This window comes from Acomys russatus, chromosome 19, assembly GCF_903995435.1.
Source record: "Acomys russatus chromosome 19, mAcoRus1.1, whole genome shotgun sequence".
Lineage (NCBI taxonomy): Eukaryota > Metazoa > Chordata > Mammalia > Rodentia > Muridae > Acomys > Acomys russatus.
Window position 1 is genome coordinate 19,158,808 of NC_067155.1, and position 70,675 is coordinate 19,229,482.

At 50.0% G+C, this 70,675-nt stretch overlaps 2 protein-coding genes across 2 annotated transcripts in view; one reads left to right on the forward strand and one right to left on the reverse strand.

The window, feature by feature from the left end:
* Positions 1–3,678: 3,678 nt before the first annotated feature.
* Positions 3,679–37,633, forward strand: LOC127203268 (zinc finger protein 568-like). The gene is made up of 7 exons (XM_051162059.1): positions 3,679–3,702; positions 3,842–3,968; positions 4,155–4,250; positions 28,938–28,987; positions 32,501–32,624; positions 35,101–35,196; positions 36,182–37,633. The coding sequence occupies exons 1-7, from the start codon at positions 3,679–3,681 to the stop codon at positions 37,579–37,581; spliced, it is 1,917 nt and encodes a 638-aa protein (XP_051018016.1). The 3' UTR covers positions 37,582–37,633.
* Positions 37,634–69,917: 32,284 nt separating this feature from the next.
* Positions 69,918–70,675, reverse strand: part of Zfp14 (ZFP14 zinc finger protein) — a 6,368-nt gene continuing 5,610 nt past the window's right edge. The window contains exon 6 of the mRNA XM_051162060.1: positions 69,918–70,675. This exon is cut by the window's right edge and continues 1,050 nt beyond it. Within this exon, the coding sequence (XP_051018017.1) occupies positions 70,365–70,675 (311 nt within the window). The 3' untranslated portion in view covers positions 69,918–70,364.

The window sequence follows — 70,675 nt, forward strand, 5'->3', positions numbered from 1 at the left end:
AGGGTGGCAGTCCGCCAGGATTCTCACAGCTTTCCTGGGTCTGCCTCCCACCTCACCATAGGAGTGCTGGGTAAGGGGGTACCCCCCACACCCAGCCTTTTACATGGCTTCTGGAACTCAAACTCAGATTCTCAGGCTCCTCAGCCACCTCCCCGCTCCTAGACTGGGTTGTCTTTTTATGAAGTTTATAGGAGTTTGCCTAGTCCAGCCTCTTGGTTTCTCCGAGCTGCAGTGAATGAAGAATTGGGCCACATATTAAACCCAGACACCTGTGAAAACTTAGAAGTTAAAGGTGTGTAGGGCCGATGAAATGGCTCAGCACTTAGAGATGATTACTGTGGTTGTTGAGGCTGGGGAATAGCTCAGTTGACCCAGTGCTCTCTGACCTGCACAGCATTGACAGCCTGACTCCTACCCAAGACCCACCAAGTGGGACTAAAGAAATGCCTCCCTCAAGTTGTCCTCTGTCTGCCACACTCTTGCCAAGGTATATATGTACAAACTCTTTTACACACACAATAAATAAACATACTATATTTTAAAATGTCAAGTGTTCATGATACACTCCACCATAAATGACAAAAGTCCCCGTCACATGATCTTACGTGCTTGGCTCCCGGCTCAGACTGGGTATGGTCATCAAGCAGGTCCTCACTTTACGGTCACAATAAGAAAACTAACATAGCTATAAGAAATAAAACTTGAAAAAAAAAAAAAAAAAAGAAATAAAACTTCAGTGATGGGGAGCATACTTTTATTATCAATGTAAAAGAAAAGAGGGCAGCCGACATAAAGCTCCTGGATATTTGACCCTGTGTTTGAGAAAGAGCAGCTTGCAGGATGTAGATGCAAGTCTCAAAGTGTTGATGAGATAATGTGGTTTTAATTTTACTCTCTGTGTTTCATTCTTGAAAGTAGTTTCTTAGGCCAGATGTGGTGGCGCATGCACTCGGGAGGCAGAGGCAGGCGGCTGCTCTGTGAGTTCCAGGCCAGCCTGGTCTACAAAGTGAGTCCAGGACAGCCAAGGACACACAGAGAAACTTTGTCTTGAGAAACCAAATAAAAAAGAAAATAGTTTTTCAGAAGCTGGAGAAAGCAGCTGAGAGCACTTGTTACTCTGGCAGGGACCAGGTTCGGTTCCTGCCATCCACATAGGAGTTTACATCCATCGTTAACTGCAGCTCAGGGCATCCCACAGGCGTGACGTGCAAGCAGAATAGTCATACACACAAAGTAAAATAGTCTAAAATAAAATTGTGAAAGCTGAAGCCGTTCCTCTAGTTACATTATTCTCATCAGTGCCTCCAGTGCAGCGGCTGGTGCGGCCGCGTTGGGAGGGTCAGCCCTTCCCTCGTTGCTGAGGCGCACACTTCAGATGAGCAGCTCCGCTCTCCCGCCTCTGCAGACGCTCAGTGCTGTCATTCCCTGTGGGTTGTGGGGTTCGAACTCTGGTCATTAAATTTGCCTGGCAAGAGCTTCTGCCTGCCGTGCATCTCCCCAGCCCTGCAGTGTGACATTTTAAAGAGCGTTGAAAAGCCTAGGAATTGAACCTAGTCCCCTACAAGACTTTTTCATGCTGCTGTTTTCATACAAGGACACACTTCTTGAAACCCATGAAATTTAGTAGCATGCTGCTGCAGATAATGCCTTTAAACAATGTCCTAAATCACAGCGTTGCCTTGCATATGTTCCCTATAACTAATGATAATGCCCATGCGTCAACAAGAAAGGTCGTCAGCCCTGCATCACTTCTTGTTGAGCAGTCCTGCTGCGCCTTCATGAGGTCAGGGTTCCTGCGTCCTCCTCATCCTGGCTCCATGTGTAATTAGAGAGAGAGGTCAAACCCTGACTAGCTTTTGGGGGCAGTTGGCGTGCTTAGTTAGCTCACTGTTGGGCAGCAGCGGCAGGAACGTTTCCTGCGTGCATTTGCGGTGCAATGGCTGCTCACGCTGCCGCCCCAGAAGCTCGTTCTCCACATCCGGCTCCACCATCAGTCTTTGCCTTTGCTGGTTTACCGTCTCCTCCGGCAGGACTGTGCGCCACAGGGCTTAGCTTTTAACTGTTCGGTCCCACGGATGAGGTCACAGGTTTCCCATGAAACCCCAGCAGGAGGGAGAGTTTCAGGTCTGCGTGTTCTTGTGGGTCCAGTTGTCTGTATTAAATCGGGTTATCTGTGGCATTCGAAGCCCTTCTTGCTGCCTTGGAAAGGACGTGTAGCATGCTGGGTGAAAGCCTGTAGCTGCGCAGCCACCGTGCTCCACCTAGACTCCAGCATTGCCTCACAGCTTAGCTATCCGCGGCTGAAAGTGATGCCAGGACAGCGGGATGACAGGCCATGTAATTTCTCTTGTATAGTTGTGACAATAATTTTTATCAGTTTGGCCTACAAAGCCAATAACTGACACAGTATGAAATGTACTTTAAAGCTGTTAGCACTATGTGCCGGGCAGAATCTAAACCGATACAAATCTACTCATAAACTAAAGAAACTACTCTAGCCCTTATAAGGTACATATATCCCAAGCACTTGCCTCTATGATCCTTGGAGACTTCTCTTTCTGTCCCCATCAACTGTCAGCTGGCTTCCTTTTTTTCTCAACTGTCAATCTTGTCTCCGCCCCCTCTCCAGGAAGTCCCGCCTTTCGCTTCCTTTCCTTCTGCCCAGCTGATCGGCTAAGTAGCACTTTATTGACAGTAGTTACACCCACTCAAGACGTTCCTCCACAGATAGTAACTTTGTTTTTGAAATAGTTTTGTTGTGTAGCTCTAGTTGGCCTGGAACACACAGAGATCCACCTGCCTCTGCTTCCTGAGAGCTGAGATGAAAGGCTGCTGTGCCACACCCAGAGGCATATTAACTTTAAGATTTCCTAACAAGGCTGTGAGTGCATTTAAAAGGCAAGAGTCCTGTAGCTAATAGTACCGCCCTCCATCACGAGGCTTCATAGGCCAACGGAAGGCTTATGCTGCCACTGCCGAGACATCACAGTCTTCCAGACATACTTCATTTGTTTTATTTCCACTATGCTGTTACCATGGTATTAATTCTAATATGTTGGTTGTAAATAAAAACTTGAGTCTGTCTTTGATGTTTAGCTTGGTCCTCTGTAGTCTTGTTTTTAACCACTCACACTGGCCAGCCCTGGGTTATCTCCCATGACTACTCACAGTGGCCAGCCGTGGGTTATCTCCCGTGACCACTCACACTGGCCAGCCCTGGGTTATCTCCCATGACCACTCACAGTGACCAGCCCTGGGTTATCTCCCATGACCACTCACAGTGGCCAGCCCTGGGTTATCTCCCATGACCACTCACAGTGGCCAGCCCTGGGTTATCTCCCGTGACCACTCACAGTGGCCAGCCCTGGTAGGCCGGTGCCCCCACATTCTCTCTTCCCTCCTGCGCTGTCTGACTGCAGACTGGGTACTGCATCTGGAAGTCCAGCAGAAATTTCAGTCTTTGTTTTTTCAAAGGTCCCTGTCTCCCCTGCCTCCCCTGCCTTCCCTGCCTTCCCTGCCTCCCCTACCTCCCCTGCCTCCCCTGCCTCTTGCTCTGCCCTGTCCCCTGTCTTCCCCCGTTGGAGGAACACCTCACTACCAGTGACCATTGCCATCAGCTAATGATAGACGGATGCTACTGGCTCAGCAGCTCACATGCTTTCATGGGGCATTTCCACCATGACGTCTTACCTCCTTGATACTGTAGAACTTGGAAATAGTTTTTAACAAGCTTTGGCCTTTGGTTGCTAGCTAAATTAATTCGTACATATTTTGATGACAGGCCCTAATTTTGATGACTTCATGTTAATTGGGGGTTTTTGGGTTTTTTTTTTTTAAATAGAAAACAGTGGCATTCAAGGATGTGGCTGTGGACCTCACCCAGGAGGAATGGCAGCAAATGAAACCTGCTCAGAGGAGTTTGTACCGAGACGTGATGCTGGAGGCGTACAGCAACCTAGTAACCGTGGGTAAGGAGAGCCTTCCGTTGCCGTAGGATGCCTTTTCATTCCTGCAGCGTGTGGGCGAGCCTCTCCCCTCCCCTCCCCTCCCCTCCCCTCGTGCTCGCCTCTGCTCTAGCCATGTCATTGCGCTCAGCCCCAGGTCCGTGCAGTTGTCTCCAGCTTCTCCAGCTTCTTTCCTGTTTGCTGTCGTAGGCTGTCAGGTCGCCAAGCCAGATGTGATCTTCAAGTTGGAACAAGAGGAGGAGCCATGGGTGCTGGAGGAAGAAATGTTTTGGAGACGCTCTCCAGGTGACTAAGGGAGACATGGCTCTTAGTGAGAAAGCCACGTGACAGTTGTTCAGTGAGGGCTTGCTGCCATCTCAGTCTCCGAGACTGTCAGAGCGGCGTGCCAGCTGTCGGACTGTGGGACATCTCGGTCGTAGGAACGGCCGCCCTATTGGCGCTGTGCTCTTTCTTTTCATTTCAGAAGGGCAGGAACTCCACGTGCTTTCAGGATGCCCACCTTCAGGAGTGCACATCTTACTTTAGGATTCCAGCATGTGCCTCTCTAGGGTCTATGCGCCCTCCCTCCCTCTCTCACAGTCACAGTTCTTTCCTTCATATTCAGCATTTTGTGGAGCGTGGTACCTGGGCTTCCTTCAGTTCTTGGCTTCATTACAGCCTTGTGTGTCACGTAAGTCTCACTTGCGTTGTACTTCTCAGCTCTCATGTGTCCTGTGGCTCAGAAGCCTAGCTTCCTGCCTTAGAAACACTGCGCCGTCCCCTTCCCACTTCCTCACGACGTCCCCTAAGCCTCTGAAAACAGCGTGTGCACAGTAGGTTAAAACCTGCAGACCGTCCAGGGGCAGATCTGAAGTGCTCACCCTTTCTCTCTGCAGCTGCACTCACCTCTCTCTGTTTGGAGCGCTCCTGCTGATTCTGCTGTGGGTTTGATTCCACTGTCTGATCTGGAGAACACCGTGCTAAGTTTCTTAGTACTATGCTGGATGTATGAATTAACTTAGCAGTTTGCCAAGTTCTTTGTTTGTTTGTTTTTCTCTCTACTTTGAGAAATGGAACTTCCTGAGCTTTCTTTTGTAGATTTTGTATATTGTTTAAGTTTACCTGAGCACTAGACAAGAGAGAAAAACAAGTCCTTTAATGACTGAGAAGGGACTGCAGACGTGGCCCCAGTTAGGAGCCCTTGCTGCTCTCCCTGAGGACCAGTGTCTGAGCCTCCAGTCCCACCTGGCCTGAGACTCTGTGCTGGCGTCCCTGGCGGCTGCAGCCCACGGCGCACTTATAGACATGTAAGCAAAACACAAAATAAGTAAGTAGTAGATAAGTAAGTAGTAGGAAGTAAAATATTTTTAAAGTTTGAAAGAATTGAAAAGGAAATTATAAATCACCTATTGGATTGTGTCCTGGAGAGTGTGGGACAGCTGGGGGGAACAGCAGGGCAGGTCAGTGAGGAGGACGGCAGGGCAGGTCAGTGAGGAGGACGGCAGGGCAGGGCAGGTCCAGTGAGGAGGACGGCAGGGCAGGCCAGGTCCGTGAGGAGGACGGCCGGGCAGGGCAGGTCCAGTGAGGAGGACGGCAGGGCAGGTCCAGTGAGGCGCTGGAGATGGCAGCAGCACGTGAAGACCAGTAGCGTCCATGAACGTCACAACTAGGATGTAAGAGAAGGAGTGGCCATCTGTGGTGACAACAGTGAAGGCAACGCGCTGTTTGAGGCGTGGACGTGTAACCGTGTACAAAACACCGTACATGGAGCCTAGAATTTCCTGGGGTTTGTGTGTGTGTGTTTGCATGGTCTCTGGTGTCTGTGTTAAGGCTGCGTCTCTAGAGAGGCCCACGCTGCCCTTGGACTCCCTTCGCCTCTTCCTCTCAAGAACTGAGTCTGTGTGGTACTGGAGATCAAATCCAGGGCTCTGTGCGTGCTGGGCAAGCGCTCTACCACCCGAGCCACAGCCCAGCCCATCACTTCCTTTGTATGTGAGACAAAACTTTGGAGGCCAGGCATGCTGGTGCACTCGGGAGGCAGAGGCAGGAGGATCTCTGTGAGTTCCAGGCCAGTGGGGTCGGGGTGCCTTTGGGTACTGGGGAAATGGCTCTGCAGTTAACAGCACCTGCTGTCTTGAGAGGACCTGAGTTTGCTTCCCAGCACCCACAGCAGGCTGCTCACTAACACTGTAACGCCAGGCCCAGAGGACTCTGAAAACCAAAACCTAAGACTATAAAGGAAATATCTTTTTAAATTCTTACAGTTGACAGGATTGGCTGTATCTAAAACCTTAGGCCATGTTTATTGTCTCTCTCTCCCAAAGACTAGATGGGGCAGTTTCTTGTAGCTTTAGGCCATTCTGTGTTATTTTCCACCTTTAAATATTGCTGGAGAAGAAGCCTGGTGTCCCTCCTCACAGGTCACAAGTCAGTCAGGGACTCGCAGGCCGGGCTGCTCTGTTGTATTTTCCTCAGAGCTTTAGAATGTCGCCAGCCATGGCCAGAGTTCTTCTCCTGCCTCTGCTCGTCTGTGGGTTTGTTTCCAGGCTTAGGAATCGACCCACTCCCCCAACTTGTGCACTCTAAGCAAGTGTCCCACCACCAACAGCTCCCCAGCCCACAGGGTCATGGTTTCGCTCTTTACAGCCACGGCTTCACTTTTCATATTCATGGTTTTGCCTTTTATGCCGCCCATAGGCTTGGTAGCAGTCCACTTTTGATTATCGTTGTTTGTCTTTTAATGGAGCTCCTTTCTCCTGGACCCACTACAAAAAGAAAAAAATTGTTGTGAGCTAATAGGAAACCCTTGAGCTTCACGTTGACTGTGCCATCAAGTTCAGAGTTCCGTTGCTCATTGTCCCAAGCTGAAGGGACTGTTGCTATTCAGAGCCCCTCCCACCTGCCAGCCGCCTGTCACACCAGAGTAAGGCTTGTCTGCATCTGCTTACCCAGTTGTCCTTCCTCGCCATGTCTCAGGACCCGGTTCATGCCACAGTGTCTACATACTTGGAGCTCAGGGTTGAAAATACATGTCTGCGCTTTGCAGGACCCTGTTCCCTATATTCCTCATCCAAGAAAAGAAATTTAAGTCTTGACCTCCACCTTAGCCAACCCATTTCTGTCCTTTCCTTTATTCTGGTGTTAAAGGTTCACGGAAGACATGTTTTCTCTTCTGTTCTAATAACAGCAACGGAAACTGGGACACTCTGTGACACCCATCCCATGGCCACCTGGGACACTGTGACACCCATCCCACGGCCACCTGGGACACTGTGATACCCATCCATCCCATGGCCACCTGGGACACTGTGATACCTATCCATCCCATGGCCACCTGGGACACTCTGTGATACCCATCCCATGGCCACCTGGGACACTGTGATACCCATCCCATGGCCACCTGGGACACTGTGATACCCATCCCACGGCCACCTGGGACACTGTGATACCCATCCCATGGCCACCTGGGACACTCTGTGATACCCATCCCATGGCCACCTGGGACACTGTGATACCCATCCCATGGCCACCTGGGACACTGTGATACCCATCCCACGGCCACCTGGGACACTGTGATACCCATCCATCCCATGGCCACCTGGGACACTGTGATACCCATCCCATGGCCACCTGGGACACTGTGACACCCATCCCATGGCCACCTGGGACACTCTGTGACACCCATCCCATGGCCACCTGGGACACTGTGATACCCATCCCATGGCCACCTGGGACACTGTGATACCCATCCATCCCATGGCCACCTGGGACACTGTGATACCCATCCATCCCATGCCCACCTGGGACACTGTGATACCCATCCATCCCATGGCCACCTGGGACACTGTGATACCCATCCATCCCATGGCCACCTGGGACACTGTGACACCCATCCCATGGCCACCTGGGACACTGTGACACCCATCCCATGGCCAACTGGGACACTGTGATACCTATCCATCCCATGGCCACCTGGGACACTGTGATACCCATCCCATGGCCACCTGGGACACTGTGACACCCATCCCATGGCCAACTGGGACACTGTGATACCTATCCATCCCATGGCCACCTGGGACACTGTGATACCCATCCCATGGCCACCTGGGACACTGTGATACCCATCTATCCCATGGCCACCTGGGACACTGTGATACCCATCCATCCCATGGCCACCTGGGACACTGTGATACCCATCCCATGGCCAACTGGGACACTCTGTGACACCCATCCCATGGCCACCTGGGACACTGTGATACCCATCCCATGGCCACCTGGGACACTGTGATACCCATCCCACAGGCCACCTGGGACACTCTGTGATACCAATCCCATAGGCCACCCTTCTTGGAAATAGGTTTCTTTTTGTTCTTCTCCAGATTCTCATAAAGCGCTTTTTGCATGAATCCTTTTTCAACTTCCCCTGGACAGTTGGGGACCAGGCCTCTTGAAAACTGTTCAGAGGCCCTGTTGAAAGGACAAAGGGCACACTAGTTCTGTGTCTTTGCCTTGGGCAGGCGTGGCTGGGGCTGGGCTGGGCCTCGGAGACTCGGGGTTTCAGTTCCTGGGAACAGAGACTCTTCCCTGGAAAGGGCTGGTGTTCATCAGTCCCAAGGCCACACTCGGTGTCCCATGCTCCTCTGTGCAGCATTGCTTCATAAGCTTGCTCTGACGCCCTCCCATTGTGTGACAGCTTTGTCCTGTTTTCTCTGCAGACAGTATATGAGCCGCTGCACCGCTGATAGTAAACCTTCCGGCAATGCCCGTCGCTTGTGGCAGCTTCCTTGCTCCGGCTCTGTGTCCTTACGTTCTCATCCTGGTCCTCCCCTGATAACCCCTAGTCCCGGGTCCTTGCTCCTGCAGGTTCAGGTCACTGCAGGTACCCCCCACCCCCGACACCTGTAAGCTTCATGTGGGCTCTGTCGTTCCGTGCATTCATGATATTGCAATCATTTGATGCTCATGAGCTCTTTCATGCCTCTGGAGTTGTAGGGCTCTATCCTAGCTAGATTCAAGGTCCTTAATGCTGATCAGTTTCCAGTGAGTGAATCCTGTCTCAAAAAACCAAAAGAAAACTAAAGGAAGGAAGGAAGGAAGGGAGGCCTGACTTCTGCAAGTCACATGTACTGCACAGGTGCCCCTCCCTCAAATAAGTAAGTAAATAATGTAAAATTTTATTTAAGAATATTTTAATTTTGCAAGAAACTTCCAGATCATCTTTAGAGTGGATGCACCATCTTGCATTCCTAGCAGCAGTGTCTGAGGGTCCCTGCTGTGTATGCTTGTTAACCTCTCTGGAGTGTCCATGTTTAAGAATTGGTTACTCTAATAGCTGCTTAGTGCTGTCTCTTGGATGCTTTAAAAAAAATGCAGTGAGTTCCCTAAGGCACCCTGTTGTGAACATGGTTGCATGTGCTTAGCTGCCCGTCTTTACAATTCCTTAGTATGGCACCCAGCCAGGTTCTGTTGTCCTGGCTGCTCCGTGGCAGGGTAGGGGGATGGCACCAGGATCTCATGTGTAGCCCTGGCTGATCTTGGTCTTCCACAGTCTCTCTGTTTGAGCCGCCAAGTGGGAGTCACAGGCATGTACAGCCACAGCCGGCAAGTGGGGTTTGTTTGTTTATTTGTTTTTGTTTTTCTAGGTAGGGTGTCTCTGTGTAGCCCTGGCTGTCCTACAACTAGTTCTCTAGGCCAGGCTGGCCTTGAACTCATGGAGATCCACCTGCCTCAGCCTCCTGAGTGTAGGGATTCAAGGCGTGCGCTACTGCCTTGTTTTTGTTTTTAATATGAAATTGTATGTGTCTTTTGTATAGATCATATGATAGCTCTTTCTCATATGTGTCATTTGCAAGTACTTTCTATGGCGTATTTTCTCGCTTGCTTGACTGTGTCTTTTGTAAAGCAGAAATTTTGAAATTTTAATGAACTTCAGCTTTTCTTCATTGATCATGCCTTTGCTCTTATCACCCCCGACGCACATACAACCCATGACCTGACCTCATCCTCAGCCCATCACCATGACCTCATCCTCAGCCCATCACCATGACCTCATCCTCAGCCCATCACCATGACCTCATCCTCAGCCCATCACCATGACCTCATCCTCAGCCCATCACTATGACCTCATCCTCAGCCCATCACATGACCTCATCCTCAGCCCTCACCATGACCTCATCCTCAGCCCATCACCATGACCTCATCCTCAGCCCATCACCATGACCTCATCCTCAGCCCATCACTATGACCTCATCCTCAGCCCATCACCATGACCTCATCCTCAGCCCATCACCATGACCTCATCCTCAGCCCATCACCATGACCTCATCCTCAGCCCATCACCATGACCTCATCCTCAGCCCATCACCATGACCTCATCCTCAGCCCATCACCATGACCTCATCCTCAGCCCATCACCATGATCTCATCCTCAGCCCATCACCATGACCTCATCCTCAGCCCATCACCATGATCTCATCCTCAGCCCATCACCATGACCCGATCTCATCCTCAGCCCATCACCATGACCTCATCCTCAGCCCATCACTATGACCTCATCCTCAGCCCATCACCATGACCTCATCCTCAGCCCATCACCATGACCTCATCCTCAGCCCATCACCATGACCTCATCCTCAGCCCATCACTATGACCTCATCCTCAGCCCATCACCATGATCTCATCCTCAGCCCATCACCATGACCTCATCCTCAGCCCATCACCATGACCTCATCCTCAGCCCATCACCATGACCTCATCCTCAGCCCATCACCATGACCTCATCCTCAGCCCATCACCATGACCTCATCCTCAGCCCATCACCATGACCTCATCCTCAGCCATCACCATGACCTCATCCTCAGCCCATCACCATGATCTCATCCTCAGCCCATCACCATGACCTCATCCTCAGCCCATCACCATGACCTCATCCTCAGCCCATCACCATGACCTCATCCTCAGCCCATCACCATGACCTCATCCTCAGCCCATCACCATGACCTCATCCTCAGCCCATCACCATGACCTCATCCTCAGCCCATCACCATGACCTCATCCTTAGCCCATCACATGACCTCATCCTCAGCCCATCACCATGACCTCATCCTCAGCCCATCACCATGACCTCATCCTCAGCCCATCACCATGACCTCATCCTCAGCCCATCACCATGACCTCATCCTTAGCCCATCACCATGACCTCATCCTCAGCCCATCACTATGACCCAATCTCATCCTCAGCCCATCACCATGACCTCATCCTCAGCCCATCACCATGACCTCATCCTCAGCCCATCACCATGACCTCATCCTCAGCCCATCACCATGACCTCATCCTCAGCCCATCACCATGACCTCATCCTCAGCCCATCACCATGACCTCATCCTCAGCCCATCACCATGACCTCATCCTCAGCCCATCACCATGATCTCATCCTTAGCCCATCACCATGACCTCATCCTCAGCCCATCACCATGACCTCATCCTCAGCCCATCACTATGACCCAATCTCATCCTCAGCCCATCACCATGACCTCATCCTCAGCCCATCACCATGACCCGATCTCATCCTCAGCCCATCACCATGACCTCATCCTCAGCCCATCATGTGATGGGCTGCGCAGTTAACTGTCCTCTGCTCACCTTCCACCTCGCACTATCTTGTCCTCGTAATCTCTTGTTTGTTATGTATTCCTTTCTGTTTCTTTTGCCTTTGAGGTTTGACTCTTCGTTCTCTCTGGAAAGGAGGAGACGTAAACGTGGTTAAATTGGTCAGCACCGAATTTAACCACAGACACTGACTTATCTTGTCACTTCAGACCCTTGTGTAGTCCTCACGTATTCACTTCTCATTTTCACTCCGTTCATCGCACCGATCTCTTCAGTGTATACGAGGACACTGTTTTTAGAAATTCCATCAGTTCTGCTTAGATCTTTTGGTTTGGTTTTTTCCCCCTATAATGTTGTCTATAGGAGTTAACTTCTTACTTTTAAGGACTAGGGGGCATTTGCATTTTAGTTTCCTTCCTACTGGCTAAACTAAGGCTAGCCATGAAGAGTCAACACCACATTAGCAAATTGCTAAATTGTTAAATAGTATAGTGATAGAAAATTTCACAAGTAATGATTTTTGGTCCTCCGTTTTAGAAGTTTGGGAAGTTGATGAGCAGATGGAGAAACAGCAGGAAACACTTGAGAGGAAAGTCACACCCATCTCCAAGAAATCTCTGATTAAGGAAAATGCTACTGACTGTAAAAAGGTTGCAAAAATCTTTCCTGTGAGCTCACATCCCGTTACTTTAAGACAAAGCCTCTGTGATTGTGACTCCCTAGTGAGTGTTCGGAACAAAATTTAGATGTACTTAGTTATAAGAAAGGCTGTGTAAGAGACAAAAGCTTTGAATGTAATGAGTATGGAGCACCATTTTACCATTGCTCACCCTGTGCTGTAGCTCCCTTTAAATGTAGTCAGTGTGGATAAGACTTCATTCATAAATTTGGCCTCCTCAGTCATGAGAGAAGTCATGCTGGAGAAAAACCTTATGGATGTAAAGAATATGGAACACCCTTTAGCAGGAAGGAAAATCTCATCACACATCAGAAAATTCATACTGGGGAAAAACCATATATGTGTAACGAATGTGGGAAAGCTTTCACTCAAATGTCTAACCTCATTAGACACCAGAGAACACACACTGGGGAGAAGCCATACGCATGTAAGGAGTGTTGGAAAGCTTTCAGTCAGAAGTCAAATCTCCTTGAACACGAGAGGACCCACACAGGAGAGAAGCCCTACCAATGATGTATTAAATGCAAGGGAGTTTTTAGTGTGAGATTAGAAATATGAACTCAACATTCGCAGAGGTGCCGTGGCGCTTTTCTCATGGCACTTTTCTCGTGGCTGGGCTTTGGCGTCCCGTTGATGAAGTGCTGAGCATCAGCGCCAGTGCCTTGCTTGTGTTAGAGCTGCTCGGCCACTGGGCTGTACCTAGCCAACCCCTTAACTCATCTTTGAAGCAACGACGTCATAGGTTCGAGGAGACCTTTACTGTGAGCCATTGCTCACTCACTTGTCTGCGCCAGGTCCCAGGCCTGCCGGGCTGTCTCCAGCCTGCTGTGTAGCTGAGGATGAGCTTGCTATGCTGAGAGCTGCGTCACCCTGCCTGACTTCCTGCTCGCCGCCAGTTCTCAAACCCAGGGCTTTACCTGAGCCACAGCCTCAGCCCAAATAGCTAAAGCTAGTACAATGTAAAATGTGACTTGTTTCTTTGTGATTTGGGGGGGTTTCTGTATTCGTGTGGTGTAGGAATGGAAGCCAGGGCTTTGCACACGTCTGGCGGCCTCTCCACTGCTTCTCTGCCCTCGCCTCTGTGTGTAGCCCGCTCAGGCTGGCACTGACTCAGCATCCCGGGGTGTTGAGCTAACAGGCCTCGCTACCATGCCCAGCTGAAACGTTTCATTTACTACTTTAGGGCATCGCCAGCTAGTTCTTGTGGCCCCTACTCTTTCAGTGTGTCTCCCATCTATCCCACGATGGAAGTGTGAGGCTCTTGCTAACTAATTACCAATACGCGGAGGCAACAGGATGGTCAAAGACTTCGCATTGCGACGTTAGCATAGATAAGATGATTTAAAAAAATGTTGTCATCTATACAATATTATTTGATGAACAAAAAAGCCACTAATGCTTTAAAAAACAAACAAACAAACAAAAACAATTAAGGGTGTTGGTCAGAGGTGTCTTTAGATTTTATATATGAGCCTTAATTTTATTTGTTTGTAGTTGACTTCACATAAGTAAATCTCAGATAAAAATTATGAAGTACAACTATGCTGTGTCTATTTGGGCTGTTATGCACTGCTTTGGATGATGAACAGTAGCATGTCATAAATAGCAGGAATTAATTTTAGTGGATACTGTTTTACCAAGATATTAATAAAGAATTGTCATTTATACACTTTGTTCTTTAATAGGCTTCATTCTAAGTCCAGTTTTATAAGCACACTTAATATTTATAGATGTAAAAATAATTTTCAAATTTCATACTTTGTCCACTTAACCCTGTGTAAATATTCCCAGTTATAATGCATTGGGTTTCTGTTTGTTTGGGGTTGTGTTTTTGGTTTTTTGGCTAGATTGTCTTTTTTTTTTTTTTTTAAACCATATCTTTTGTTTAAGATTTTATTTATGAGTGCTCTATCTGCATGTACACCATATATCAGAAGAGGGCGCCAGATCTCACTATAGATGGTTGTGAGCCACCATGTGGTTGCTGGGAATTGAACTCAGGACCTCTGGAAGAATAGACAGTGCTCTTAACCTCTGAGCCGTCTCTCCGGCCCTTTTTTTTTTTTTCTTTTTCTCCTTTTCTTTTGTTCTAGTGTGTTTTTCTTTCTTACTTTGGGCCTGTGTTCCATATACCATACAAAGTTGGGTAAGGTTCAGGGAATACAAAGCTCGGCTGCCTGTCCCTTAGCATGGTGTTGAAGAAAACAGGACTAAGTTTTCACTGCAGAGTGGAAGGGCCTCCGTAAGCACCTCTTGGTCAAGTCACTGGGTGAGATGAAGTGCCTGGTTATTGTTCACCAGGGGACAGATGATGATCAGTCCTCTTAAAGTCACCCCCTTCCTCTGTCTTAAGTCGTAGGACCAGAGATGCACCAGCAGAAGTGAACTCAGTAGGACTTGCTTGTGTGGACAGTGAGTAAGGTAACCGCTAAGTCCTGTGCGTTTCTGGTGAGCCGAGGGGTCAGGGACTGCTGTCTGTATCAGAGCTCTGCTGTCCCAGGCTAGGGACATAGCAGACCTTACCCACCTGAGGAACACCCTTGGCTTGGCGTGCCAGAGAGGCCACGTGCGCATGGCGGCACAATGTGCGATGAGGTTATAAACACTCCATACAACAGTGATGGCAGGACTGTGAGAGAGTCTAAGGAGAGAGCTCTTAGGAAAAGCAGTGAACGAGAGAACCCACAAGAGCGAGAGGAAACTCGGCCAGCCTAGCGTGTTTACCTTAGTGCTGATGGGTTTTTTCTGGAGCCCGTGTTTTCCACCCATGCCCTTGTTCCCAGAAATAATGACTCTGAGATGTAAATGTATTTACAAAAGCCCAGGCCAGTGTCGCTAGGCACACTCCCTGACTTGCTCACAGCTAACATCCTCTTTACCCTGTTCCAAGTTCTGCCCTGTGGCTGGGTCACCTGTGCCCAGGTTCCGTGTGGGTGTCCTCCTCAGTGTCCGGGATGATCCATGCCCTCCTCACTCTGTCCCAGCATTCACTCTCTCTGCTGGAATCCCTCCCTCCTGTGTCCTGCCTCAGTTGTAGGCCAGTCAGTTGTTTATTGACGGGCGAAGAGTCTGTAGTTTAGATTTCCTACACCTACTTTATTTAAGGTTCTTAAACACTTTAACCTCACTTCTAACCCACCAACCGGAGAAAGGTAAGAAAGAGCGTTAATAACGAAAATGGGTTGTGGACCTATTGAGACGTAGTTCCCTGGGCCATTAGCACTCTCTGTTGCCAGGATACCAGCAGTCCAGTCCAGTAGCCATGGCCAGACAGGGACACGAGTCCACAGCAGTGGCACAAGACAGCAGAAGCTGCAGGGCTCCGCTGAGTCGGCACAAGTCAGTAGAAGCAGCTGGAATTACCACGAGAAATTCTCTGGAACATTCTTTCTGCGAGTAGAAGACCAGCGACAACCAACAAAGACAAGCACTGGGCAGCAGCGCAGAAGTCTTCCCCCACTGTCCACACAGTTTTATTCCACGTTCCCTCTCACGTGTCTGCTCCCAGAAAAGCATCACATGCCTTCTCACAAGATCTCTTCCAGAAAAATGTCACGTGACATAACTGAGTCTTCAAAGAAACCAGAGTCTTCCACCTCTAGAATCCATACAGCACACAAGAGATTGTACCTACGCCTTTGTTTACATTGCATCCTTCCAGTTAAGTATTGGAGGGCGTGTTTAAGAGCCAAGGAAGACGAGCCCGGGTACATGAAGGCTCAGGCTTGGCGCAAATCCATAAATAAGAATTTAAGATTAAGTATGACTGAAATGCTGACTGTTGTGGAAAGTAGAGCTGAGTATGCAAGGAAATGCAGCTCCCCAAAGGCTCAGAGGCCATCAGCAGAGTGAGCGAGCGCAGCCGAGGGGAGAGACGGTAAGCTGAAGACGCGTCATCTGAAAATTCTCAAACCGAGTGCAAACTCAGAATGTCTGCAAACCCAGGATCAATTAGAACGTTATAATGGTCTCTGGAATGTCAGAAAAAGGAAAAGCTAAGGAAACAGTTATGTTGATGTGACGGCTGACACATTTCAAAGTTAATGATGGCAAGTTGCAGATCCAGCAGATGGAACAGATTAAATATGAAAACCTGTACCTGTGTATATTATACTAAAACTAGGAAGAAGAAAGAAGAAAAAGATGCAACAAGCCTTCCAGAAGCCACTGGGAAAGGGCTTTTCAGAGATCCTCCTGACTGTACCGTGTGTCGTGGTTTCATTTTGTGTTGCTAAGTAATATTCTACAAACGAAGGGTTAAGAATCATAGTGGATTTCTCTGCAGAAACCAGTGTGTGCAAGCAAAGTGTTGAATGTGTTTTTAAAGCTTGAATTCTATAGTAAAATGATTAGTTCAGATGAGAAGAACAGTTTAAGCTTTCTCAGAGCCTGGCATTTAAAGAAGCCTCTGTTCTGATTTCCTGACAAAGAGGCTTTTGTAGTCTAGCCTGAGGAACCCACACCTTACAGAAGCAACTGAAAAGGCAGGGGTGCCATCCTTCAGAATTTGAAATTCGTCTGTCACTGAGAAGTGAGGAGAGTTAGCACACACGATTTTCAAAATGTAGAGTTCCCTGAATTGGAAAAACACAAGGAACCAGAAACAGCACTTTCTCAAAAGCTTCCCAAAACAAACCCCAAAACTTTGTTACTCTTCTGTGAAATCACCATTACTCTGATAGGAAAGCGAAGCAAACACATATGAAAATACAGACTAACGAACCCCTTATAAATATCATGAGGGCTGCAGAGGTGGCTCCGTGGTTAGGAGAACTGTCTGTTTTTGGAGGGCCTGGGCTAAGTTCCTGGCATTCCCATGGCAGCTCACAGCTGTCTGTAACTCTGGCTCCAGAGGATCTAACGTTCTTTTCTGGCCTCTGTGAGTACTGCACACATGTAGTGCACAGACACACATTCAGGCAAAACACCCATACATGATAAAATTAATTTTTTAATGTAAAATACTGATTTAAAAAAATCTTAGTAAAGCACTAAAAAATAGCTTAAATGCATGTTTAAAAGAATCACACACCATGATAAAATGGTATTTCTAGAATGCAAGAATGGCTCATCATAAAAATGATAAATGAAGCCACACCACATTAATACACCAAAAGCAAACAGTCATTTCAGGTGACTTTAAAAGGGCACTTGATAGAATTCAAGCCAGATTTTAAAACTTTGAGTATCTGGGTGCTGTGCACATCCATAGTTCTCAGATCTGGGAGATGGAGGCTGCAGGGTCAGGAGGGCAAGCCTCGTCTGCTATGACATTAAGTCTCATAAAAACGAAAATAACCAGTAGATGTTGACTCACACTAAGAATCTTAGACACACCATGATAAGAAAGATGTTTTCTTCAAGGCTGCCAAATACAAATAGCCAAAACACTACGAATGTAACGTTTATTTAATTCCCAATTGTTTCATGGTTCTTTTTGCTGTAGGTAGTTTATTGTATATGTGTGTAAAATATAAATGTATATGTAAAAAGTAAAATATTTAATAACAAAATGAAAAGAACCCTCTCGATAAAATAATAAAAGTAGCCAGCATGTCTTCCCTACTCTAGGAAAGGACGCTTAGCTAATGTCACCTCCCTCTGGCTGGCTTACCTCACCGAAGAGAAAGGCTTAGCAGAAGCATATGAAGTCTTCACTAAAAACCTTAGTCATGAAAGACAAGCCAGGGTCCCCGTGGCACAGCCCATCAGCAGGCGAATAAAATCCAGTCCGTACTTAACAATAAGAGATGAGATCCCGGCACATGCTACAACACGGAGAGTCTCAAAGCACGCTGAGTGAGGCAAGCCAGACACTGACAGCTAAGTCTCTATGGCCTTGACTTACTGAAGTACCTAGAATATGGGGGTTCAGCTGCTCGGGGCAGGGATGGGGTGAGGCGGGGCCAGGGTTACGGGTAAAGCAAGTGTGCTGAGAGTGAGAAGTGTGTGGGTGTGGTGGTGATGGCTGTAGAATATCAAAAATACGCTGAGTGCTACTGAATATTGGCAGATGGGAAAATGGGCAAAATGATAAAGCTTCACACTCAAGCTTTTAAAACCCTCATTAGTTTTAGGATGGACATTGTCCTAAGAGTCGTTTTCTTCAATGGGTTTCCCTTCTGGTACTTTCCCTGCATCTTTGATATCTAACACTTTTGATTGTGCAGTGGGCATGATGACTAATACATTGTCAACATGCTAGACTCTTTTCATATTTAAGTTTAATTGAAATAGAATTGTATGACTTTCGGCCTTCCCTTTCCTCCCTCCATTCCCTCCCATGCTCTGTTCTCTCAAGTTGATAGCCCCCTTGCTTTGATTGTTACAGCTACACACACACACACACACACACACACACACACACACACACACACACACACACACTTAAATATGACCTGTGAATCTGTTTTTGCTTGTGTGTAAATGTTTTCAGGCCAGGCCACTCTGCCTTGGGCAGTCCGTTAGAGGGCTGATCCCAGGGAGAGGCCAATACTCTCCGCGTTGTTACTTGCCTGTAGTTCTTGGTCTGGGGATGGGACCCTGCAAAAACGTCCCTCTTCCATGCTGGGATGTCCATTGGTGCAGCCTTGTCTGTCCCTTCCATGTTAGGATGTCCATTGGTGCAGCCTTGTCTGTCCCTTCCATGTTAGGATGTCCATTGGTGCAGCCTTGTCTGTCCCTTCCATGTTAGGATGTCCATTGGTGCAGCCTTGTCTGTCCCTTCCATGCTGGGATGTCCATTGGTGCAGTCTTGTCTGTCCCTTCCATGTTAGGATGTCCATTGGTGCAGCCTTGTCTGTCCCTTCCATGCTGGGATGTCCATTGGTGCAGCCTTGTCTGTCCCTTCCATGTTAGGATGTCCATTGGTGCAGCCTTGTCTGTCCCTTCCCTGTTAGGATGTCCATTGGTGCAGCCTTGTCTGTCCCTTCCCTGTTAGGATGTCCATTGGTGTAGCCTTGTCTGTCCCTTCCCTGTTAGGATGTCCATTGGTGCAGTCTTGTCTGTCCCTTCCCTGTTAGGATGTCCATTGGTGCAGCCTTGTCTGTCCCTTCCCTGTTAGGATGTCCATTGGTGCAGCCTTGTCTGTCCCTTCCCTGTTAGGATGTCCATTGGTGCAGCCTTGTCTGTCCCTTCCATGTTAGGATGTCCATTGGTGCAGCCTTGTCTGTCCCTTCCCTGTTAGGATGTCCATTGGTGCAGTCTTGTCTGTCCCTTCCCTGTTAGGATGTCCATTGGTGCAGCCTTGTCTGTCCCTTCCCTGTTAGGATGTCCATTGGTGCAGTCTTGTCTGTCCCTTCCATGTTAGGATGTCCATTGGTGCAGCCTTGTCTGTCCCTTCCCTGTTAGGATGTCCATTGGTGCAGTCTTGTCTGTCCCTTCCATGTTAGGATGTCCATTGGTGCAGCCTTGTCTGTCCCTTCCCTGTTAGGATGTCCATTGGTACAGCCTTGTCTGTCCCTTCCCTGTTAGGATGTCCATTGGTGCAGTCTTGTCTGTCCCTTCCATGTTAGGATGTCCATTGGTACAGCCTTGTCTGTCCCTTCCCTGTTAGGATGTCCATTGGTGCAGCCTTGTCTGTCCCTTCCCTGTTAGGATGTCCATTGGTGCAGCCTTGTCTGTCCCTTCCCTGTTAGGATGTCCATTGGTGCAGTCTTGTCTGTCCCTTCCCTGTTAGGATGTCCATTGGTGCAGTCTTGTCTGTCCCTTCCCTGTTAGGATGTCCATTGGTGCAGTCTTGTCTGTCCCTTCCATGTTAGGATGTCCATTGGTGCAGCCTTGTCTGTCCCTTCCCTGTTAGGATGTCCATTGGTGCAGCCTTGTCTGTCCCTTCCCTGTTAGGATGTCCATTGGTGCAGTCTTGTCTGTCCCTTCCATGTTAGGATGTCCATTGGTGCAGCCTTGTCTGTCCCTTCCCTGTTAGGATGTCCATTGGTGCAGCCTTGTCTGTCCCTTCCATGTTAGGATGTCCATTGGTGCAGCCTTGTCTGTCCCTTCCCTGTTAGGATGTCCATTGGTGCAGCCTTGTCTGTCCCTTCCCTGTTAGGATGTCCATTGGTGCAGCCTTGTCTGTCCCTTCCATGTTAGGATGTCCATTGGTGCAGTCTTGTCTGTCCCTTCCATGTTAGGATGTCCATTGGTGCAGTCTTGTCTGTCCCTTCCATGCTGGGATGTCCATTGGTGCAGCCTTGTCTGTCCCTTCCCTGTTAGGATGTCCATTGGTGCAGCCTTGTCTGTCCCTTCCCTGTTAGGATGTCCATTGGTACAGCCTTGTCTGTCCCTTCCCTGTTAGGATGTCCATTGGTGTAGCCTTGTCTGTCCCTTCCCTGTTAGGATGTCCATTGGTGCAGCCTTGTCTGTCCCTTCCCTGTTAGGATGTCCATTGGTGCAGCCTTGTCTGTCCCTTCCCTGTTAGGATGTCCATTGGTGCAGCCTTGTCTGTCCCTTCCCTGTTAGGATGTCCATTGGTGCAGCCTTGTCTGTCCCTTCCCTGTTAGGATGTCCATTGGTGCAGCCTTGTCTGTCTCTTATGTGCTGGGAGTCCATTGGTGCAGCCTTGTTAGTTGTCCATTGCCAGGAGGGACCTGTCCTGGTTTTCCAGCTGTTAGACTCTCCCATCCCCTCATCCTCCATGTCCCTTGAGCCGCAGAGGCAGGAGCGGTGGGGTGTGATACAGATGCATCCTTACGGCTGGCTCCCTGCAGTCAGCTCATCTCTGCATTACATCTAGTTGTGGTTTTCTGTGATGATCTCCGTTTGCGGCTTCTTTGATGAGGGGGAGAAGCTACAGTTGTCTGTGGTCTAAGGCTAAGAATTATGTTGATTTAGCCAAGTGCCAGTGGTAGATTCTTTTGTAAGGTCCATGGCCTCACTGACCCCTGAAGTTTGGGTAGGTTTCTAGTACCAGCCATGGTTTCCTTCTTGCTGGGTAGGCCTTAAGTTCATTGAGATGGCTGTCGGTTCCCACCACTGCGTGAATGCCACTTACCTTTACAGGAGTCTTGCCGTGTTGGTCTTTGGCACAGCTCCTAGGGGTTGCAGTTGGGAAGGACCTGCTTCCTTGCTTCCTTCCATTGGCGGCTTGCGCAATATTTTCTGGTACCACAGAAACTAGATCGAAGAATGGAAGGAAGCTTTCGGGTCAGATCCAGCCTGAGTTACCCAAGTTCTGTGTCTTAAGTGTGCATTGTCTTCAGCCTCAACCCTGAGAGGCAACCAAGGACCACATCAGTAGTCTGAGTTGTTTTGAGAGTCACCTGGACTGTCCTGAGCAATCATTTTAAAGGAGGACGGAGCAGCTTCTTACGCCTGGTACTGGGGGTTTTGTTAGTCTGTCATTTCTTGTGGGAAGTATTGTCAGCCCAAGTGGTGTAACTTTCCTTAAGACAGATGGGTAGGTAGGTACGTAGGTAGGTAGGTAGGTAGATAGTGTAACTTCCCTTAAGATAGATAGACCTGGGCATGGTGGCGCACGCCTTTAATCCCAGTACTTAGGAGGCAGAGGCAGGTGGATCGCTGTGAGTTCGAGGCCAGCCTGGTCTACTAAGTGAGTCCAGGACAGCCAGGGCTACACAGAGAGACCGTGTCTCAAAAAAAAAAAGCATTGAAGACTGAGATCATTTAAAAACCTAGGAGAGCCCTTGAAGGAACTGACTCTCAGTGACCTAAAATAAGACACCTTTGACAATAATAATGTTGGTGGCCACAAACTGATGGCAGCTTAAATTATTCTAATGTATAAAATGTGGGCAGCTGCACAAATCATGTGACCTTTAAAAAACAGAAAGCAAGAAATCAATACACATTTGCGATTGTTCATTCGTTGACTTACTGTGCGTGTATATGTAGGTGCACATATGGCCCGCAGACCGTTTTGTAAGTCTGTGATTCAGGTCCCTGGGGTTGAGCCCAGCGTGTTAGACTCAGGGGCAAGTGCCTGTACCCACTGAGCCGCCTCTCTGGCCCTCTGCTGCCATGTTTTATCATGTCTTGTCAAAAGACGGCTTGTGGGAGTTGGTTCTCTCCTCCTGTTCCGTGGGTGCCAGGACTGGACTCAGGTTCTTGGGCTTGGTGGCAAGGATTTTTACCCACTAAGAAGCCATCTTGCTGGTCTCTGAGAGCTTGTTGTTGTTGTTTGTGTTTGTGGAATGGACACAGTGTTTTCTGTGCAAGCCTGAAGGCCCGAGCTCAGATTCCCGCCCCAACATACAAACCTCAGTGAACTTGAGGTTGAGCTATAAGAGAGGCATATAGCTGGGTTTCTTTTGCAGTGTTTCTGATCTGTTAGAATTTTTGTCTTTGATTGCATTGCCCACCTTTTCTTCCTTTCCCCACTTTCCCCACTGAGCCCTTAGCACGCTGCTCCATTTTAAACCCCGTCTGCTTCACCGCATTGGTCTTGTCATACCCAAAGCAGGCACTTGTGCTGAGTCTGCTGTTTCATTTTCACTGTGCCTTACAGTTTGTCTTGACAAAAGTAACTCCAGTAAACAGACCTGTGCGATGTGATGGGTGCAGGCAGAGAGGGGGCAGCCTGAGTCCTGGGAGACCCCGGGAGAGCGAGCAGCCTGAGTCCTGGGAGACCCTGGCGTCTCCATTCTTAAGTGTTTGGCCCCCTTTCCAGCGATTTTCCTGTTGTAGATCCTGCTGTGGAGGGAACCGCGTCATGTCTGATCTCGGTTGTCTCGTGAGCTGTAGCTCTGGACTGGAGCCTCCCCAGTGCGTCCCGGTTTTTACCCAGGGTGGAGCGCAGTGACTATGGAGAACCACATAGTGAAACCCTACTGCTCTAGGCTCAGCTCTTGCGTACTGCTACTGGGGCTGGCCCTGTGCAGAGCAGAGCACTGGGGATGTGTTTCAGACGGTGGCTTTCCCGGCCTTCTGTTGGATGCTCAGTGCAGGATTTCTGTGATCCTGACTAAGAACTGGTGAGGCACTGTCGAGCCATCCCACTGAAGCTTGCCCTGCCCGCTGGCAAAGGCCTTGTTTTCGTACACTAGCCATTCCTAGTGGTCAGCCGGGTGGGGCTGAGGCTCAGGGAGCAGGGTGAAATTGTGGATAGAGAGAGCAAAGCGATAATAAATATAATTTACTATTCCTCATGCTGCCTGTTTCTGACTTGTGTGCACTGCTCAGCTAGTCAGCAGGCAAATAAGGCATGCTGAGAAGCAAGTGGAAACGAGACTAGATGTGTCTGTTGCAGGGGAGGGAAGAGCTGTTGCTCATGCCTTCTCCTCGAGGCCCGCTCTGGTGGCAGGGAGGAAATAGGCTGCAGTGCTCACGACTTCAGCCCTCCTCTTTGTACTTGCCGGGTTTATGGGCATGCCACAGTCCCCGTGTTTGGCTTTAGTCCCGTGTGCCACTTAGGAAGGGATGCAGAGTCTGTCTGCTGTGGTCCAGGCTTTTCCATCCGGAGTCTTGTGTAGTGACCACAGTCTGTCTGGGAAGATATCAGGGCACGCGCAAAGACAGTTGGCGTCAGACTAGCCTCTGGTCTGCCGCAGTCGCAGCTGCCTCCACCAGTTTGCTCTTTTTTTTTTTTTCCCCCACCTTCCCCTCAACTGTTCTATTTTGAAATGTGGAAACTTTAGCTGCCAGAGGCAACTGTGCTGCCGTCCGGGGGATTTGTAGAGAAAGGGAGGGAAATTGTTCAGTGTAGTGTTTCAACGTCCCAAACCAAGCAGTGTCTTCACTCGTATTTGGCATTCTTTCAAATGCCCTTGGTATGTCCATCTGTTGGGTGGCATTAAAGTCCTGTTTGAACTTGAGGCCCGCTTTAGAAATTACAGTGGCCACCGCCTCTAATAGTTTAAATAAGATCCACCTTATTTTGTATCAAAGAAAGAACTCATGAAAGTGTATCGGGTGTTTCCCTGAGACCGGGCTGTAGTTTGAGGGTCACTGTCCCTTGTTTTCTGTAGCTTCTGCCCCAGTCAGTTGTGATCCGCATAGCTGCCTGTATCAGAATTGGGGGGGACAGTCTGAACCGGGGCCTCACTGTTTGGATGAGCCGGAGCTGTTGACTTGTAAAGTAGGTTTTCACTTGAGAGTGACAGCTTCAGTCTGAGCTTGTCGCAGACGGCAGGCTCTCTCTGCCTACCATTCCTGTTTTTAGTTCTTTACCAACCCTGCACCCTGAAAGTTCTTTACTTCTTCTAAGACTAAATTTTTTTCCTTTCTAAAGATGGAAGCATTTTACATAAAGCATTAAGTCTTAAGTCTGCATCGTGGTAAATTTACACACAGAGGCCTGTGTCTCTACTCCTAGAAGAGAGAGTATTTAGTCCATTTCCTTGTGGCGGCCTCTGCTCCCTCCCACCCCTCAGAAGACTCCACTCCCGGTCTAAAACCACCAGCCGTAACTTCCATGTTGGTGGATTTGTGTGCACAGTCTAGAGCTCCCTGTAAGTGGAGTCGGGAACTGCCGGTGGCCGGTGGCTTCATTTGCTCGGCTACCGGACGCTGCCGCCACGCTGTCATCTCAGGAGCTTCTTCTCAGTAACGTTCGCACAACTACTTAGCCAGTCACCTGTCGCTAAATACTTGGACTGCTTCCAGTTTGGGGCCTGTCAGAAAGAAAGCCACATCTCATGTGTGCACGGGGCTGTGGAGACACAAGTTCTTCATTTGTCTTGAATCGGTGAATGCTGAGGTACAACTGGCTGTGTGTGTTTAGGAAAACTCATGATGTTTAGTGCTACGAGTTCTGTCTTGATAGTTTCTTTTCTTTACTTGGCAAGCTGTGGTATGCGAGTCACAGTGGCAACTTTGACAGATGACTGTACCAGCAAATGACAGATGGGTGTCGGCCGCGCAAGGCTTCGAGCGGAGTGGCGGAGCTTCAGCAGCTGCTTCCAGAACATAGCTGCTGCCTGTTCCCCTGGAACTAACCAGCTGCTGCTCCTGCCCCAACTAAGTTTAGCCCCTGAGAGCAGCACAAAGATCCCCTTAGATGTGCAGGGTGTTCCCAGGGTAGTCTCTGCTGAGTGAGCGTGGCAGGACCGTGACCAGCCCGGCTCTTTCAGGACTGTTCCGTAGGCGTCACGCGCCACACTGTCCGCGCTCTCCTCTCCATGTGTGAGATGTATTAAAAGTTACTAACAACAGACAGCACAGTGGGGCTCTGAGGAGAGTTCAGCCCTGTGTGGCAGAGTGGCTGCCCCTTCTGCAGGTCTCAGAGAAAGGCGCAAGTTTCTGTACTGAGCGTGCTTTGGTAAGGCTGCCTGTGGCCTGTACGCCATGTTGCCTGGGAGTGGGGAAGAGCAAGAATCTAGAAAAACAAGTCACTGGACATGGCAAGCGCCTGGTTAACATTCTTGCCAGTTTCTGGTGTTTGTTTGTTTATTAGCCAGGTGAACGGTGTGGTGGGGGCGCTTGTGACTTCAGTGGCTCTTTTCTTGATGGGCAAAGGTGCCGTCCTTATCAGGAGAGTCTTGGGACCGCTGTGGGAAATTCTGAAGGAGGGCCCTGTGAGGGAGGGTGCTCCAAGCCTGCTGATGTCTAACCCTAAAGTCATTTAAACTATTTTAATGGACAGTGAATCACTCTGTCGACTTCCAGCTAAACATGGGACGTAGCTGCATTTAGGGTTTCTGTTCTTGCTCAGGCATTGCCGGACGACTAGAGAGATGCAGAGAGATGGCGTCAGGCTGTCCGCGTGTGAGTGGGCGTTTCTGAGGGACAGAGAAGCTGGGGCTGAGCAGAGCAGCGTTGAGCTGGGAAGACAGCTGCACAGGGCAGGCTGCTGCTCACAGGAACAAGAGAGGAGTCTGGGGGTTTTGGGTTTTTTGGGGGATTGTTTTTGTCTTTTTGGTTTTTGTTTTGGTTTTCGAGAAAGGGTATCCCAGGCTGGCCTCGAATTCAGAGATCCTCCTGCCTCTGCCTCCCGAGTGCTGTAATTAAAGCCGCGTGCCACCTCTGCCCAACATGTCTGTATGGTTTTACAACAAGATTGGCAGAGGAGGAGGCAGCTCCCGAGACAGAAAGGGCCGTGATATGTGCGCTGTATCCATTTGCCGTCTGCCTGTATGAGTGGGTCAAGAGTCTAAGACCCATTTAGTCAGATGCAGTTGAGAGGGATGAGGAACAACCATCTCCATAAACTGATCCCAGTGTGTGACACACTTCACAGTCGGTTCTGATCCACGCCTGGGGGACTCTCTGACGCAGTGGTGGCATTTTCCCAAAAAGTCTACTCTCAGCATAGCTTCCGGAAGGCTGGGCAGGGCCGCGCGCCTTTAGGCTCAGCAAGGGTAGTGGATCTCTGTGAGTTCGAGGCCAGCCTGGTGTACAGAGAGCGCTACACAGAGAAATGCTGTCTCAAAAAAGAAAGAAAGAGAAAAAGAAAGAAAGAGAAAAAGAAAGAAGCCAATATGGACGATGCATAAGCCATACCATTAGCTATGATAGGAGGAGGACCCTGAGCCCGTCTGATCTTTATATCAAAACGGTGACATTGCCGTCTCCCTGAGAAGTGACTAACAGTAGGTTATGCAGTGCGTAACAGGGCGTGTCCCTGGGGTAACTGATGTCATTGAGTGTAGCGGTGAGAGAGGATTTATCCACATGCATACACTTTCGCCGCAGCAAACATAATTTCCGTGTTCTCTAATAAAAACCAGATCTGACACTCTCCTTACCTCAGAAGCGCTTTGCGGGCTCCAGTGGTTTTTAAATTTGGATCAACTGGCTATAAATTGAGGCCCACATAACCCCACGTGGCTCCCAGCACTAGGCCAGGGGAAGAATAAAGAGAGAGAGCGCTGCAGGATTGCGGCTTAGTGGTTGGAATGACCCTGACTCCAGGGAAGGCTGGAGCGTGTGCACAGGGCAGTGGTGGAGCCCAGAGCCTCTCTGCTCAGTCTGTGTGTGCTATGTGGGGAGTGACAGCAGTGAAGGGACAGTGAGCCGACTGGGGGAGGAAGGCGTCGGTCACTCTCTTGTAAATGAGGGACTCGCCTCTAAGTGTCCTTAGTCGCCCCAGTGTTCAAGTAAAAGTAAAGTGATTCCGAACACATTGACAAACAGGACGCTGCAGTGTCAAGTGTAGTTTGTCCCAACTGTACCTGTAAAGGCTGCGGGCGGCTTTGCATGTCTTGTCTTGCTGCACGTTTTTATGTGATGCCCATGTTCTTCATTCTTATTTCATGGTGCTTATGACTTTTTTTTTTTTTTTTTTTTTTGAGACAGGGTCTCTCTGTAGCCCTGGCTGTCCTGGCATTCACTATGTAGGCCAGGCTGGCCTCAAACTCTCAGAGATCGACCTGCCTCTGCCTCTTGAGTGCTGGGGTTAAAGGCGTGCGCCACCACGCCCGGCTATAGCTTACTCTCTCGGTAAAAGATTATTTGGTATAGTGTTGTACCCACATTTGAAAAGTAATGAATATAGCTACTAACTACCCAGTTAGTGTTTACAGCTAACTGTTAGGGTTTTGTATCTTCTCATTGGCATCGCTGCAAATTGCTAGGTAGGACTAAAAGAATTGTTTTGTCAAAAAGGAGCTTAAATATGTGTCAGATGGTTTATAGGTGCTGAGTAGCCAGGGGGAGCAGCTGCCAACTACAGTTTATAGCCTGTCAATTGAAAATGTGGTCTTCTGTGATTGGCCTAACAGTGAAATGTGATTGGGCCTAACAGCGAGTGTGATGTTAAGCGTAGTCAGTAGAGGGCGCAAGAGGGACACCGATGGAGGAGTGCTCCGCAGCTCTGGTGGCTGCATTCTGTATTTTTCTTGTGTAAATGGGACGCTCCCTGATGCCCAGCACCAGCAGTGCCCCAGGCACGTGGTCTTTTCCTTAGGTGAGCACAGGAGTCTCTTGTCTTTGGGAGCTGAATAAAGAGAGGTGCCCTTTGGACAGACTTGGTCTACCCTGGCTAGAGTCTGACTGGCCTCAACTTCCAGTCCCAGCTGTATAGAAAGCCTGTAACTCAGGTCCTAGCAGCAAGGACCACGGCCTCCTTGCTCACCCAGAGCTGTGACTGCTGTTCCCTCAGGCTAGCCCCAGGTGTGCAGGTTAGAGCTCCCACGCCTCTGTTCTGTGGATGCCCTGGGATAAGGGCAGCCGTGCACCCGCTTTAGGCAGTGTCTTAGAGCTGCACGCGGCAGAGTGTAAGATGCTGGGGCTGAAGACAGTGAGTCAGCTTCTCCCTCGTCCACGTACTAACCCAGCAAGCCCAGCCCTGCCCAGCCCTGCTGCCTGCTGAGACGGCCTTTAGATGGCGGCTGCAGACAGCCTTGTCTTCTTCCTTCCTTTCTTTTTTTTGAAGGGGGGGGGGTGAGGAGTTTTCTGTATAGCCTTGACTGTCCTGGACTCCCAGTGTAGACCTCGAACTCACAGCGATCCGCCTGCCTCTGTCTCCGGAGTACTGGGATTACAGGCGTGCACCTCCACCACCCCAGGACTCCAATCTGGGTCCTAAGTAAAGATTGGAGAAGGTTGTGTGGTCTGGGCCGCTTGAGTGCTGTAGATGGGAGTGGTGCAGGGGTGGGGAGCAGTGCAGGGGTGGGGAGCAGTGCAGGGGTGGGGAGCAGTGCAGGGGTGGGGAGCGGTGCAGGGGTGGGGAGCGGTGCAGGGGTGGGGAGCGGTGCAGGGGGGGGGAGCGGTGCAGGGGTGGGGAGCGGTGCAGGGGTGGGGAGCGGTGCAGGGTGTGCTCTGTGTGAGTGCATAGTTTCTTAACCATTGTCACCTTTTTCTTTCTCTTAAGGATCCAGAAGAGGAGGGAAGAAGAGTTTTGCATCAGAAGCCGAGGCTGAGGTAAGCTGCGTTTGCTTCTTTGCTGTGGACTGGCTTCCTGCTTTCTAAATGCCACGGAGAGTCAGGCGTCTTTGCGAGACTGAAGTGATCTGGGGAAGAGTGGTTCTCTCCAGTACCCGGGCTCCTGCTCTGCACAGCCTATGTCTGTGTCGTGTGGACTTTCCCTTTCCCGGGGTTCATTCATTTATAAGAACAAAATCTTGACGTGATCCTAGTTTGAGGAGCCAAGTAAGACTATTTCGGTCTTAGGTCTTTGTTGTCCCTTCTGGGGTCACTGCACTCACAAGCTTAGTAAAATGACAATGTCTCGGGTGTCTTCCCCTTCACCTCACCTTTCCCCAAGATAGAAAACCCTGATTGCATTTTTGGTTAGTTAGTTGGTTTGGTTTGTCTTGTTTTACTTTTTGTTTGTTCGAAACAGGGTCTCTCTGTATAGCCCTGACTGTCCTGGACTCGCTTTGTAGACCAGGCTGGCCTCGAACTCACAGCGATCCGCCTGCCTCTGCCTCCCGAGTGCTGGGGTTAAAGGCGTGCACCACCACGGCCTCCTGATTCTGTTCTTAGATCCCTGCAAAGAATCCAGAACTGACTAGGAGCACTAGTCCCTGGACGATGACGCTCAGCTGTCAGCATTGCAGATTCTGTCGTCCGTGTGTCTGGTTGGCCCCATGAGTCTGGTTTCAGAGCAGGGTCCCGCTGACAGGAGCAGCTGCCTAAGGGCCTGCTGTGGTCTGAGGTCCTCCCCAAATGTGATCGTACTTCGTGCTCCTCACAACCCTGTGGGACAGCTGTGGCCACACCATTAGTTCTGCTGTGTAGCCTTTTAAAAATAGGACGTCTTTATTATCTGTCCGCATTGTACAGTGCTCATGTGCAGTCTCGACTTCCCCACATCCCTGTATCCGTCACCTTCCCCTATCAGGCCTTCGGTTTTTTTAACCCACTGAGTTGAATTAGTGCTGCCCATGGAAACAGTGACCGGTGTCGTTGGCCTGGCCCCGGGCAGTGGCTGCAGGGAGTTTGTCCCTGAATGTAGTGGCATGTCACCTTAAGGCCATATTTGTATGGTGAATTACTTTTTTTTTTTTTTTTTTTTTTTTTTTTTACTTTTTTAAGATTTATTTTTATTTTGTGTGTGTGGGTATTTGCCTGTACATGTGTCTTTGCACTGCACGTGTCCTAGAGGAGGGTGGTGGGTCCCAGAGGCCGGGGTAACCAGTGATTGTGGGTGCTGGGGATTGAACCTGCATCCTCTGGAGGAGCAGCCAATGATCTTAGCTGCTGAGCCATCTCTCCAGCCCCCTTTTCTTTTTCTGATGTTGTTCCTTTGACAATTTCATACTGGCATTGAATGCATTCTGATAACTCTTTCCGACCTCTCACAGCTTCCTCCCATCCCAACACACCCCTTCTCCTCTGTATATGTGTCCTGGACTATGTTTTGTGACCCATATAGTTTAACCAGGGACACCTGTGTGACCCGTGCACTGGCTGGTTGTTTTGAGATAGGGTTTCACTGTGTAACCTTGGCTCGCCTAGAACTTACTTTGTAGACCAGGACAGCCCAGACTCAGAGAGCCCCTCCTGCCTTTGCCTCCCTAACGCTGGTCCTGAAATACAGGCCACCGGGCTCAGCTGTCACGTTTGGATTAGAACTTCCCACTGATGTCCAGTTGGGGTCACCAGTGGGTACACAGCCGATGACGATGGTTCCCGGTTTCCTAGGTCGTTGGTTGTTTTTGTTTTACTTTTTACTGGTTCTTTGAGAGTTTTGCGTCATGTATTCCAGTCCCACCCGTCTCCCCTCCCCATTGCTCATTATCCTACCTTCGCCCTCGCAACCTCCCCCCAAAATAAAAAACACACAAAAAAAAACCAAAACAAAATTGTAAGAAACCTAGTGGAAGCTGTAGTGTGTCACGGTGTGTCCCTCAGTAGATGTCTCTGTCTGCCCATTTTTACTTGTGATGAGTCAATGGTCTGATTGAGATTCTGGCTTCTGTGATGCCATCAATATTAGATTCTCACCAGGTCTCCTCCCAGTCACTACCCCCGTGTCATAGAGATCCCTGCAGCGTTGGAGCTGCACAGCTGGCATTTCCCCTGTTCCAACAGTTCCGAGATGGGGGAGATTTTGGGATAGGCCAGGTGAAAGGCCTCGATCTGGGCCTGGGTGGTGGCTGAGTTAGTTAATCAGCGTTTCTATCAGCAGGAGGTGGGGACAATTCTGCTCTTGTGCCCTCAGGCCCAGCTCACCCACACCCACACCTCCAGAGCCAACTCCACTGTGCTGCCCAGTCAAGGGCCCGTTCTCCCAAGTGCTGCGGAGTGCAAGGGACTAGGCCAGCTCTGCCGCTCTCACACCCTCAGGGCTGGCTCACGGTGCCTTTGCCATCAGGGCCAGCTCCACTGCATTGCCCAGGCGAGGGGCAGGGCCCGCCCCCCTGCTCTCATGCCTTAGGGGCCAGCACGCCAACTACCTCAGGTGTTGGGGGTGTGGAGAGAAGGGCATCAACTCTGGACTCATAACACCTCACAGTAGATGAGTGGCTAGGCTAGCTCCTTGGGGCCAGCCTACCTGCACGCCGTCCACCAGAACCAGGCAAGGTGCAGGGTCCACTCTCCCAAGTGCTGCAGCTGGTTGGGGGGGGGGGGGCGGATGGCCGGCTCACCCTCTCTCACTAGGTCTTATTTTTTTTAGTAGGACTCTAAAGCTTTTCTCAAACATTTCAGCTATCTCAATATTTCGGTTTCTATTATCAGGGAGTTGGGCACCTGTCGTGCGGCTTGTTGTCTGACAACCCTTGTTGTGTTTTGCACATCTGTGGTGATGGATGTGTCTTTCCACTTTCCGGGGCTGTTGTGTGAGGCCTTCTTAAAAGGGCGTCCTCGGTGGGAGGTTCATCTTCTGCAGCTCTTAGGGCAGATTGGAGTGGAGACCCAGACAGTTGGCACCAGCTTTAGTTCTGCCTCACTGTGGCAGACCCTTCCAAGTTTCCAAGGGGTAGAGACTGGGCGTTGGGGCACTGGTTGGAGGCGTGAGCGTCATAGGTTCTTTGGAAGGAAAGGAAGAAAGAGGGAGTACAGCTTAGGTCAGAGATACAAGGGTTCATAGTGAGAACTTTCAGGTGTAACTGTGTGGAAGGGCAGACTTTTACAGGCACAAAGAAGAGAGGTACTCGTGAAGCACAGTGAGTGAACCATAACAGAACAGATCACGGGCGCACGCGCACTTGCCCACGTGTGCACGTGCACACACCTACCCAGGAATCTGCCCAGTGACTAGAGCGCGCTGTGTACCTACATGTACAATTCCACTCAGTTGAGAAACACTATTTACATGGACTTTATTTGAGGTGCCAAGGAGCAGGTGTGCTCAGAGCTGTGTGGCGCCTTTGACCCCACCTGGCCTCACCAGGTTTTCCAGAGAGTCGTCCTCCTGCTGTCTTTCCATTGACTTCAAGGCTTTGTCTTCCTGTCACAAATGGCGTGTTCATGTGTGGCTGGTTCCAGGGCTTCGGGTTCAGAGATGTGGCCATTTACTTCTCTCGGGAGGAGTGGACGTGCCTGCAGCCTCCCCACAGGGACGTGTACCGGGACGTGATGAGGGAGAACTACAGCAACTTGGTCTCACTGGGTAAGCTCATCCACCCACCAAACTTCAGAATTGGCCTTCCAGAATTTTCATTTCCTTTATGGTAAATGGTGTGTTTTTTGTTTCCTTTTGGTTTTTTGAATTTTTTTAAAAATTGTAGAGCCGGGCGGTGGTGGCGCACGCCTTTAATCGCAGCACTCGGGAGGCAGAGGCAGGTGGATCGCTGTGGGTTCGAGGCCACCTGGTCTATAAAGTGAGTCCAGGACAGCCAAGGCTACACAGAGAAACCCTGTCTCAAAAAACCAAAAATATGGGTCAACATTTTTAAAAAACAAAGATTTGTCTTGGCAATGACCTTCCTTGATTCAGAAAGCATACTTTAAAAAAATATCAAGTCCATGTCTTTTAAGCAAATTGTAGTGTACACTGGACTCAAGGCCAACTCAGTTTCCATATCTCCTTGTAAGGCAGGTGTCTTTCATATTGTTTTGAATATTTCTCTTCTGATTTTAGGTATGGGACTTTATTTCCTGTAAAGTTAAACTTATTTAACCTCTAATTCCTGGTTGTTAAAAAATTTTAAATCATGACTTTGTTTCTTTATACTTTGTGTGTGTGTGTGTATACTTGCATAGGAATATATGTATATGGGTGTGCATGTGCGTGTGTGTGTACATGCATAGGAATATATGTATATGGGTGTACATGTGCGTGTGTGTACATGTGTGTGTATACATGTGTGTGTGTAATAAAAATTGTATTATGTGTATAGGTGTTTTGCCTGCATGTGCATTCCCGGTGCCCATGGAAACCGGAAGAGGGCATCACATCACATTTGAGTTACAAATGGTTGTGAGCCACCCTGTGGGTGCTGAGAATGGAACTCCAGTTCTCTGGAGGAGCAGCCAGTGCTCTTAACTGCTGAGCCTTCTCTCCAACCCCTGTTGGTTTGTTTTGTTTGAGACAAAGTGTGTTAAGTGCCCCAGGATGGTCTCAAACTGACAATTCTCCTGCCTCAGCTTTGTCAGTGCTGGGAAAATAAATATGTATCACCATGAGTTATTGAGTTCTTATGAGCACTTCTCAGGCCCTGGACTAAGTTAATGGTGCTGCACACACACACCTACACACACACACACACACACATGCACACACACACCTACATACATACACACACGCGCATGCACACACACACCTACACACACACACACACACACATGCACACACACACCTACATACATACACACACGCGCATGCACACACACACCTACGCACACACACACCTACACGCGCACACACACCTACACGCACACACACACCTACACACACGCATGCACACACACCTACATACACACACACGCATACACACACATGCACACACACGCGCATGCACACACACACGCACACACACACGCATGCACACACACACCTACACACACGCATGCACACACACACCTACGCACACACACACCTACACGCGCACACACACCTACACGCACACACACACCTACACACACACGCATGCACACACACACCTACACGCGCACACACACCTACACACACGCATGCACACACACCTACATACACACACACGCATACACACATGCACACACACGCATGCACACACGCACACACACGCACACACACGCATGCACACACATGCATGCACACACACGCACACACTCTTTACACACGAGTTGTCTCCTCTAGCCCGCTAATGTTCACTCACTTTGATCCTTAAATTATTTAATTATTAAATTATTAATTGTTATTATTGGAGTGGGGAGTGACGTGCACGTGGAGGCCAGAGGACGGCTCTGTGGAGTCGGAGCTCTTCATCTGTACGTGGGCTCCAAGGGTTGAACTTAGGTCGCCAGGCCTTTACATTAAGCCATCTTACTGGCCCAGTTCCCCCCCCCCCCCCCCCCCCCGTGCGCACGCATGTGTCTGTCTCCCTCAAAAGTTTTTTTTCATACAGTACATTCTGATTCCATTTCCCCTCCCCCCAAATGCTCCTGGCTCCTCCCCACTCCCCCACCCCACCCCACCAGAAACCCACATCCTCCTTTCCTCTCGTTAGACAACAAACCAGGATACGACTAAATAAACAAGGGACAGTTGCAAAGCCACGAGAACACAGACACTGAGATACACATTTACATATATAGAAAACTACGTGGAAACCATAATATATAAGCAAAAGGTCTGTTAAGGCTCTAAGGCGGGGGAGGGGAACTCAGACAAAACATTATGAGACAGCAAGAGACCTTTGGAGAAAACTTGAGATAGTAGCTTCTGGGGTAGGAGTAGGGGCTTCTGGCCACCTCCCCTCTAGGGGCTGAGACCCCGTTTTTCTCCGTTGGCAATCATGTATCCCTGGCTGGCCTTGAACCCTCAAAGATCCGCCTGCCCCTCCCTTTGAGCTCTAGGATTAACGGCATGCGCCACCATGGCCAACCTCCTACACTGATGTTAATCTGACGTGCACACTGTGAGCATTCCTTTTGTCTTTGGACAGGGCTTACTGATGCTAAGCCAAGCGTGATCTCCTCTCTAGAGCAGGGGAGAGAGGCCTGGATGGCTATGAGGGATGAGACGGAAATGTGGCGTCCCGGTAAGTGATGGGGGGGGCTTGTTTAGCACGAGGCTCTGATTTTTTTTTTTTCTTTTTCTTTCTTTTTTGGTTTTTCCAGACAGGGTTTCTCTGTGTAGCCTTGGCCATCCTGGACTCACTTTGTAGACCAGGCTGGCCTCGAACTCACAGAGATCCTCCTGCCTCTGCCTCCTGAGTGCTGGGATTAAAGGCGTGTGCCACCACCGGCCGGCTGTTGGTCGTTTTCTTTCTTTCTTTCTTTCTTTCTTTTTTTTTTTTTTTTTTTTTTTTTTGGTTTTTCGAGACAGGGTCTCTCTGTGTAGCCTTGGCTGTCCTGGACTCACTTTGTAGACCAGGCTGGCCTCGAACTCACAGCGATCCGCCTGCCTCTGCCTCCCGAGTGCTGGGATTAAAGGCGTGCGCCACCACGCCCGGCTATTTTTTTTTTTTTTTTAAGAGTTATTTTCTTAGTGGTTTCCCAGGGAGTTGCTGCATTTGAGGTGGCACTGTATAGGAACCAACGCATATAATTAACATTTTAATTTAAACAATTTGGAAGCCGCACATCCCACACTGTAGTCCAGTACCTTAGAGTTGAGAAGGAGAGGAAGACGTTCCCTGCTGTATTTTTCCTTCCTACTGTGCAGGACTTTCAGATCAGGGAATTGAGACTGGCAAGGACTTCCTTCCAGGGTCCCCTGGGGGAGCAGACAGCTGCTTTTGTGCACAGCCTGTTGTGTTCTCAGGGACACAGGCTGCCTGGACCTGTGGTGTCCTTCCTAATTCCTAGTTTGCGTAAAACTGAAACCATAGCTTCACACTGCCACCATATTACCAGCTGCTCTCAGCAGTGTGCTAAGGTGGCACTTCCTGCAGCCACCCTAACCTCTACCGCTCAATGTTGTATTAGGAGTCGTTTAAACTTTCATTGCCTTTAGTTGTCAATTCCAGCAATATTCCCTTCTGACGTGTGAAAATCGCCTCCCACTTTCTTCTCATCTTACAGACTGGGAGTCTGGAAGAGAAAGCAAGAACTCACCACCAAAGGACAGTCACACAATTAAATCACTGCCACAAAACATGGCCAAGAACCACACACCATCCAGCCGTGGGGACAGCAGGGCCAGAGGGGACAGAGAAATCACGTGCTGCCTGGAGAGGCAACAGGTTGTGGTGACCTCTATCGAGGGGTCCAGTCCTGTCCAGGGCACAGGCCATAGGAAAGCTCACCCTGGAGAGAACCCCTGTGAGTGCAAGAAGCGTAAGGGCACGCCCACGAGCCAGCTGTGCCCCGCTGGAGACGAGCAAGTTCCCAGTAGGGAAAAAGGCAGTGGGTGCACACAGTGTGGGAAGGTCTGTCACTGTAGGCCAGAGAGGGTCATGCAGCAGAGACGCCAGGAGAGCAAGAACAGCAAGGAAAGTAAGAACGGGGCCCGTGTTCCTAGTCAGGGTGCGCACAGCAGTGAGGGACCCCACAGGTGGAAGGAGTGCGGGAAGGGCTTCCAGGCCCCGGCCCAGCTCAGCCACCATCAAAAGCTGCACGTGGGTGAGAAGCCGTACACATGTGAGGAGTGTGGGAAGGCTTTCCCGTCCAGCGCGCAGCTTAGCCTTCACCAGAGAGTGCACACTGACGAGACGTGCTTCGAGTGCAAGGAGTGCGGGAAGGCCTTCATGCGCCCCTCGCACCTTCTCCGTCACCAGCGGATCCACACCGGGGAGAAGCCTCACGTGTGTAAGGAGTGCGGGAAGGCCTTCCGGTACGACACGCAGCTCAGTCTGCACCAGCTAACTCACGCCGGGGCGAGAGGCTACGAGTGCCAGGACTGTGACAAAGTGTACAGCTGCGCCTCTCAGCTCACCCTCCATCAGATGACTCACACCGGGGAGAAACCCCACAAGTGTCGGGAGTGCGGGAAAGGCTTTATCTCCGACTCACATCTGCTCCGCCACCAGAGTGTCCACACTGGAGACAGGCCCTATACGTGTAAGCAGTGTGGCAAAGGCTTCCGGCGCGGCTCGGAGCTTGCCCGCCATCAGAGAGCCCATGCGGGCGAGAAACCCTACAAGTGCAGGGAGTGCGGCAAGTCCTTCACGTGCACTACAGAGCTCCTTAGACATCAGAAAGTTCACACTGGCGAGAGGCCGCACAAATGCCAGGAGTGTGGCAAGGCTTTCATTCGAAGATGCGAGCTAACACACCATGAGAGAGGCCACAGCGGCGAGAAGCCCTACGAGTGTCAGGAGTGTGGGAAGAGCTTCGGCCGAGGCTCCGAACTCAGCCGGCACCAGAAGATCCACACTGGTGAGAAGCCCCATAAGTGTGCGCAGTGTGGGAAAGCCTTCCTCCGCGGCTCTCACCTCACCCAGCATCGCCAGAGAGTCCACTCACGACAGAGAAACGAATGAGGTGACGTCCCTTCAGAACAGTCACACGCCTTAACACCCGCAGGCAGCTAACAAGGCGGTAGGTTCCTCATCCTCAAAGACCAGTTAGCTGCAGAAGTGATTGGACACTTGTCACCAGTAAGAACCTTACAATTACAGAAATTGGAAGGGACTTGCTTGTTTCAGAATTTATCATAAAGAACTGGAAAGTTCCGTGAATGTAAAGAAAGTAGACAAGCTCTTTGCACCGTCCTGAGCCAAACAGGCCTCAGAGAAGCCATCTCAAGGACAGACTGAGGAATGAGTGGCTGGAAGCGGGGGTCCCCATCCGGCCAGCCCCAGGGGAGAGCTCATGGCATTAGACAGTGTGAGCTTTGGTACCCAAGGCCACACGTCTGCTGAAAACGCAACAGATTCTTCCTTCATCCCACTCAGACTTCATGAAAGTTTTCTGAGTTTATTCTGTAAAATTAACTTGCGCTGAAGAAGTGTGGAAAGGGACTTAGGCATGTTTACTCCTTCCTCACCCTCGAGAGTTCACCCAGGGCAAGTTATTTACTGTCCTTTTATACATTAGCAATGTTAGCACCATATTTCTAGTTACACTGTGAGGATGCGTGTGGTTGGGGAATAGTGTCCAGCTAATATTTTAGGTGTGCCAAGTGCAGTGGGACGGTGTGTATGCCTGCAGTACAAGCTGCTGGGAGTCAGAGGCAGGAGGGTCGCACGTGTCAGGCCAGCTCGGAGATGTCTCAGGTTAAACACAGAACAAAGCAACCATGCCGGAGATAGCTGGCTTCTTTGTTATTTTCATAATTGTGAACTTTCATTGAACTGCCTTACATGCGCAGCGACTGGAGAGATCTCTTCCGTTGTCTCTGGCTGTTACCGAGTTCTTTTTTTTTTTTTTTTTTTTTTAATATTTATTTATTATTTGTACAGTATTCTGCCCATTTATGTGCCTGCACTCCAGAAGAGGGCGCCAGATCCCATTATAGATGGTTGTGAGCCACCATGTGGTTGCTGGGAACTGAACTCAGGACCTTTGGAAGAACAGTGATCTTAACCTCTGAGCCGTCTCTCCAGCCCCCTATTACTGAATTCTTATGAAGAAAACGTAAAGCTTCCGTTCATAGTTTGCCTTTTTGCTGGTCAGAAGACTCAGAATTGACAGGCAGTGAGGTTGCTGGTGGGGGGGGGCGTTCAGGGTGAGTTTGATGTCTTATTAAAGCCTCCTTGAGCCCAGTGTGGTGGCACACACCCATAATCCCAGCAAAGCTCTAGGCAAGAGCTGCATCGCCGTAGGAGATGTCAAAGGGGCCTGTATAAATGTCCATAGGAATAATTACACTATATGTGAAAATATGGACACTGTGACTGAAACTATACTCTGAGGAAAGTGAACTTCCCTTCATAGGTGCAAAAAGTAGGGATTGTAAGGGCTCGGATTGGCTCTGTATTGACCTGGGACAGTGACTCCTGAGAATTCTTAGTAAGTATTCTATCTAAACAACAGGAGGGCAAATAAGTGCTCAACTCCAGGAGACAAACTAACAAAATAAAACTTGGCAAAACTGAAACTAGGAAGAGATAGATACTAGGTGCAAATGCACACGCGCGCGCTCGTGCGCACACACACACACACAATGTTGTGTATGAGCCAAAGATGAAGTTCTTACCGACACAGGGCTGGTTTTCGGGAGCGGAGAGCAGAGGCTTTGCCTGTCTCCCAGCTGCAGCGTGCTCCCTCTGCGTGTCACCGGTCGTCTGGTTACCCAGCTGGTTGCATGTGTGATGGGAAGTTCACCCTGGCCTTCGGCAACATGGCCTTCGGGACATGGCCTTCCTGGCTGCGGGGGTCACTCTGTACCGCCAGGTGGTGCCTGGTTTGGGAGGCTGAACCTGGCATGGGAAATGCGTTGTTGACATGTGGCTGTGTGAAGCCGTGAAAACTGTCCGTCCCCTGGACCCGCAGAGTGAGAAATGCAGACGTTGGAAATTAATACACAGCTCTTTGCAGTATATATAACCCTTGGAAAATTAGCATTTAAAAATATTTTTATACAGATATATTTAGTAGAATGTTTATAGTATATCTGACATAGAAAGGCATTATTTTCCAAAGTATTTTCCTAGCCATATCATTAAAATGTATATTCAACTTCAACGTAGTAAGATGTTTACTTACAGCATTTGTTAGTGTATTTTTATATCTTGGAAATGTTTTCCTGAATGAAGTGGAGACAAAGAGGGCCTGCTTAAGGAGCTACACTCCTTCCTCTAAACCGGAGTTGTATGACAGCTAAAAAGTCTTCTACCTCTTCAGGACACAAGGCACCCACAGCAGTGAAGGTAGCAAACATTTTTACCAAATTTGGAAAAGGGCAGCATCTAAAACCCAGTCGCCTGTTTACAAAGCCATCATCCCTGGAGCAGAGGCTGTTGTGCTCACACCAGGAGTCTCACGGGGCGGTGGTGGCATGGTGCTTTGTCGGGGAGCATTTGAGTGAGCAAATAAGTAGTAGAGCAGTGACTAGACTGGCAGAGGCCGGCTGTGAAGCCCAGCTCACCCTGGCCCGCGGTCGCCCACACTGAGGCGACGAGAAGAGCGGACTGCTACACCGGCCCCTGCAGACAGTCACAGCGGCTCAGGCAGGAGCTGGGTGGGCGTGTTCACGCCTGTGGAGGCCAGAGATGACCCTCAGGGCATCCTGCCTCAGGAGCCACCCCCTTCATTTCCTGATGCAGGAGCTCATGGGGAGCCAGGACTTAGCAGTTAGGCTCAGCTGGCCGACCAGTGGACCCCGAGATCCACTGCATGGGTTTTGGGGAGATTGGAGCTCTGGTCCTCGATGCTTGCACGGCAAGGACGTAGGAGCCATCTTCCCAGCCCATCAAGTATTTCTTAAAAGGGAGAAATGATTACTGAGTTTCAGTCTGCACTGGTGAATTTACTTTATAAATCTATCTAAAAATTTTAAACTATTCTAGGAAAGCTTGCACATTTTATAGGAATTAATTAATAAAGGTGGGGTCTTTAAAGGTGATATATTAGTACTGATTTCAGAGTTGGAAAGGTAGCTTTTTAATGTTTCTGCTTGTGTATACATATTTTTTTCAAGACTTGAGTGTCCCCTCCCAAGTCTATGAATCATGAAGCACCTGAAAGCAGGACGGTACTCTGACGCAGCTAGAGACGCGAGGCTGTGTGCACTGTCCCAAGGGACACTACTCAGTGGCTGCTGCTCTGCCACGCACACTCTGGCCGGATGCTACCCGCGCTCACACTCTTGTTGGTAACAGAGGTTACGGGTGGCATGTAGTGAACAGGGCTGCACATACCCACAGGAGTGCAGCCTTCTTTTCTCACGTGGTGCTATAATAAAGGGCGGCGGCCCAGTCAGTGCTCACAGCCCCGCTAGTTTCACATCACAGACCAGCCTTGTGTGCGCAGCCTGTTCTTCCCCGGGACTCGTAGCTTTGCCATCAGTGGTGTGAGCTCAGGACAGAGGTGGCACTGCTTGTTGCTGCCTCTGCTTCTGTAGAATGGCTGGATTCCCGCCTTAACATAAACGGGTTCAAGCACACACGGTGCCTTATTGTCTCTGCGTGAAGCTTGCCGTCACCTGAGCCAACCAGGACTAGAAACGTGTGCCTTCCATGTGCACTTCTCCACTGCTCTCCAGGCTGAGCTCCTCCGGGGCCTGCGGGTCATTCGACCATCGTCTCTGGGAATTGCACATTAGTAGCTGTCTCCCTTTGTAGAGTGGAGGGTTTTTGGTTTTGTTGTGGTTTTTGAGACATATGTAGAAACATGGCCAGGAGACCATGTTACTACGTGAGCAGTGGATGGGCTTGGTCTGCCATGTATCGTTTATACTTATGTCAACATAGCTGCCAAAATAGTTTAGGAAGGGCTAGGCAGTATTTCAGGTTGGGGGCGGGGCCTGGGGCCTGTTGTTTTGCAGCATGAACGGGCGCCGTGTATGAGCCAGTGGTTCTCAGCCACTCTGCCCCATCCCCAGTCCACGTTCGCCAATGTCCACAGGTGTTGCGCCCTCCCGCCGGCAGGAACGACGCAGACACCAGGATTCTTCTCAATCGCACTTTATTGGGAGCGCCCTTGAAGCTGAGCGAAAAGACCCCGAATACCCGCGAGCACATCGTTAAGTATGGTTAGTACGTGGCGTGTCAAGGTCTCATAGGCTGTAATTGGATGCCTCATTAGCATGCCCGCAGTGGAGAGGGCCGCATCTGAGTGCTTCATTAGCATGCCCCTGTTCGGGAGGGGTGCACTGAGAGGGCTTATGTCTGCACATGCGCGGGAGTGGTAACAGTTGCCGCCATTATTGGGTGCAGCCATGCCTTACATCTCCCCCCTTTTTATCTTATAAGAAATGAGGCAAGGGAAATCAGTCTGATCAAGGCTGGACCATTATTATGGCCCATCCGATGGAGGACCAATGTGGGGGTAACACTCAGTGCCATCCCGCGTGCAATGGGCAGTCCCTGCGGAGTGCAATGGCCATTGAGCACTGGAAAGAATGCGCGCCTTCCGACGTGCGGTGGCAACAAAGCTCAGTTGGGTGCAAAGGCCATGCAAGAGAAAGGTAGAGGGAAGCTCATTTTCTTAGGCTTGCTAGCCATACTTGAGGAGAGGCGCCTTGCTCAACCGCTAGTAAAGCTTGGATCATAAGCGTCGTATCACGGGTGTGATTTCTCTTCATCCGACACAATACCCAGAAACAGAACAGGAGGCCACAGATTGTGATGGCTCCAAAAATTCCCACCCCCACCCACTCCTTAAAGTAGGAAAACGCAGAATGCAGCCAAGAGGTGAATTCCCCTAGAGTCAGAGGCTTCAATCGAGCAATTTGGTCCAGGAGCTGTCGGGATAGCTCTTCAGCCTCCAGCGCCCAGTTTCCTGCAAGGTATTCTGATAGCAATTTACTTTGATTAAAAGAAGCATGAAAGTTGTATTGCACTGGGGTGACACATACATGTTTATAATGGGAAACACAGCTGGTCTGAACCAACTCATATAACTCCACCATTTGTTCTTGTAATAAATCTATTCTCTGGTTGGCCAAACGAAGGCCCTGAAGCAAATGTGCATTCATCTTTTCTTGAGTCACTAATGCAGTAGCTGTTTGCTGTACTACACTGTTGACTGCATAAGCTGTCTGTACTTGTGAGGTCATGGCTACCACGGCAGTGACCGCGGCAGCTGCAGAGATAGTAACAGCTGTAATGATGGCTGCCATGATTCCAAAATCACGTTTTTGACGTAGGAGATTAATAATAGGGAAAGTTTCAGGATCAGCCTCTACCGGGATGGGCACGAAGGTTGGCAAGCGGACTACCAGTGCCAGTGTCTCCGTGCCGTTCCAGCATTCAGCCAAAAGGCAACTATAAGACTGACAGTCAAGCTCCGTAGTATTACTGATATTTGCTAGAAGGAATAGAAATGGTGCTCTAAGGCAAACAGCTGAGCTGTTAGAGCTCTGTTCTGCTAACCTTTTGTTATAAGTTATATTCTGCAACCTGGCCTGATTATGCTTTTCTGTGGGCTTGCGAGGGGCAGAGACGTTCCAGAGGGCGTGTGTGGTACCAAAAAGGTTCGATAATGCGGAAATGTCCGTAGATGCTCCAGCATCGTTATTTAGCACCCATTGGAACCAGGGCCATCCCTCATAGCCCCCTGTTGTATTGTCTCGAAGTGACATCCTATACCTATTCAAAGGGGGCATAGATTGAAAACCCTGAGACAGTTGTTTTTCAGGGTTATCTTTGGTCTGGCACTCTGTGAAAGTAGGAGGAAAGCTATAGTCTGGTGTGCACCAGGGTGAGGCTCGGAACCTGGTTGCGTTATAAGAAGTGACATTATTTCTTAGTGGTATGGTGATGTTACTAACAATCATCAGTGTGGTGATATTGAGCTCCGAGGAGCCATTGGAGTATGTACCACTTCCTGACGTAGAGCCCTGGCTGATCTGTGTAAGGGCCTCAGTTTAAGCCTCTACAGGTAAATCATTGCTAACGGAGCGAAGAGGGTCCAACCAGGCACTTATGTTGGTTTGTTGTAGCCAAATGCAGGGTGTCCTTTTGTCAAAAGACAAGCAGAGAGTGCCCGATAAAGCAGATTTGGATTGGTTGTAAGGTTTGGTCTCTTCCCCCAGAGGGGATGCACAAGGCACCTCTCCAGAACATGAAGTGAAAAATATCAAGGGGAGGGTTGTGGAGTTGGCATGTACTGGCATGGGAATAGGCCAGGTTCTGGTAACTGCCCAAAGCTTTATGGCTTTGCTATTACTCGGGTTCGTCAGTAACACCAGGAGGATCAGGAGATATGTCTTCGGTGTTATGTGACGTAGCATCCTGTTCCTCCTCTTTGATGATTCTTGTAAGTCTTTCTGGAACCCACACTGGATCAGTTTGCTCCTGTGGAAAAATACAGACAGCTCCCCTGGATCTAGCTATTACTGGATCCGGGCCTTTCCATTGTTTTGTTAATACATCCTTCCATTTTACGGAAGGGAATTTGGTAAAGGAGGTATCACCATGACGTTCTGCTGCCGTCCGGTCGGCAGAATCAAGCGTCAAAAAATTAATAGTAAATAGGGCTAATGATAGTTGATTCTTAGGGGTAAGCCCGGAACTTATTCCCCCTTTTTGTTTTTGTAACAATTCCTTCAGGGTCCGATCTGCTCGTTCTACAATGCCTTGCCCTTGAGGGTTGTGTGGTAACCCAGTGACGTGTTTGACTTGCATGGTGTGACAGAATGATTGAAAGCCTTTAGAGGTATAGGCAGGGCCATTGTCTGTTTTTAGTTCTCTAGGCTTGCCCCATGCTGCCCAAGCCTCTAGGCAATGAGTAATAGCATGCATCGTCTTCTCCCCAGTAAAATGGGATGCAAAAATTATCTGCGAGCTGGTATCAATGGACACATGCATATATTTACGCTTTCCAAATTGTGGGACATGTGTTACGTCCATTTGCCAGAGGTCTCCAGGACGTAAACCACGGGGATTAATTCCTGTGTGAGGGGGGTGATGGAAAGGCACACAGGCGGCACAGTTGGTGACTATATCCCTTGCCGTGGCACAGGAGATGTGAAATCTCTTTCTTAGGGTTGCTGTAGGTACATGGTATAGGGAGTGAAATTTTTTGGCTGCCTTGACATTGTCTAGCACTACAAAGGCTATGGATCTGGTAACAGCATCCACCACTCTATTGCCTTCGACCATAGGCCCAGGCCACACTGAGTGTGCTCTGATATGCTGTATAAAGAACGGGTGGCGTCGGGACCATATAATCTTTTGAAGGTCCCTTAGGAGGTGTGCTATTGGACTTCTGGGACAGATATTTCCCGCCACCTCCAGTATGCGCACTGCATTAACTACATAGTGGGAATCAGAGATCAAGTTTAAAGGTTCAGTGAACCGTTGAAAAACAGCATAAACCGTTTGGCATTCTACCAACTGCGGGGTATTGGAAGCGAACTGAAGTGTGACTGGTTCTTGTCCTGAAACCATATAAGTCCCCAATCCTGTCTTAGACCCATCTGTAAAAATGTCAATAGCATTTGGAATAGGCGAATTAGCTGTCATCCGGGGGAAAATGACCGGGTGAGTAGACACAAAATGTAGCAGTGGGTCCTTGGGGAGATGGTTGTCAATCTTACCAGGGAAGATTGTTCTTAAAATCGCCCAATCATCAATGGTGGCTAACAACACTTGTAGTTGCTGGGCGTTGTAGGGAGTAATAATGACATCAGGGTATTCTCCAAAGTGGGTTAGACAAGACTTAATGCCTTGTTGAGCTAATACAGCAACGCTTGATGGATAATGTTCCACGGTCCAGCCAGGAGAGGAGTGGCCATGTATCCAAAGTAGAATGCCTCCTTGCCATAATGATGCAGTAGGGCTATAGGGAGTAACTAAAATACACAAGAAAATAGGCTCGCCAGGAGTGACACGGGTGAGTCGAGCTCCTTCTATAGCTTGTTCTACCTTAAGGAGGGCTTCCCTAGCTTGGGGCGTCAATGCTCTGGGTGAAGAAATATGGGTGTCCCCCTTCTAGAATTTGAAATAGGGGTTTTAAATCAGAAGTAGGTAACTTGAGGTACGGTCGAATCCAATTGATGTCGCCCAACAGTTTTTGAAAGTCGTTTAAAGTTTGGAGACAGTCTTTACGAATTTGTAACTTTTGAGGTGTAACCTGGCTCCTGGAAATGGTTGCTCCTAGAAAGGTGCCGATATCTCCCTTCTGTACTTTCTCTCCAGCTATACATAGCCCTTTATTATCCAAATCTCTTATGACTTGAAGGTAAGCCAAATCCAGCATTTGGTCATTAGGCGCTGTTAAAAGTATATCATCCATATAATGACATATTCTCATTCTAGGGTAAGCTTTTCTTACCGGCTTCAGAGCCTCTGCCACATACAATTGGCATAGTGTAGGGCTATTGGCCATACCCTGAGGGAGCACTCGCCATTGAAATCTACAGTCAGGCTGTTCATGATTAGTACTTGGTAGGGTAAATGCAAATCGTTGGCAATCCTGGCTTGCCAAAGGGATGGAAAAGAAACAGTCTTTAATATCGATAATGAAAGTTGGCCAATCTTTAGGTAAACTAGACAGCAAAGGGAGCCCCTTTTGAATAGGCCCCATGATTTGCATTTGTTCATTCACTGCTCTCAATTCATGTATCAATCTCCATTTTCTTGATTTTTTTTTTTTAATAACAAATATTGGGGTATTCCAGGGTGAGTGAGATGGTTCCAAATGGCCTGCCTGGAGTTGTTCTGTAACTAGTTCTCGAGCTGCTAATAATTTTTCAGAGGAAAGGGGCCACTGAGGAACCCATACTGGTTCCTCTGTTTTCCAAGGTATGGGGATACTATTCCCAGTGGCCCCTAGGAAAAACTCAAGCCTTTTTTGGAGGAATGATTCTTGGCTTGTATAGGTGTTGGATTTCCCTGTAAATTTTTCCCTAATCCAAGCCCTGGGACAAAGCCCATGTCCTTCATTATCTTGAGACTTTGTGGGGAGTAATTAGCGGTTATCTCATTAGTGAGGGTCAGTCTTAGTTGCTCCAATACTTCCCGTCCCCATAGGGTGATCGGCAGTTGCATAACATAAGGGGAGAATTTTCCTTTTCTGCCTTCCGAATCTCTCCATGTCAATTCTTTGGCACTGATTTCAGGAGTGTTGGCGTACCCGAGGCCTTGCAAGGTTTGTGAGGAGGTTTGTGTGGGCCAATTTCTTGGCCAATCTTTGGTCGCTATAATGCTGCGATCTGCCCCAGTGTCCAATAATCCCACAATTTTCTTCCCTTCGATTGTTAAGCAGTATGTAGGTCTCTGATCTAATGTCAGGGATAAATAACTAAAATCTGTTTCTGTAGAGCCAAGGCCCTTATTTCCTCTTTCGGCTGCCCTGGAGAGGAATTGGCCATGTAGGCTGGGTAATATCAATAGTTGAGCTATTCTGTCTCCTGGTGATATGGCTGTTATGCCTCGAGGAGAGGAGCACAGGGCCTTAACTGTGCCAGTATAGTCCTCATCTATGATGCCTGGGGTGACAATCAGGCCTTTAAGGGCTGAAGAAGATCTGCCTAACAGCAGTCCTACCGTGTTTTTGGGGAGGGGTCCTTTAAAGTCGGTGTCTAGCGGTTGAACCCCCATTTGTGGCGTTAGTACGCATCGGGTGGTGGCACAGATGTCCAATCCTGCGGAACCCGGAGTGGCTCTCCTCGGAACGCCGGTGGGCGTAGCGAGGGTGTCTGTACAGCCCCATATTTTTGTGGGCCCTGAGGTCGGGGGCCCCTGTCCCCGTTTTTTGGTTCGGAGTGCTGCAAAGGTTTTCCATTTATATCCTTAATTGATCTACATTCATTGGCCCAATGCTTCCCCTTCTTGCATTTTGGGCAGAGCCCAGGAGTTCTGACTATTTTGGACTTATTAATTTGTGCAGTGTTGTGACTGAGAGGGCATTGCCGCTTTATATGTCCTTGTTTACCACATTTAAAACAAGTGTTATTTGGTTTCCCATTTTTGCCTGTGGCTGCCAGGACTGCAACTGCTAATCCCGTATTGGACAAGGGTCCCCCAATTTCTCTACAGGCCTTCATCCAGGCCTGGAGTCCCTTTCCTTTCTAAGGCGTTATTGCTCTCTTGCAGTCTTGTGTACATTGTTCATAAACCAGCTGTTCAATTAATGGCATGGCTGTTTCATGATCCCCAAATATTTTCCCTGCTGCATCCATCATACGGGCTACAAAATCAGAAAACAGCTCCGTGGAGCCTTGTATTATTTTTGTTAAATTGCCCGTAACTTCCCCTTTATTAGGTAGGGTTTTCCAAGCTTTTATGGCCATAGTGTTAATTTGGGTATAAACATCTATGGGAAACGCCGTTTGATTCGCTGTCCATTGCCCCTGTCCTAGAAACATATCCATATTCCAAAGGGGCTGGCCTGCAGCGGCGTTGGCTCTAGCTTGTACCTGAGCTGCATCGGTATATATAGATTTCCAGTCTAAATATTGTCCCATAGTTAAACAAGCCTTGGCCACACTCATCCAATCGGTCGGTGTCATGGCCGTATAGGCAGATCTCTCTAGTAGAGCTTGAGTAAAAGCAGCATTTACCCCATATGTTCGCACTGCCTCTGCCAAATCCTTAATTTGTTTATATCCAACAGGTTCATGATATCGAGCCTGGGTGTTTGGATCTTCAAAGACAGGGAAGGCGGCAGCCACCCTTTTACATGTCTTGGCTCCGCAAAACTGGAGCGAGGGTGGCTGCCTCTAGAGGGTTTCTGCTTACTAGTGAACTGAGGATTATATGGAGGGGGTGCCGACGGTGCTATTCCGTATGGCCCGTATCTCTCCTGCTCATATTGAGCGGCTGCCTCCTCTAAGTCCTGTTCCTCTTCAGTACTTAATTCTTCCTCTTCACTATGGCTCTCGGACTCTGATTCGCTAGAACTACTGAGATGCAAATTAGTGAACTCATCGAGTACAGGGTATAGCTTCTTGCTGATATTCTTTTCTTCCTGTTTTTCTTCCTCCTTTGTTTGAGCTGCTCTTTTATTTTGTTTATCCTTTTTCTTGCTATTCTTCTCCCTTTTCTTGTTTATTCCTTCTGTTTCTGACATGCTATCCTGGTAATTAGCTAACATTCGTTGGCCGTTTTTGATAACGTCCTCGCATCTCTTATCCTCCAGGCAAGCACGCACCAGGCGCCTTAATTGTTTCTTCCCTGCCCACAACTTTCGTTCTTCTGATGCTCTATGTCTCGGCCCAATTTATCCCAACTAGCAAGGTTTAAAGAGCCAGTGGGTTCAAACCAGGGGGCAACTTGATCTACTTCCTGTAAAAACCCCTGAATTGTTTGTTCCGATACCTTCAGTTTGCGCTGCTTAAGAAGTTCTTGTACGGGTTTGAGGAAGGTCGTTGAATGCTGATTTCCCATTTTGCTCTATTCCCAACAAATGCACTCCTTTCCGTGCCGATGACAATTCAGGCAAAAACAACACCACAAAACAAATGCTGCCCACAACAAGAGTAGCCCTGCAGCCAGAAGGGGGTCTATGCCAAATGGGAGCATGCCCTTAAAGGGAGACTTACCGGTACCGCCGCTCCGCGCAATGAGTTCTGAATCCTCCCGGGGTCTCTTGATCCCGAGGGTCCTCGCAAGTGTCTAGTGGTCCAAGCGCTGTTTTCGAGGTCCCGGGTTTCAGCACCACTTGTTGCGCCCTCCCGCCGGCAGTGGAGAGGGCTGCATCTGAGTGCTTCATCAGCATGCCCCTGTTCGGGAGGGGTGCATTGAGAGGGCTTATGTCTGCACATGCGCAGGAGTGGTAGCAGTTGCCGCCATTATCGGGTGCGGCCGCGCCTTACACCACAATGTCAGCATGTTTCTGGCCAGAACAGAGACAGGCAACCGGCCGCACTGAGCCTGCAGGTGTGCTGCCCCAACCTGTGCCGAACAGCATTTATCCAGATGCTGTTTGGCCAGTTCTGTTTCTGAAACACCGTTACCTCAAGTGGTTTCCCATATTTTACCGCTTTAATCTTCCTGCCTAAAAATAACAGAGAATCAGTAGGATGTGTGTGATGGGAGCCCAGCATTTTCAAAGCATAGGGTTTTGTTTGTTGGTTTGGATTGAAATTTTATAAAATAAATCATTTTAGAAAAAAATACGATGGAGTCATCATTTTTCCTTTGTGAAGCCATCTTGTGCCTGCAGGGGGAACGGCCTCACACACTGGGTGTCTGTAAAATCAAACCCCGACTACACATGGGTGACGCATAGCTGTTAGACTTGTACTGTGGGTCGCTCCTGTCAACGCTGTGGCCAGGACAGGCCGTGTACCTGCTCTTTTCCGTTTGTATGTGCTACATTCACCAAGAGAATTACAGAACCAGAATACATGCACGTGTATGTGCGCACGCGCACACACACACACACACACTCACATTATATATATATGTATGCTTTGTAGACCAGGCTGGCCTCAAACTCACAGCGATCCACCTGCCTCTGCCTCCTGAGTGCTGGGATCAAAGGCGTGCGCCACCAGCCTGGCTAATAATAAGTCTTTTTTAAAAAGAGAAACCATCCAGGACAGCCAAGGCTACACAGAGAAATCCCGTCTCAAAAAACAAACAAACAAAAAGAGAAACCAAAGTGAACTCATTCTGGAAAGAAAAGATTCAGTACACCAAGATAATAACAAGTAGAAAGCTTAGCAGTAGCGTGGGTCACACAGGGCACAGCAGCCGGGCCAGAAGGCAGGGGAGAGGGATGGAGAGGGGCTGGAGAGATGGCTCCGTGGTTAAGAGCACAGGCTGCTTTTCCAGAGGTCCCAGGTTCAATTCCAGCACCCCGATGGTGGCTATAAATCCAAAAATGCAACCCTAGCTCCAGCTCCAGGGGTCTGCTCTGGCCTCTTGGGTACTAGGCACACAGGTGGGGTACACAGATGTAGGCAAAACAGCCATACCCATAAGATTAAAAAAAAAAAAAAGTTTAAAAACAACAGAACATAGAATTCTGGTACACCAGGCAAACACCAAATCAAATCTAATCATGGACGTAGAAGAAGAACGTAAGCACATTTTGTTTTGGTCTCCCAATTAAATAAAATCAAGGATCAGATGGAGCTACTGAGAATTCTGCCCAAATGTCAAAGAAAAACGCATCAATATTATAACTGAAAGCCACCGCTTCGTGGGTTCCTGTCTGTCTCCCCATCTCCATTAGTGACCCTCTAACACTAGATAGGAGAGAGAAAAGGACAGAGTGGAAAAGGGCAAAGCTATTTAGATATTTCCCGCCCATCAGGGCCTTCAAGTTCTGGGGCCCGGCCTGATCTTCCCCATCAGGACATTTAATTTCTCATTCCTTTTTGCATGACCCCTTGGCAAAGCACAACCAATAGCATCCAAACACCAGCCAACCAGCAACCCCCGCAACCTACCCCCTCGGGGGCCCTAGTATTTATATATCCTGCTGTGGTTAATTTAGTGGTATGGCCTAGTAAATGTTTACGTTATATAAACATGTATATAAACATGTATATATAAATACATTTATAATAAATAATTATGGCAGTGTTGTCTAACCCACTATTAATAAAGATACAGGCACCATCTGTGTTTTTTAGAATAGCCTTTACCTAGGGCATGGCAGAGATTACCTCGTAAGCTATCTTTTACCTGGCATGCCCTGGCAGCATGGCATTAGTTCTTCCTTTGTGGGCTGACTCCCGCTCATGATTTCATAAATACTTGCTAAGGTCCTCCAGCTCCTTCATCCATCCTGATCCGGCCAAGTGCTCCTTCCCTATGCTAACCCATGTGTCCATCCGTTTCCTTCTCCAATCCTGCCTTTCTTCCTCCTCTTCCTTCTCCTCATCTTCCTCTACCTCTTCCTCCTCCTCCTCCTCTTCTTCCTCCCCCTCCACCTCCTCTCTCTCCTCCTCCTTAATCACTCATCCACCTTATTTTTTTAACCTTTAAAGGTTTTTTTATTTCGTATGGTGTTATGCCCAAATTTTGAGAGACTCCCCGAACAGATCACCCAAGAGCCAAGTCCAAATGCAATGGCAAGGAAGTCTTTATTGCAGGTTCAAACCCAGGCCACACCTCCTGTGCACTGGCACAGCAGATGCAGGGAAGTGGCCCTGAGTCTCAGTTAGGAGGGGTTTTTACAGGTTTTAGACAAAGAAATGGGTTTTCACAGTATATGATGGGATGGCATTTGGGCAGAAAAGCTGCAACGAGAGAGTTACAACTCTCTCTCCTCTCTCTCTCTCTCTCTCTCTCTCTCTCTCTCTCTCTCTCTCTCTCTCTCTCTCTCTCTCTCTCTTCCCCCGCCCTCCCCCACCAGGCAGGCCTTGAACTCACAGAGATCTGCCTGCCTCTGCCTCCCGAGTGCCACAATGCCCAGCTCCATGTTGACTGTAATCACCTGGTGTCATTAGTGCTATTTTGTGAGGCTCTGTGAACTTTAGGAGGTGACATCTAGGTGGAAGAAACATATACAGACACATATGCACACTCACACACATGCACACTCACACATACATGCAACCAAGTAAAAATAAACCATTAAATTACTATTTAATTCTATACCCCCCCCCTTACATAGACAAGAACAGCAAGGCTTAGACAGCTTTGGGAAGTTGGTCCAGATGGAAGCTTACAAGATACAAAATTATTGGACTATGACTGGTTTTTCTATGAATGCTTTGTAGACGCGTTTCCCACAGCCCTCTGAGGACAATTAAAATAGGAAAGGGGAAAACAGGCTAGGACAGACTTAAAGGAAGCAGATTTCGGCTCCTGCCCACAGAGGAAGGTGTGTGCTCCGTTAACTGAAAAGCAACTGCTCTTCTTCATGGGAAAGGTTACCATTCCCTCCCGCCTCTTCCTGGAGAGTCCAGGCTGGAGGAAAAAGAAACCGGAGTATTTCTTACAAATGAGGAACGTCATTTTATTTAGTACACAGTAGCTGAAGGGAGGTGGGTCCCTGTATATCTCCCCGTCCTTGATGAGGGGAACAAGTCAGGGGGCTTTAAAAATAAAAATAAACCCTGTGGCCCGTCTCCTTTCTTTCCGCAGTGTTTTCAGAGTCCCCGCGCGAGGCCCTGTCAGTGAGGATGGGGGGAAATGCGGGGCAAGTTCCCGAGCAACCGCGGGTGGACTTGCGGTAAGCTTTTCCACGCGAGCTCTAGGAAGCCGTACTGGGCGATGCCCACAGGCTGCACAGTAGCCACCCTGTTCTGCCCAGAGAGGGGAATCACATCCCAGAACCGACAGGGACCTGCAGGGCCGCGGGGGCCAGCGAGAAACAGACGGTAGAGCAGCCGCTCCCCGGGCAGCAGCTCCGTGGCCTCCAGGGCCTCGCGGGACACGAACTCGCGGCGTGGAGGCTCTTCTCTCGGCAGCAGGTCCTGCAGCAGCCTCTGGATCCGGGGGGACTTGATCTGGTACAGGTCCATGAGCTGGTGAAACTGCTCCGTCCACGTAGCCGCGTCTTTGGCGTAGCGCTGCCGCAGCATCAGCAACACGTGGTAGAGCGCCACGAACGTCTCCCACGGAGGCAGCGCTTCTCTCGTTTCCGGGGTGGCCTTCGTGGCCTTGGCCACTTCGGGGCGCCGGCTTTTTGTCTGAAAAGCCTTCAGTTCCTTGTGAAACATCAGGGCCAGCGTTTGCCTGTCTACAGACGCGTGGGCCCCCGTGAGGAGGTCTCTCCGGTGAGCCGGTCGCGTCCCCATCCCGCTGAGCGCGTCGGATAACTGCTGCATGCGGGCGCGTCTGTGCGCCTCGTCGAGGAGTTGCCACTTGACAGCCTTCGCGCCCGTGGTCCCGCCGGGGGCGGATGGTGACAGCGGTCCGGGGACACGCGCTGCCTCCCTGGCCTTGGGGAATGTCGGGGCCGGCACCTTCCCCCGTGAGTCCTTGAACATCGAGGCCAGGGACTTTCTGTCCGCAGGGGCACGGGCACCGCTGAGGACATCCCTTCCGGTTGGATGAAGGTGCCGTGCGTCCTCCATGGCCGCGGGAAGCTGCGGAGCCGGCTTTTCCCTGTGAGCCACGGCCAAGCCAGCCCAGCTGGAGGCTTCCGGCCTCTGCGTTCGGGTGGCTGACGTCACCTTCGGTTCGGGGACAGAGGACGCTGTCCGCCGCCCCTCCGCTTCTCTTCTCACTGGACGGGGCGTTTCTAAGTCGAGCGGACTAAACGCGACTTTGCCCGGTTGGGGCAGATCGGTTTGACTTAGGTCGAGGCTGGGCTCTTGCAGATGCCGGACAATGGCCTTCAGGTTGGAGAGCTGGATCGTTTCCCAGTAGTTCCGGGGATCGAAATCCCTGAGGAGCTGGTGCAGCTGGTGGAGACTCTGCCCGGAAAGCGGTTCTTGCGCTTCCAGCCTTCCGGGCCCATCTTTTCTCCAGCCATCCTCTGCGACGTGTGCTTCCGCATAGGGTGGGCTTCGAGGTCTTTCAGTTAACCTTTCATGGGAAGAGGCAGGGACTGGGGGTCCATCCTGACCCCCAGTTTCCTTCAGCGGACCGTCTTGATGCCGTAAGAGCCAACTCCGCACGGATTCACCTTTAGGCGCCTGTTGTTGGAGGATGGCCGGTAATTCCAGCTGTGGCTTGGGGAGCCGCTTTGGCATTTCGGTCTCTAAGGCGGTTCCTGTAGCTCGGGAAGCTTCCTTCCCGTCCTCAGGCGAGATCCCAGTCTCTTGTCTTCCCTGGGAACTTGCTCTGGGGACGACTTCAAGAAATCGGTGGTCCCATTTCTCTTTCAACCCTTCTAGGAATGCTTCTTCTTTTCCCCCCATGCCCAGGAATCTAGAATCTTCCTCTCCGTCAAGCAGGCCCTCCTTCCTAAGCAGCATTTCCCATCCAACTGTACCATCCCTTTCCTCAGCTAGATCCTCGGCTTCCATCTGCGGTTTGGACCAAGCTGCTTCTGGTTTCGACACTCCTTCCTTTTCTAAAGGCGTCACCTCTTCGCGTCTCCTCTTTTTCATCTTCTTCTTCTTCCTCTCCTCCCCCTTCCTCTCCTTCTTCCTTTCCTTCTCCTTTTTCCTCTCCTCTTCCCCTCCTTCCTCTGCCTCAGTCAGACTCTCTTCCTCTTCTCTGAGGCTCTCATCTTCACTGAGATGCAACAACTTGCTCGGGCTCTGTCCTTCACCAGGACTCAATCCCTGCTCTCCCAGTCTTTCCTCTCGCTGGCTTTCCTCTCTTGGTCTCTTCTCTCTCCGGCTTTTCTCTCTCGGTCTTTCCTCTCTCAGGCTTTCCTCGCTCAGGCTTTCCTCTCTCGGTCTTTCCTCTCTCAGGCTTTTCTCTCTCCGTCTCTTCTTTCTCTGTCTTTTCTCTTTCAGGCTTTCCTCTCTCGGTCTTTCTTCTCTCTGGCTTTCCTCTTTCGGTCTTTCCTCTTTCAGGCTTTCCTCTCTCGGTCTTTCTTCTCTCTGGCTTTCCTCTCTCGGTCTTTCCTCTTTCAGGCTTTCCTCTCTCTGGCTTTCCTCTCTCAGTCTTTCTTCTCTCTGGCTTTCCTCTCTCTGGCTTTCCTCTCTCGGTCTTTCCTCTTTCAGGCTTTCCTCTCTCGGTCTTTCTTCTCTCTGGCTTGCCTCTCTCGGTCTTTCCTCTCTCAGGCTTTTCTCTCTCCGTCTCTTCTTTCTCTGTCTTTCTTCTCTCTGTCTTTCCTCTCTTGGTCTTTCTACTCTCTGTCTTTCCTCTCTTGGTCTTTCTACTCTCTGTCTTTCCTCTCTTGGTCTTTCCTCTTTCAGGCTTTCCTCTCTCTGGCTTTCCTCTCTCGGTCTTTCTTCTCTCTGGCTTTCCTCTTTCGGTCTTTCCTCTTTCAGGCTTTCCTCTCTCTGGCTTTCCTCTCTTGGCCTTTCCTCTCCCAGGCTTTCCTCTCTCGGTCTCTTCTCTCCCAGGTTTTCCTCTCTCTGGCTTTCCTCTCCGGGTCTTTCCTCTCTCAGGCTTTCCTCTCTAGGTCTTTCCTCTCTAGGTCTCTTCTCTCTCAGGCTTTTCTCTCCCGGTCTTTCCTCTTCCGGTCTTTCCTCTCTCAGGCTTTCCTCTCTAGGTCTTTCCTCTCTCAGTCTTTCCTCTCTCGGTCTTTCCTCTCCCGGTCTTTCCTCTCTCAGGCTTTCCTCTCTAGGTCTTTCCTCTCTTGGTCTCTTCTCTCTCAGGCTTTTCTCTCCCGGTATTTCCTCTCCTGGTTTTTCCTCTCTTGGTCTTTCCTCGTGCAGGGTTTCCTCACTTGGGCTTTCCTTGCCCAGGCTCTCTTCGTCCACACCGAGAATCCCCGTGTCCTCTCCCCTGGCCTTGTCCTCCTCCCCAAGGCGCCCCAGCGCCTCTTGGAAGAGATATCCCGCCTCTGCTTCGCCTGCACCTTCCTGTGCACCCGGCTTCTTTTTCTGCTTTTTCTTTTTCCTTTTTTGGACGAGGCTCCCTTTTCTCTGTTCCTCAGCCAAGTTCTGTACTTCCTCTTCGCTCAGACTGGCCTTTCTTCTCCTTTTCTCTGTCTTGGGCACAACCTTGCCTTCCTCTGGGCTCTCCTCTCCCGTCACCACAGGCGCCCCTGCTCTTCCCTCATAAGGTAAGTGTTCCTTCATTTTCTCCTCAGCCCACTCCTCAAAGAGTTGCTCTCTGAAATTCTCCAGCAGCTGCTTCAGCTGGATCTTTCCTGGCTCACCCTCTTCCATGTTCTTGCCCAGCTCGAACACCTGCCTCTCCTGTAAGAGCTGTTTGTCCCGCAGCCTGTTCAGCAGCGCCTCTACCCGGCCTATCTCCAGGAAAATCGTCTCCTGGTTCTTCGTCAGCTGCCTGCAGATCTCTTCCTCAGCCTGCTCCCTCTCAGCCTCAGTTTTCACGCCTGGCTCCTTAAGCGCTTCCCACCTGTGGCCATAAATCCTCATATTGGGCAGGCCCTCTTCTTCGGACACCACGCCCACTTCCGTAAGCATCCCAGCCAGGGTCTGCAACAGCTGGGTCTCTTTGACCTGCAGCTTCGCCCTGGCGTCAGCATCCATCTCTTCAAGGCGAAGCCCGCTTTTCCCGGCCGGCTTCTTGTCTGCCGGCTTCCTTGCCACCCTCGCTTTCCTCCTGTCCCTAGCAACATGGCCCCGCTTGGTCCCGGTGGGCAGTTCCCTCTTCTCCTGGTACAGTTTGTCCTGTTGCTTTATAATTTGTTCCCCTATCCCAGCTAGTCCTGCTTTCCCTTTTCGCAGGCTCCCTCTTTGCCCAGCTGCAGCCCTCTCTGCGCTGTGCCTTTTGGCCTGATCTTCTGGCTTCTGTCTCGCTCCATTTGTTTCCGGGAACAGGCTCTTGGCCTGAGGACCCACTTTTGTTAACACCTCTCTCTCTTCCTGAACCAATTGCCTTTTCCTTTTGGTCGCTTTCTCCTCCTCCCGGAGCCAGCTCTGTGCTTTCTCCCTCCCTAACCTCTCTTTCTGTTCCTGTCTTTTCTTGGTTCTCTCTTTTCTTACCCCAGGTGCTTTCTCGCCTTTTACAGCCCACGGCCCCCTTTTCTTTGCATGGGACGTTTCCCCCGCAGCCTGTGTCTCCCACAAATCATCCTCCTCTTCTGGAACTGGCAGGAGTTTCTCTTTTGGCCGCAGTTTTATTTTCTCAGGCTCCTCTTCTGTTTCCAAAGCCAGTTTTCTTCTCAGAGCAGGCAGTCTTTCTTCCTCAAGTCTCTGTTTCCTTTCTTGCTCAAATGCTTCCTTCTCTTTCCCCTCTTCTTCCTCTTCCTCTTCCTCTTCCTCCTCTTCCTCCTCTTCCTCCTCCTCTTCTTCCTCTTCCTCCTTCCCCTCCTCTTCCTCCTCTTCTTCCTTTTCCTCCTCTTCTTCCTCTTCCTCCTCCTCTTCTTCCTCTTCCTCCTTCCCCTCCTCTTCCCTTTCGTCCTTCCTCTTCTCCTCTGATAGCCCCACTGTCTCTTTTTCCCAGGATGCCCTCCTTTCCTCCCCAGTTTTTCCTGTCTCTTTCTGAGCTCTTCTCCTTTCTGGATGAGCTTTTCTTCCCTGTTCCCTGGTGGGTCTAACTTTTTCTTCCAGGTCCAGTTTCTCTCTTTCCTGAGCTAAATGTTTTTTCTTCCTGGCTTTACCTTCCTCTTCCTCCTCCTCCTTCTCTTGCCCAACTGATCGCTCAACTTCTCTTTTCTTTTCCGCAGACCAGTCTTTCTTTCGAGCTAACACATCGCCTTGCTCTGTGGAGCGCACCCTTCCAGGTGCTTCCTCGCTTTCTTCCTCAGATGAGCCCTCCTCTTCCTCCAGAGAAGAAGAAGAATAGTCAGACACATGCAGATCTGAGCTGTCCCTCTCCTTCTCAGCACTCTCTGCTACCCGGCGCTGTTTCTTCTTTTCCCGGGGCTGTTTCCTCCCTTCCCCAGCGCTCAGCTCCTTTCCTGCCTCTTTCTCTCCAGGCTTCTTCTGTTCCTTTTTTCTGGCTGGGGACAGCACCTGCTGCTGCTTGGCCCTCGAGCTCTCCCTATGACCTCCCATCAGCTTGTCCCAGTCCCATTTCTGCTTTTCCAGGGCTGTCATCTCTTCTTCCGAGGCAGTTCTCCTTCTTTCTCTGTGTGGTTTCTTCGCCTGCTCCAGCGGCTCCTTTTCTTCTAGAGCTAAGGTCATGTCTCCTGGAGTTAACGCCTTGTGAGGGGCGGCAGGTTCTGCCTTGTCCTCTGCCGCCGTCTTCTCCAGATGGGTTGGTTTCTTTTCGCCCATGAACGGTTTTCTAGTCTTCTCTTTTCTAATCAGTCCCACTTGTTCTTGAAGTGGGGCAGCAGCTGTCTCTCTGTCCTGTGTCACTGTCTCATCTGCTTCCTTTTCATCGGTGATTAATTTTCTCTTTGTTTCTTCAGGCTTTGTTGGTTTCATTTCCCACTTGGATGTCATCAAGATTTCTTTCATGTCACGTTTAATCAACTCCTTTTTTTCTTCAATTATTTTCTCTTTCCCTTTGCCTAGTTTCTTTTTTGCAAAGATCCGGGGGCTGTCTAAAAAACCCATCATCTTTTCCTTCCCTTTCGCAGAAAATGCTCTGTGTTTCTTCAGCATGCTTGTGCCCTCTCCAGCTGCATCCGACACTGTCACTTCCTCCTTCATAGCTCCTTTAGCCCTCTGTTTTTTAAGGACAGATACCTGTACAAGTTTCGGCGTGGCTATCACTTCCTTCTTCATAGCTCCTTTAGCCCTTTGTTTTTTAAGGACAGATACCTGTACAGGTTCCGGCGTGGCTACCTTAAATTTTGATAGAATTGTTTGTGAGGGACGTAGTTCTTGGAAGAGAGCCCAGCTGGGTTTGTCAGTGAGCACCATCTCAGCCAAATTCTCCAGTTCTTCCCCCAGATCCCTTTCCATTCCGGGATGACAACCTGCTATTCTTGAGGTGAGAAGGCTGCAAATATCCTCTCGCCAAGAGGTGTTTTCTGATCGGCCACGCCCAGGGGGGCCCCCTAAACCACGACTCGATTTTTCCAATCTCTTCGCTGCATCGTTTTCTAGCTTTGCACCCAGCGAGGAGTCCTTGCCGAGTTCTTTCTCGGGTGCTCTGGCAGCCTTCGCTGAAATACCTTCTCTTGGCTTCCGCCGCTTTGTTTTTTCTTTCATCTTCGTTGCTTGTTTCACACGTCTTTTCTGTTTAACTGCCCCTTCCTTGTCTGTGGCTCCTGGGACTACCAAGGCCTCTCTCACTTCCCGGGGTCCTTTCTGGAGTTCTTCCTGGGGTCCTTTCTGGAGTTCTTTCTGGAGTTCTTTCTGTGGACCTATCTGGAGTCTTTTCTGGATTTCTTTCTGGGGTCCTATCTGGGGTCCTTCCCGGGGTTTGTCAGAGCTGGAAGGCGGCATCTCTGACACTAGGGAAACATCCTGGGTGTCGGCGTGCGTGGGTTTCCTAGGTTTCCTCTGCTCCTCTGCAGGCGCTGAAGGCACCTTTTGCAGTTCTTCCTTTTTGCTTGCTCTGGACACCTTCAGGGCCTTTTTAACTGCTGGACATTGGGAGGAAAAACAGTGAGAAAGTGTAGATGTTGTGAGACTTTGTGTGACAGCTAGTTTAGTGACCTGTGGTTAGCACTGTAAAGGCGAAGGGGACGGAGGCCTTGGCCTTCACAAACGCTCCTGCTGTTTTATACACTTGGAGATCCTGAAGAAGGCAGGCGTGGCACGTGTCCCCAGGTAGGACCTTCCTCAGGAAGCCGGCTTTGGATGAGTCAGACCCCACCCCCCGCTTCACTGTATCCACATGGCAGGTCCCATTCTTGGCCCTGTCTTATAGATTGGTCCCCAACAGCCCCCGCATATCACCCCGTAAATACCAATCTTTCTGGCCTTGTCCTGAATGCTTTTCAGGCCGTCCAACTTTTCAGATTCTGACAAAGGCATAAAAGTTTGTCCGTCAACCGTCTCAAGGTTCTCAGACTTCTCCGTGTCAAGAGACAAGGGAAGCAAATCGCTTTTCTGCGGTACGGTCAGGTCTTCCTGTAGCTGGTCCTTCACACAGCTGAGCAGACAATCCATGTCTCTAGCTGGCAACCTCAGCAGGTGGCTCAGAGGAAGATCCTCCAGCAGGTCCTGGCTGCAAAAGGGATGAAGAAAGGAAGACAATACTGAGCAAGGGATAAGATAAAATTTTAAAGTGGGGGTGGGGGGTGGGGCGGGGTCAGTGGTGCTGGCGCACGCCTTTAATCCCAGCACTCAGGGGGCAGAGGCAGGCGGATCTCTGTGAGTTTGAGGCCAGCCTGGTCTACAAAGCAAGTCCAGGACAGCCAGGGCTACATAGAGAGACCCTGTCTCGAAAAACCAAAGGAAAAAAATAATAATAAAGAAAGAAAAGAAAGGAGGGAAGAAGAGGGAGGGACAGGTGAGGAATGTGAGAGATGGCTCGATATTTTAGTGCTACAGAGAGAAACCCTGTCTGGAAAACCAAATATAAATAAATAAATAAATAAATAAATAAATAAATAAAAGATTGGGACTAGAGTGATGGCTCAGCAGTTAAAGGCACTGGCTGGTTTTCCAGAGGACCCTAGTTCAATTCCCAGCACCCACAAGGTGACTCACAGCTCTCTGTAACTCAAGTTACAAGGGATCCAACACCCTCACACAGGCACACATGCAGGCAAAACACCAATGCATGCAAAAATATTTTTTTTAGAAATAAAGATTAAAATAAAAAGAATTAAAAGACAGAATAGTCACAACGACATGAGTTACTTCTTTGACTGGAAGGTATATGGACTTAAATCCTGAAAAAAATTGTTATCTTTTTCTGAGAAGTGTTCTAGAACTCACTGGATCCTCCTGCCTCATCTTCCTGCGTGCTGGGACTACAGGTGTGCACCGCTCGCTGTACCTGGGGCTGTTTTGAAGAATCTTTTTTTAAAAGATATATTTATTTATTGCATATATAGCATATATAGTGTTCTGCCTGCATTTACACCTGCACACCAGAAGATCTCATTATAGGTGGCTGTGAGCCACCATGTGCGTCCTGGGAATTGAACTCAGGACCTCTGGAAGAGCAGCCAGTGCTCTTAACCTCTGAGCCATCTCTCCAGCCCATGGTTTGAAGAATCTTAAAGAGGGGATGGGGAGAAAATAGTCAGGAGAAAAGCAGTTAGGACAGCACTGAGCAAAACAGAATCGTGGAACAAGTACGGGAGTGACAGAAAATAACAGGAGGTTGTGAGGCTGGGTAAAAGGCAGAGCCTAGGAGCAATCAGGAGAGGGAAGGTCTTCGTCTAACTTACTGCGTTTCTTGCAAGGAGTCCCGTCGCCTCAGCTGGTGCAGCAGCCTGGCCTTGGTCTGGATGCCCGTGTATTTGGACATGAGGTATAAGACCTTGGTCCGCACACTGTTCTCACTGTCCACCAGCCCCATGGCCAGAGGAATGGTAAAAAACTTGTTGATGAAGCCTAGCTTCTCCAGCATTTCCCAGGCCGTCTCCCGGATGCTGGGGTTGTAATGGCTTATGTCTTTGAGCAGGCGATTGGCTGTCTCGACACGCATCTTTGGAGGGATTTGGTGATGGGCGAAAATCTCTGCCAGGGCAGTGAAGTAATTCTTGTACTTTTCCGTAGAGCAGAAAACTGTGAGGCTGAGGATGCTCTCCACCAGGTTTTCCAGGAGGCCGTCACTGAACTGTCTTGCCTTCCAGTGTCCCTCGGACACGCTTTGGAGGATACCATAGGGTTCTCCCTGCCCCCAATGTGCGTCTTGCTGCCTCTTCCTTGAATCTTCCATCTCTCCTAAGCTCTCAGGTGACAGCGACCAGGATCTTAATGGTTCAGTTGCATTCTCGTCCGTTTCTTTGTAGGATGTGCTTTGATCGTATCTCAGGAAAACTGGGGTCCCGTCAGGCCAGAGGCGGCCACGGACCGCTGAGTTAGGGATGTAGCCATCAGGAGCAATAAACCACTTCTTTCCTTTGCCAAAGAAGCAACGCAGCATGCGGTAGGCATTCAGCCCGTCCCAGCCGCGCAGGTCCAACTGAGCAGGGGCCGCACATGGGTGCTTTCGCTTAGAGTCAGAAGCAGCGAAATCAGCATCTTTTCCCTCCGCAAAGGACAACCTACGTCTCTTAGGAGACATGAAGGGCGGATGTCTGCCCTCTTCCACAACGTGGGGCACGGTGTCATCGAAAGCAATGGCCCGTTTGTTGGCCAGGGTCTCCAGCCCCTGGAGTTCCCGAACGCTTTGCTCCAGGTACTTAAACTTGGGTACAAATATCAAGTCAAACAAACAGAAGAAACTGGGAAGGAAGGGCTTTGGGGCTTCTTGCATCTCATCGTCATCATTTAGTGTCCTTAGGAGTGACAGCCGGGCGGGAGGGAGCAAGCTGACACAGGACACTAGGTAGATGGTTTGGCTGAACGTCAAGAGCAGGTCACCTCGCTTATTGGCGAAGCAGGGTGTAGCAAAACGCAGTTCGGAGTCGAACTGGGTCACAAGATTCCCTCGGAAATCCCAGATCCGGACCGACCCGTCCATGGCTCCCGTGACAAAGAGCTTTAGGGAGAGGCAGACATCAAACGAAGTGATGGTGCTTTGGTGCAGGTTGTTTGTCTGTCTCGATGACGGCATGGCATTCTGCTCTGACCCTGACGTCGGGAAATCTTGGAGGCTCCAGACACACCAGCAGGAGTCCTCCGTGACAGCCCCCACAGAGCCTGGCAGGAGCACCACGTGTTTTAAAGGATAAACGCTGAGGATTCCGCCCATGGGCTCCAGGGTCATGTCCTTCCCTGAACACACCACATTCGTAAGGCGGATGTAGTTGTCCTTGCCATAGGAACATAGTAGGGAGCACTCTTCACCACCCTCTGGCGTGCACAGCGCCAGCACTGGCCCAGAGTGAACGGTCTTCTCTGTCCGGATGGAGCAGTACTGAGACAGGATTCTGACGGTGCCGCTCTCGTGCCCACAGAACAGCAGTCCTTTCTTAATGCTGCCCAAGTGGACCCTCCCATAAGCCAGGCACTTGACTCTGTCTCTGTAGTTGTCTGAAGTGCACAGGAGATACTTGGCTGTACACGGGGACCGTGAGGCATCGAACACCAGCAGCTCTGAGCTGCCTGTTGCCACGAAGAGCTCCTCTCTGTCCGGGTGGTAGGCCCAGGCCACAGCCTTGTCCATGATAAGGAGAGGCCAGGTAACGATCAGGAGGTCCCCAGTGACCGGAGACAAGAAGCGAAGTAAGCCATCTTCCGTGGCACACAGGATCCGAGTCCGGTTATTGCCGCAGGGGACCCGCTCCATCTTCTGGGGGACAGAGCCGCAGATATTGAAGACCCTGTAAAAGTGGGGCAGGTGGTGCAGTGAGAAAGAAGAGGTGCTCTGGCAGAAGAAAGTGCTACTGTCAATAAACCGCAGCTGCCTCAGGTGCTCGCCAACCTCCAGCTGCCTCAGCAAGCTGCCGGAAGCAAGGTTCCACTCCTTCACCACCCCCTCCCTGCCTGCCGTGAACAAGGTGTAGGTCTCGGGACGGCTGCAGACGCATGTGACGGGGGAGGAATGGGCCTTGAAGCTGTGCAGAAAGTTGCTGGTGTGGAAATGCCACGCGAGGATCTCGCCGTTCTCGTTTCCGGCGTAGAAGGCGTTCTGCAGGTCACAGCTGTAGGAGCAGGTGAGGGAGGAGCCGCTGGTGGGGAGAGTGAACTTCCTCACTTCCGTAAGATGGCCTTGTCCGTTGTGGGTAAAGACCCTCGCCATGTTCTCACACAGAGCCATCAGGAACCCCAGGGACGTGTTGAGGGACAAGTCCTGTACGAGCTCCTGGCCACTCAGAGCCACTTTGTGAGCCAGCTGGAGGCCTTTGCCGTTTGCTATGATGAACCAGGTAACCACAGCTCCCCTGGTGCCAGAGAAGAGCACCCCAGTTTCTGAGTCATAGCAGAGACAGCTGATGGAGAAACGACAGGGCACCGTGCTCAGAGCTCTGAACCCCTGATAGTGGTCAGCAAAGAGCCGCAGGCGCAGGTCATCACAACAGACTATCAACAGGTGGTGGGAACCCGCGTGGACCATGGACTTGATGGACGGCACTTCATCCGTCATGGGAAATTTCATCTTCTTGATGGTCCTTCTCTTCTCTGTATCTTTTTCCTGTATCCATAGTACCGCCTAGAAGAGACCGGGGTAGACAGAGGCTGGATGCGGGGCAGAGTATCTCCAGGGCGTGTGCTGTCAGGGAAAGTCTGCCTGTCTCCCCTTGTAGACGAAGGGAGGACTCAGCTTTGGGGTTGTCCTAGAACTAGGTACTGGATTTATGACAATCCCCAGGGTTCAAGGCCCTTTAGTTGGCCTTTGGTCTACTTTGATAATAAACACGCATTCTTTGGGCCCGGTTACTGTCGGTCTGAAAGGGCCACCAAGCCGGTCAAGCTGGAGGCAGGTCTTAAAGCGAACTAGTTTTAATTCTGGTTGTGGTGGCGCATGTCTGTGATCCCAGCACCCGGGATGCTGAGGTGGGACAGCTTGGGCTACACAGTAGGTCTGCAGCCAGCCCGAGAAACACAGGAAGAAGCTGTGGCAGCGGGCGGATGTGGCACGGATTTGTTCAGAGCTGGCCCCACCCATTCTGAACCAAGGACGGTCCAGACACAGGAACTGTGGGCTGCGTTAGGAAGGAAGGAGCAGAAACCAAGGAGCTCTACCTGGATCTGTTTCTGGTACTGTTCCAACCAGTTTAAGGCGACGAAATAGTTAGCGTCCAGAGAGTAGAAGCCCACAGAAGGGTTCTTCTGTAAATGATACGACTCATGGTACAGAGTCTGGGGCCTGTCGCTCAGGACAGTCTTATTCCTCCTGAATTCCTTGACCTGAAGGAGAAAAAAAATGACAGGAGCTAAGCAGCAAATATGAGCTGGCACTGCCTCACTCAGTCAGCACGGAGGGGCTAGTGAGCACTGCTCCATGTGTGTGTGCCTAACCCGTGTTCATTTCTCCTACTGCCGGACGCCGCCCTCCCATGGCAGGGCAGGTCATTCAGCCCCCCACTGCCGCCCCCCAAGTCACCTCTTTGTCCTTCAGGGTCTCTTGTACGATGAGTCTCAAATCCTTCCACTCAGGGATGAGTCTAGGTGAGGGCAAAGGCGTAGGAACCTTCCATGTCTTCCTAGTCATCTTGGAGTGCCGAGCCTGGGAGAGGGAGAATACTGAACCTCAGCAGCTGACGTCAGACTGAAGATGAGGGGAGCAGGAAAGCCAGACCGAGGAGCAGACAGGTTACAGAGGGAGGAGCAGCGAGAAAAACCTCCTTTGTTTAGACGTGTGTGTGTGTGTGTGTGTGTGTGTGTGTGTGTGTGTGAGCATTTAGCCTACGCGTATGTATGTTTACCACGTGTGCCTAGGGCCTGTGAGAGGTCAGAAGAGGGGCTCAGACTGCCTGGAGCTGCCGTGTGGGTGGTGCGAGCCAACCCGGGGCTCTCTTGGAGAGTTAGGAGTGAGGGCTGGATGGCTCAGCAGTTAAGAGCATGAACTGGTCTTCCATTGGACCCAGGTTCAAGTCCCAGCACCCACACGGCACCTTCCAACTGTAATTTCAAGATCTGACACCTTCACACAGACATACGTGTAGGCACAACACCAATGCACATAAATTATTTTTTAAAAATTAATAATAAAAAAAGTTATAAGTGAGCCTGGAAATTTTGACATATGGTTTTAATCTCCTTACTCAGGGGACCAAGGCAGGCAGATTTTTTTGTGAGTCAAGGCAAGCCTGGTCTACATAATGAGTTCCAGGACAGCCAGAGCTACATAGTGAGACACTCTTTTGATTTTTTTTTTTTTTTAAACACAGGGTTTCCCTCTGTAGCCTTGGCTGTCCTGGACTCACTGTGTAGACCAGGCTGGCCTCGAACTCACAGCGACCCACCTGCCTCTGCCTCCCTAGTGCTGGGATTAAGGGGGTGCGCCACCACCGCCGGGCTCCCGACAGTCCTATCTTTACAGATAGCCGGTGGCTTTAGTGACCTCAGCTGGAGGGAGGCCATTGATTTATTTCTCTTCCCGCCCCAGCCGGGAGCACCTGTTTCTAATATCACGCCCACAACCTTCCCACTTCCTTTCCACACCTCCACGGTGCAGAGGACCACGTACCCTTGGCTCCAGGGACCACAAGCTCCACTGACAGGTTTGCGCAGAAAGCAGGTCGCTGGCTCCAGCATCACAATGCCTCTCTCCGGCCCCCGCCCTAACCCTCACACCCGCGCTGACAGCATCAACTTCGCTGAGGGCCTGACACTCAGCAGGGGCCGTGCTGGGAGGCGGGGAGGTGGGGAAAGTGTAGAACGCAGCGGGGTTTACAGTGACTTTTCATGACAGCGGGTTTCCGAGCGCTGGTCCTGAGAGCCGCACACAGCCTCATGGCTGACGCGAGGAGGTTGGGGGGCAAGAACTGGGCGGGATCAGCCACTATGGTGCTCACAGCCTCGGGTGCGGGTCCTGAGGGGTTTGTCTGCGCAGCTTCTAACTGCATGAAGGCGGGGCTAGTAAAATAACTTTGAACAAGTAAGGAGATGTAATCTGAATAAATAACTTCTGGACCGACGTCGTTGTGCACGCCTTTCATCCCAGCACTCGGGAGGCAGAGGCAGGCGGATCGCTGTGAGTTCGAGGCCAGCCTGGTCTACAAAGCGAGTCCAGGACAGACAAGGCTACACAGAGAGACCCTGTCTTGAAATAAAAAACCAATAATAATAATAATAATAATAGTAGTAGTAGTAGTAGTAATAAATGAATAATAACAACAACAACTTCGAATTTTGGATACTAGGACACAGCTAACGGAAATAATCGCGGGTATAGCTTCGTTGGTAGAATGCTTGCCCGGCAGGGTCGAGGCTCTGGGTTGGCCCCTAGCGCCACATTAAAACGGGGCGTGGCGGTGCAGTCAGCCATCCCAGCACAACCCCGGGAAGTGAGGAGGTTCTAGGCCAACCCGGGGGTCTGTGAGACTCTGACTCAACAACACACACAAAAACCAAGACCCGAAGAGAAAACAACTCGAGCTAACCGAACAAAGAAAATACTCAAAACTGCAGGATTGTTCCTGCTCTCTGAAATTTAACAGGCTGCCCTGCATTTGTTTATTTATTTTTACTTTATTTTTGTTTTTATTTTTTAATATTTTTACTTGCTAGCACCATTTCAGTCTCCATTATCCTCCCTTCCCCGGGAAGTGGGGGAAGACGCAGCCACACTAGGGGGAGAGCCGGGCTCCCGGCCGCAGGGTCGCCCCGGCCTGCGCAGCGCTGCCCTTTGTGACAGCGGCGCCCGCATCAGCCGCGCACGCGGGAGGGGACGCGCGTCCGAGCCGCCGCCGCCGCCAGTGTTAGCCCGGGAGCCAGGCTCAGGGAGCGGCAGGCGAGCCCAGCACAGAGACGGGGCGCCGCCGTGGCCCCCGACTTCAAGAGCCCCAGTGGGTGGGTAGGAGAGGGAGGACCCCGCTTTGCCTCCCGCCCTCCCCGTCCCATCCCGCGGCCTTGGGATGCGGGACTGCAGTAAACCGTGCTCCCCGGGATCGGGTCGCAGCGTGGGCGTGAGGCTAGCCCAGACCATCCCTGTCCATGCTGTTCCCGCTTGTCTTCTTTCTGCAAAAGCCTAATCCTGGCCTTTAATCCCAGCACTCGGGAGGCAGAGGCAGGCGGATCGCTGTGAGTTCGAGGCCAGCCTGGTCTACAAAGCGAGTCCAGGACAGCCAAGGCTACACAGAGAAACCTTGTCTCAAAGAAGGAAAAAGAAAAAGTACTGCAATCTGAGCACGTATGTTAATGCCACTTTATTTGGGTTCTTACACCTTCCAACACCCAAACACCAGGTAGGCGAGACAGAAGGTCAGTGGGGAAAGGGGGCGCACACCTCTTCCTGATCGTTAGGGGTGTCCAGTTCCCTCGGGCAAGCGCAATTTTCACCTCGTCAGGATATCTCCCACTTTTTCTTGTCTCTTTTCTCTCAAACACTTGATAAACTAGCAACATCCACGCCACCTTTCTGGGGCCCCTGGTCTTTTTTAATAGCCTCTCTAGGGTCCCCAGAATTAAACTATCGTCACCTGGCAGAATCACGGTCCTGCGAGGTGAACAGTCTGCTGCTGTGGACAGTCTGAAGTATCCTCATATCCCACACCTCAGATTAAAACAAACACGTTTGTGTAACAGAATTGGATTATTTATTGGTTGGTTGGTTCTATGTTGTTGTTGTTGTTTTTTTTTTTTCAAGACTGGGTCTCTCTGTGTAGCCTTGGCTGTCCTGGACTTTGTAGACCAGGCTGGCCTCGAACTCAGAGGGATCCATCTGCCTCTGCCTCCCGAGTGCTGGGATTAAAGGCGTGCGCCACCACCGCCGGGCCACAACTGGATTTTTAAAGACACCAAAATTCTCGCTACATATGTTGACTCTAAAGCCTGCTCTTTATATTTGTGTGTGCATGGTACTCGTCTGTGTACGTGTGGGGGCACATGTGTGCGGTGAGCATGCGCACAGTTGCGTGTGGAGACCCTAGCCCCTCTCAGGAAAGCATCTTGCTTTGGATACCCAATCTCTGTCTCTAGAGGCCGGGAGTTACCAGGGAGCCGCCACATCGACCTGGCATTTAACTTGAGTTCTGGGGATCCAAATGTGCGTCCTCGTACTTACACGGTGGTCACTTTAACCGCTGAGCCACTTCCCCAGCCCCAGTATTCACAGCTGCGTGCGCATAAAAACAGAGTCCCCAAGGGGCTGCTTGTCTTTCATGATCTCCTTGAGACTGTGAGATTAAACACGAGCTGGTCAGAGGAGAGATTCTGGATGATCTGCCTTTTTACAAAATCTGAAGTCATTACCTCTGACTCCCCAGTTAAGTTTTAACAACCCACATTCATCAAATTCAGTCTCTTTTAATCGTGAAGTTTGTGCTCAGCTGACAAACATCTCCCATTTACCCTAATCTCCTCGATCTTACCCAGGAGAAACTACACTGAGGTTTATGAATGTGGAGACGTGTAAGCAGCCACTTCTTCCACAGGATCCTCTTCCTCTCAACTGACAATGCTGGTGATAACAGTTACAGGATGATGTGTAGGACACATGCTGCCCATGGCTGCTAGCCTGGCAAGTGCTAACTGCGCATTTTCTGGCATGTAAGACGACTCCCAACCTTAACATCTCCAGTTAAACTATAGTTTGGAATACACTCACCGTATAAGACCACCTGTCCTCCAATGCAGACTCGTTAAGTAAACTCTATATTTTAACTGGAAAAGTTAAAGTTGGGGGGGTCGTCTTTTTTTTTTTTTTTTAACATTTATTTATTATTATGAATAGAGTGTTCTGCCTGCATGTACACCTGCCTGCCAGAAGAGGGCGTCAGATCACATTACAGATGGTTGTGAGCCACCATGTGGTTGCTGGGACCTCAGGACCTCTGGAAGAGCAGAGCCATCTGAGCCATCTCTCCAGCCCCGGGAGTTGTCTTATATGCTGGGAAATATGTTACTTCATCCTTAAATCAGTTTTATTAGGCAGGACACCAATGCGGGCACTGAACCGGTATTCACTCATTGGTCCCTGTCTCATGCTATTTTAATTTCATGCAATCTTCCTGAGTGTGAGCTGGTCTGATAACTCATTTCCAACCAGTAGAAGGTGGTAAAATGACGGGATATTCCTTTTCTGATTAGATTACGCAGGTTATAGCTTCAGCAGTCTTGTTAGCCGACTTCCATGCTGCTAGCAGCCCCCCCTGTCTTGGCTTCCACAATCTCTTTTAGAATAGCAGCCACGCTGGGAGGGTGAACGTGGCCAGGAACGTCACTTACCTTTCAGCCGGTGGTCATCGAGAAACTGAGGGTCTCAATGGACCAGCTCGTAAAACCCTGAGTCCCGGCGTCTAACCTATGGCTAACGCCAGTGTGCACCCTTCTCCAGGTGAGACCCCAGGCTTAGCTGAAGCCTCAAAGACCCAATTAACGCACACCTAGACTCCTGATCCATAGGAATTTTTAGATCATAAATGTATATTATTTAAGCTGCCGTTTTCCTATTGATTTCTTACGTAACAGTAAGTAGCACATGTAAGTTCTGTTGTCACCATTTTGGCAGCGAGTCCAGTATCACAACGGGCCAGAGAGTTCTCAGATGGCAGTGGTAGCAGATAAGACTGAACATTTCCCTCCGTCCGTCAAAGCAGCACGGTCTTTCTTACCCTCACTTATAAAAGCATGCAATAAATTATCCTCAAAACTGGATTTCCTGACACTTTGCAACGTGGCGTGGAACCTATACTGCGTTGTTTGTTACGTTCCGCTGTGGACCCTCTGGTGCTGGGTGAGGTGTGAGTGCTGCCTGAAGGCCTTCTTGCACGCCTTGCACGCGTAGGGCTTCTCCCCAGTGTGGACCCTCTGGTGCTGGGAGAGAAAGGAATAGAGTCTGAACGCCTTGCCGCACTCCCTGCACGCATAAGGCTTCTCGCCCGTGTGGATGCTGTGGTGCTGCGTGAGCTGGGAGGGCAGGCGGAAGGCTTTTCCACAGTCCTCACACGCGTAGGGCTTCTCGCCCGTGTGGATGCTCTGGTGCTGTGTGAGCTGGGAGGGCAGCCGGAAGGCCT

What these genes read in the sequence shown, in the direction of transcription:
- LOC127203268 (XM_051162059.1), top strand. Translation starts at nt 3,679, where the DNA reads ATGACGTCTTACCTCCTTGATACT. An exon ending in CAGCAACTTGGTCTCACTGG is followed by an intron (nt 32,625 to 35,100) that starts GTAAGCTCATCC and finishes GTCTTTGGACAG; the next exon opens with GGCTTACTGATGCTAAGCCA. An exon ending in GACGGAAATGTGGCGTCCCG is followed by an intron (nt 35,197 to 36,181) that starts GTAAGTGATGGG and finishes CTCATCTTACAG; the next exon opens with ACTGGGAGTCTGGAAGAGAA.